This window comes from Scomber japonicus, chromosome 11 (genome assembly GCF_027409825.1).
Source record: "Scomber japonicus isolate fScoJap1 chromosome 11, fScoJap1.pri, whole genome shotgun sequence".
NCBI lineage: Eukaryota > Metazoa > Chordata > Actinopteri > Scombriformes > Scombridae > Scomber > Scomber japonicus.
Window position 1 is genome coordinate 10,098,736 of NC_070588.1, and position 72,089 is coordinate 10,170,824.

The following is a 72,089-nucleotide window of genomic DNA, read 5'->3' on the forward strand; positions in this document are numbered from 1 at the left end:
GGCATTGTGGATGGAGAACTGAACTATTACTGATTTAAAAGTTTCATCCAGGAAACAGCCATGTATAGATATAAAAAGTCAGAGGATCACAACATATTTTTTTAGGATTTATCATCTGAACATGTGCATGATTAATGGTGAAGATATTTCAGTCTAGACCGAACTGGCTGAAAAAGGCTACAAACTGACCCAAACCAAACAAATTCACCTAATTTGTATGCTGATCATGGCGCCCAGTTCCCCCAGCAAGTTGCGGTTCCATTATTCTGTTGTTATTTATGACTGATGAAGTTCAGTTGTAATTTCTGTTTGTGCACATGAAAACCTTGAATCCCTGCTCCAGGAAGGGCAGCATGACTTGGTGTTAGGCACCAGAAAAACAGTTGGTGTACTGATGACAGGTCACACAAACACAGTGTCAGCTGTCTGCCCATATGTGTGCATGTTCACAATCCTTGGATTGTCAGTACAGACCTTCAATTGAGGTTTCCAATTGGTGAAGTAATTGGTGAAATAGCTGCAGGTATTTTTTGTGTCATTGGTCTGGCCCCTGGAAACTGAACTGAAGTGCTTAGTTTTATACTGTTTTCAGCAGAATCGCAACCAAATCTGCACCAGTAACAGGTGCAATGAGCTACATTATGCAGGAGTTGGATGTCTGCAAAAAAGACCTGATTTGCCATCAAGCTGTAATTGGTGCAAAGACACAACTAATGATCGTTAAGTGGGGAATGATAGCCCCAAGCTAACTTTTCTCACTCCATAAGGATATGATACATAATTCATAGCTAACAGCTGAGCAAATGAGGACAAAGAGAGTGAAATAGAGAACAAGGGGAAGAGATGAAAAGGACAGAAAGGAAGAGGGCCAAGGAGGCTGAAAAATACACATAGACAAAGTGTTTGTGTGTGCGTGGTGAATGATGGATGCAAGTGTCATGTGCATTGATGTGTGGGTGTGCATATATATGTGGATTTGGATGCTAAAGTTTGCATGTGTGTACACATGTGCACTATTTTTTGTGTGTGTGTGTGTGCCGTTTGGCAGGCTGTTTGGTATGTGAAACTGTGATTGAGGTGACAGTGAGCCCGCGAGAATAGTTAGCATCCACCAGAAACACACACAAATAAACACACACACATGAACGCACGCACACAAGAACAGCAGCTGTTGCTAATTAAAGATTCATGCTCAAATTCCTGTGAAAACTCAATGTGGCAATGAACACTGGGGACAGGAAGGGAGGGAGGGAAAGAGAGAGAATGACAGACAAAGAGGAAGACAGAGATGGAAAGAGGGAAAAGGAAAATGAGAGAGATAGATAAAATGGGCAGGTGCATGGGAGAAATGAGGTGTGTGTGTGAAAGACACGCTTATTACTTTAAAACTGCATGTTTACGTCACACTTTTAAACACATTTACTACTAATATGAAAGTTTAATTTCCTCTGAAAACAAAGCTACAACTCTGTACCTTTTGTCAGTGTGAAAGAGCCTCTGATTGCACGTCCTACTGGGACGATAACAGTACGACAACAGTGGAACAAGCATGCAAAAGCTGCATGTCATAAAATGGTGACATCTGTCTGACTGTGATCACTACGACTCTAATGATGATCTGCATGATGAAACATGTTTTTCTCAATTCTCAATTGGAAAATTGCATGTCAAGTGCAAATATAATAGTGTCGCTTTAATTGTTGCAGTGTAGACTGTAGACTGTCAGTCACTCAAAAGCCAATAAGTGATACATACAGTTAAATGTCTTGATGTGGAAAGGAGAGATTAATTGGAAGTGGAAACAGCATTTATTGAGTTTAGAAACGGAAAAAGGCGATCAGGAGTCTAGACACTGGTGGTGTTGGAGAAAAGCCAGAAGGAGGAAGATGAAAACCTTCTGCTGAATCAGGAAAAAACCCTGAAGACCACTGTGGTGATGGGGAGGTGGTTGGTTTCACAACATAGGTCTGAAAAACATGATCACAGTTTGTAGTAATTACAAGTAAGAACAGTATTCAAGGACTGATTTGCTTGAGGAATAAGGGTAGAAAGATCATTGCTTCTTTAATGTGGGAAAGTCGAAGTTACAGAGAAGATCAAGTGAAAGAAGAGTGGAAAGAAATAACTGAAATACACTCATAAAGGACTGAAGACAGAACAGGTTTTCCTTTCTTGAACTTTTGGCAAGCATTTCAAATAGCAAACTGTTGTGGCAGAATCACAAAGTTTGAGTTCTGTCCAAATCTTTCATATTGAGTTTAACTTTGATGGAATTTGATATGCAAATTTATGCCATTGACCAATAGCAAGCTGTCTTGACTTGACTGGCTCGATTTGAAAGCAGAGCCACAGAGTCCAAAATTGAGGAAGCTATCATAACTTGTTAGGGTTGCACTTAAGTTTTATTTCTCTAGCTGTATATCAGTAGAATAACACAAAATAAGTCTGTTTCTAGACAGTTATGTCAGTGGTACAAATGTCTGTTTAATTAATGGTGTAAATGTTTTTTCCCTGTTTTCAGTAGTCTAATGTGCTAACGCGTGCTAACTGACAAGTAGCAAGATAGCAGGCTCCAAGAACTTAGTCCTGCTCTTCAATAAGTATTTACTGTATGAAATGATCAGTCCTGAACAGAATGCCAGGAAGGAGTTTAAGCCTCAAAAGAAGTCTTACAGGGCTTTTGTGACTATAGTAGTTCACCAACTAGCCCCATGAGATGTCATTGTCTATTGCCTGTTTCATAAGAAGAGGCAGGAAAACAATTGCTGTGCTACTTTTTGGTAAGACTGGCCTTTATTGGCTAAGTACTGTATGTTTAGGAACACAAACAAGTTAACTCCTGTTTCCAGTGGCTGTCATTGTACTAACATCTTGCTGAACTTTCACAACTACACGTCCCATCAAGGTTACTCAGGTCCGTCTTTGTAATCATAGCCCCCAAACTCTGGATCAAGTTACTGCTGCATGTCACGTCTTAAACCACATCTTTATTCTTTGACTTTTGCAATTCTTTGTCTTTTTGACTGTAAACTGGTCTTTGTGTTTTTATTGTGTTGTGTATTGGTGGCTTTTGTTATTTTCATTGTCCAGTCCTTTGGTCAAATTATATTTTAAATGTACTTTGTAAATACATATGAGTTGAGTTGCTGGATCCAAAACATTATAGTTGCAATTACAGAGCAATTGTTATTATTGGTTATTGATATGACATTAATACAAGATGGATAGATCAATCATCTATTTTTGTGTCTCTGCTCATTTTCTTAGAATGTGACTCCATGCTGTCACCTGTTTCCGTCTGTGTGTCCAGACAAAGTGGGTGCAGACTGTGATGCCGACAGTTGTATATACACACTAATAATGTGTAGCCTAAACAGAGACAGAGTGAATAATGATATGAAAAGTGAATGCAAAATGTTGGTGCAGTGAGGGAGAGTTGAGAAAGAGGGGGGGAAAGGAATAATGTTATTTTCTACCTTTATATATTGAGAAGAACATTTTTGTCATGTACTGTGAAAATGTACCACATAAAAAATAAATTTCAAAGAAAGAAAAAAAAAGTATGTATTCAGTACTGGTTCAGTTGTATCCAGCTGACAGCCAATTGGTCACAAGGTGTCCTGACCAGTGGGGAGCTTCATGGATCATTAACAACAAATATATCCACCACTAAAATAATTTCCATGCTCCTTTCACAATCTCATGTAGAAAACAGGAGCCCATTACACAAAGAGCAGTTAGGAAGTATATAAAACTTCTCTGTCCCACAACTCTGAACTTTGTGACTCCATATAAAGTGGTGTTCATAGTTTCAAGAAAAGGAAAGTTTTTATATGTTAAATATTCATTTTGGGCTAATTTAACCCCTTTCAGAACTTTTCATTAGATATAATTGTAACCCAGTCATCAAGTCAGAAATACCTGAGACATGTTTGTATAAGGTGTTAGAGGTAGTAGTTTGTAGTAGTTTGTAGTCAGAAGCTTTTAATACATGAGTGATGTGATGTACCATGTTATGAACTATGAGAACCCTCCTAGTATGTCTTCATTATGGCAGTTATTCTTTTTTGAATATTTCAGGCAAAGAAGGGAGAAAGGGATTAAAAGAGTAAAAGCAGAGTTTAAAAAAGCAAATCTGCATTTTGAAATTTTGACCACAGGCATCTTGTGTTTTGCTGATGCATCTGATGCAATCATAATAGCCTTTTCTTGACATTTCCAGGCAATCAATAATTACCTGTGCCTGGAATTTTGTGAATTGCCTAAAGTGCAACACTTTTCAGAAATGCAGGGGACTGCAGGCTGATTATCTACACAAACCACTGAGGTTATTTAGCCTGATTCAAAAAAAGAATACTGCTACAAATGTATGGTGACATTTCAGAATGCCTCAGTCAAATGTATTTTTGTACAGTGACATTTCATTGTTACATCTATAGTAGTTTGTTAAATTTGTGCAAGTGCTGGATAAGAACCTATTGATTGTTATTTGGAAAAGTGGATTCGGGGCATAACATCGTAGACCCCCCCCCCCCCCCCCCACACACACACACACACATAAACCAGCTGTAGAAAGTGTTGACGTTGCACAGAAAATGAACACCTCACTTTAGCACTAATATCACACAAATAATGAGGCTCCTGTCTGGCAGAGTCCAACACACGTCACACTAAAGCATGCTGAACCTGGCAATGCAAACACGCAGTAATCTTACACTGTCCGGTTTGTTTTAAAAATGTCTGAACTAATACTGTCTTGACACTACTGCATTAAAGACGGACAGGAATTCTGATGATGAAGCAAATTTGTGTATTTACACCAGGGCTGGACTGGTAATCTGGCATACTGGACATTTTCCCAGTGTGCCAACATACCTTGGAGCACTTATACTTTAGACTGGTCCAGTCACATCGCTTTCCTTTTTCCTGTTGCAGGCCAAAAGAAAAGAGGAATCTAGATGCAGATACTGCCAGATATGCAAAAAATCATAGATATGCTTGCTATAGGGGTTGTGGCAGTAAGGAAGCCGAGGAACAAAGTGAGAAGGAGGAGAGTGCAGGAGGTATTGTACCATGCCATGATGATGATGCTGAATGATGATGAATTTATTTAATGACAATGATAAAATATTTTCATTTCCAACAAAAGGAAATGTTTATTTTAAGGTGTGTGGTAACTATTATGATATTTATGGTATGGATTACGGTTACTACTAAATATGGGGAAATGTAGGCTTACATGTAACTCCAGACTTCTCCACCTACAGTATGATTAAACTGTTTGGTGCACAGTCTCTATAAACATAGTGATAGGAAGTCTTCAACAGTGAAGCCATAATATTTGGGAGCTGCCATCTTGCTTGTGTGATGTCATTTAGAGCAAGAGTCTGTGCCGTAGAGTTGGGCGCCCCTCAGCCATCCTTCATGACATCACAACAACCTTTTTATGTCATCAAATACCTAATGAAGAAAAAACGTAACAAAAAATTGAGCACTTGAACATCATGCATGAGAATGACTTAAAATGACAGACACCATCTTTGAAAAGAATGTATTTGACATGTACTTAGATTTTTCAATCTGGTTCATTTCCAATCCGCTAACATGGAGGGGGCAGGATTTATGACCTATACTGCAGCCAGCCACCTGGGGGCAATTGAGATATTTTGGCTTCACTTTTGTGCAGTCACTGGTTTTGTGTTGCTCTCCAATAAGCATGGATTCATGTGATAGGTGCATGAGCACATGTGAGAGAGGTCAACTGTAGTTCAAATGCCACCTCTGATCAACAGGGAGTCAATCAAGAGCAAGTGAGTTCATTGGTTATCTTGCATGGTACACTTGTCCATGGCACGTACTACTCAGCCCTGTAGTGGTTTAGGAAGAATAGTCCAGTTCACACATTAAAGGGGATTGCCAGGATGGTGTGCTAGTGGGTGGTATTTGACAGATTGTGGGCGGCCGGTCTGGGCCAAAAATGCCAGGGCAGATTTTTTGTTCTTAGTCCAGCCCTGATTTCCACAATTTACTTTATTATGTGCAGCACAGTCCACTGGATAATTAACCATGGGTGCACAGTTTCCACAGACAAGCTGAACAAAGACAGAAGAAATCATTTGCAATTCAGAATTCTTTCACCATTAATTAACCAGTAATTTATCTCCGACTTGAACTTGGGTGGATTATGGTATCCAAACTAATTGGTAATTTATTGTTTTTAGAGGACAGCTCTCACATTTTGTCTTACTTGAATTCCTGAATAGCAGGTCTGTAGTTTTAAAAGTGGTAAAGTGGTAAAAGAGTGGATGAACCATCACCTCAGTTGCTCTAATCACTGCTGCAAAGAATGTAATGGATGGATACAAGGACCGGTTTCAGTCTAAACTAAATTCACAAACAATCTACATGGTCTTTATTATATATTAATGTATGGAATATAACAATATAACAAAACTAAAAGAGCTAGATCCCACACAGAAGTCAACAGTTTGGCTTGTAGATGAAAAATCAGCATTTTGTGTTTCATGACTCAAACTATTATTAATACTGATGGAAACAACCCTTTAATGTTTATAGTCCCTGTACAATAAGACCTGTAAATCATTATATAGCAGGTTGTGTGTTCTTTTTTTTTGGTGGTCTACACTTCTGTTTGCTATGGATTTATAATAGTGTCATTAGTATTCACAAACAAATGTCAAGTTATGTAACTCTTACACAAGGCACAAATAAATGCAGTGATTTGTATCTGTAAATCTGTATCTGTACTTATGCCTCTAATTTAACATTTGTATATCACAGTTTGTATGTCAACCTAGCATTTTTAAATGCAAATATTTGTGAGTATTAGCATATAATAAATATATGTATCCACAAATGCAGGGAGCATGTGATTTGTAAAATGTTGCGTGAATCATGTCTCATAATACACAATGCACAAATAAATGCAGAGCGATTTGTATCTGTAATCCATCATTTGAATAAATGTAAAGTGATTTGATAATGTGTCTATATTCATACATAAATGTGTGTAATTTACAGTCAAATGATTACCTGCAGTTAGCCTCTACTACACTCTGCTGAAGAGTCTATAGGAAAGGTGGTCATGTGTGATGGAGAGCCAAGACTCTTGCCAGACAGAGACAGACAGAAAGCAAAGAGATAAGACATAAAGGAAAACAGGATAAGAATAAGATGGAGTCAAATGAGAAAGTGAGAAAAGGTTTGAAAGCAGAAATGTGTATATTGTGATTGTCAGAAATATTAAGCACAGTAAAAAAAAAAAGAAGAAGAAAAGTCCATTAATCAACAATGGTGAGTCTGACAGCATCATGAGCTGCTGTTGAGCTACATGCAGGCATACATAGAATATGGGCACATGCTTTATGCACTCTCGTTTGCTGACTTTTGCTTACAACATTTATGGTTATTATGTCTGCAAATGTACAACCTCTGCAAATTACTCCAACAACCACATTAGAGCCATTTGCGAGCCCCTTATAGTTATTTTTAAATGCTGTTTTGACGATTCCCTCTCTAATTTCACAGAGACATTACTAAACACTGTTCGGAGACTTGGCTCCTGTAATCTGGAGTCCTTCCTGCTCCAGCTCTGCACTTTTGTTTGATTTGTGATTTGGTTTATGAACCTGCAGGGGCTTTAATGGAATAGACACACACTCTCTGATCCCCATTATCTACCCTCTGCTGTAAAGAGAGGCAGATAAGAGGAGGAGGAGGATGAGGAGGGGGGGAGGAAGAAAAGAGAAAAAGAGGGTAAAAATGAGGACCAAGTCATGGCCCTCATTATCAAATCCCATCAATGAGGGGGGAGAAATGGATTGTGAGGGAGATAGAAGAGGGTGAGGGGGTGTTTTTTTATATAAATGGAGCAAGAAAGAAAATAGAAAAATGCTAATGATAAACACAGGGAGAGAACAGAAGGAGTGATTTACCAACAAAGAGAAAGCGAGGGTCACCTATGGAGCGGGAGATAATAGGAAGAACAGACCAAGCCTCTGATGTGCATGTGTGAGGGGATGACGGAGCCTGGTCAGCCTTCATAAGCCATTGATTTACACAATCCTGTCATCACCTAATATTTCATCTGTGCTACATTTGCAGTCTCCCATCCACTGAGGCCATGAGCCATTACCGATGGCCAGGATCACAGCATGGTGGCCCACTCGGAGCAATGAGATAGAGAGAGGTGGAAAGTGAGAGACAGGGCAGGAGGGAAGGAGGTGGTGGGGGAGGAGGAGGAGGAGGAGGAGGAGGAGGAGGAAAGAGTAGAGGACAAAAAGGAGCATAATGGAAGAGAAGAGGAGGATGGGGGTGAGGGTGGATGGAGGTTTCTCAATGTGCCATTATGGAGCATGAAAAGAAGAGAATCGAATGGACAAAAACATCTCAGAGATGGACAGAGAGAAAGTGATTGAGATGAGGGTTGAGTGAGAGTAGAGGTAGAGAAAGACACAGATAGATATGGAAGGGAGATTGCTTTTCTCTAATTATGTCCCTTTTCACTGTCAGAGAGATGGATATAAAGCTAATTCCACCTGCCCTGCTTCTCATTCCCTTTTTTTCTAAAAGCCTGTACTCGTTTTCTTTTACCCCTTTCACATGAAGCGTGCTAGAGGCTGTTTGGTTGCTAACCCTCGACCACCCGCACAATGTACTTTGCTTCTGTCGAAAGGCAAAGCTCCATCTCCTTTTGTCTGGCTTGGTCTACCTATCTGTCCATTTATCTCTCTCTCTCTCTCTGTCTTTCTGTCGCTCTCTCCCTCTCTCTCTCACCCTCTCTCTCTCTCTTTCTCTCCCTCTCTCTCGTCACTCTCAGACTCTCTTTGGGTATCTGTATTTTTCACACTGATATAACCAGTGGAAGCTATTGAAGCCCATCATTCTGCATCATCTATGCAGCCTTCAGATGGTAATAGATCTTAAAATCGAATTGGCTGCTACTCATGATAAAAGGTCATACCTCTTTAATGGATACCATAAAGGCCAATATAAACACAATGCACAGATCCAAGGTATCACAAATACAAATGGACACATGCAAAGCTGTTTCATTTATATGCATAATCATACCACCATACATCAGTACCACATAATTGGGGCATTTCTTATTTGAAACTTTATACTATAGATAAAAGCCCTAATTATTCCATTCTGATTAGATTTGATTAAGTCTTTCTCTTCACACCCTCAGGAATCACACAATCTCATTGAAGGGGTAATTTCCTACTTCAAAAGCTAATTAAGCCAATCAGGGCACAAAGGACTGGCTGCAGCCATGACCCAGCATGCACTACATTTAGCAACCCAAAATTGCCAACATGTAGAATTTTCATTTCCTCTTTTACAAGGTGATTTGTACTTACTTCGCCCCAAATAATTAGATGCTCAGGGCAAACTTTTTCAGTTCAAACTAGATATCAGATACATCTTTAATTGAGATATGTTCAAATCCTTTGAGTATCTATCTATATCTGTCTGTCTGTGTGTAAGGACTCAGATGAACTATGTGTATGTAAATCAGTTTTTTAATATTTTTTCTAAAACCAATTACAAAAACACACTATAATACACATGCACATTCCTGCTTAATGACATGATTGTAATGTATTTGGGAGGTGATGGTTACTGACAATCGCAGTGACAAAATTGGACCAAAATTGGTTCTATGTGATCTTGCTTGGACCCCGGCAATGTACACTTTTCACAGCAGTGCGGTGCCCCACATAGAGCTATATAAATGAAGTGCAAAGTCCTAGCAGGGGAAAGCCCCTCTCAACATTAGCCAGAATGAGTGGCAGGGCGCTCTGAACACAACTCCGTCTTGCCATCGCCGCAGGAACAGTGGAACCTGAACGAAGGGCTCTGATAGGCCCAGTGGGGAGGAGATTGCTCTGTCCCTGATTGGATGATTAGGGGCTGCGGGGGCTCAAATCAGCCGTTTTCAGGAAGAGAGTGGTTTGGTTAAGTGGACTGGCATGGTGTGTACTCTGTGTGGGATCTTTGGGTGTGAGTGTGTTCTGTGTTTGTGCTTGTATTGCCTTCTGCATGTGTGTGTGTTCAGAGATAGGTGGGTCCAGTTCAATAAGTGTACATTTGCAAAGAAAAAGAGTAGTGATGGGGGAGGACCAAAAAATTACAAAAAAGGAAAGAGTAAGGACAAAGGATGTCTATGTGTGTTTGTGTGGGTGCGTGTGTGTATAAGACAGAGTCCAGCCAAAGACAGATGGAGTGATAGACTGACAGGGGTAATTAGCATAAAAATGTGGAAGTATACAAATAAAGAAAAGGTAACACTTGATTTGAACCCCTTCTCTCCCCTGATTTCAGTGTTTACATGCAGCATATAACTTAATAGCTAGTTAAAAGCTAAAGTGAAGAGATATGTTTTTAGCTTTCTTTTAAAATGTTTTAGCCAGTTGGCTTTCCTGATTTCTATCTGTAGAGAGTCCCATAGCTTTGGGGCTGCATCTCCAAATTTCTTTCAGCTGTAGCAGGAAGCCTCCAATAAACTAGCAGCAGATGATCGCAGTGTTCTCGAGGGCAAATGGTTTACAAGGGAGTCAGCGATGTAGTTTGGTCCTTGTCCATTATGGGCTTTGTATGTAAGGACCTTAACGTCAATTCTAAATGTTACATGAAACCAGTGCAGAGTAGCTAGAGCTTGACTAATGTGTTGCAGAGTTTTGGATGTGCTGAAGTCTTTTAGTGTTTTTTGTTTTTTTTGAGAGGTCAGTAAAAAAGTGCATTACAGTAATCAAGTCAACCTGAAATGAAGGCATGAATACGTATTTCTTTTTGATTTATAAATGGTCGTACTTTAGCTATGTTTCTTAAGTTGTGTATCATCCGCATAACTAAGCTCTATAGTTTTGAAGTCATCCTTTTTTTATTAATCTGTATTTTCAGAACTCCATTCTGGATTAACCTATCATGTCCAGTGATACCAAGTGGGGCCAATTCTGGAAATTCCTCTAGAAATAGGTATGAATATCTTGGTGGCCGACAAAATGTAATGATGAAGAGTGATTATTCTGCTTGGAGCTCAAGACCAAGATATTCACATTATGTAAATTCACCCAGGTTAATGTCATTACACACAAACTGTGTAGAGAAAAATAGCTGCATTCTCTCTTTCTTTCCTGTTTGTCTGACTGACTGATAAAAGTTATAATTCAGAGAACAAGCCTCTAGCAGTGCTTCTACACCATTAGTGCTGTTTAGCCAGATTCTCTTCATATATCAATTTACCAACCAAAAAAAGATTTATAAGGCAATGATCTGGCATTAAAAATATTTGATTTCAGCTGTAAGGATTCTGTGAAAGGGAAGGAGACTGGCTGTAGCTGGTTATTGACCAATTTAAGATTACTATGACAGATTCCTGATGGACTGTGATAGCTGTGATGTGTTTGACCATGCCACTGGCTATATCAGGTCATTGGTATGTTAAGGGAAGCAGCATGGGTTCTGTCTCATCTCCAGTGGATTCCCAAGTGGCATTGTCTGTGGTTCTTGTCGTTTAATAGATAGTCAATTTGACTGAGAGTTTTAACGAACTGATTGATTGGTAAATATATTGGAGGGGGTTTTTGGGTCATGGCAGCTTAAAATGACTCCTTGATTGGTGAGTGTGGTGGATGGAGGGAGGAGGGTTGTTAGGATACTTGATTGTCACATTCTCTGAATGTCTCATGTGATGTGAAGCTGGGGTTCAGATGTAGGGAGAGGGGTAGATCCTAGCTGGAAGGGACTAAGTAGGCTGTCTTCTAATATGCACTGTCCTTTGTGCTTATCCATACACTCTTGCTTAGTTATGGCATCCAAAGGGCATGATGTAGGTTGTCACTGAGTAGTCTGGATCCAGTGATATTTGAGTGAACCCCATCAGGTTTAAAGTGGTCTTTACAGTTTCAAAAAATATTGAAATTCTCAATCAACTTTATCTCAGGGGTGAAGCATGTTAATGCCAGCCATGTATTCAGGCCAATGAGTCTGCTAAAAGATTTGGTTCCTTTCTTCAAAATTGGGATTAGTACAGAGATTAGTACATCCTGCAATTTGTAGTCTCTCAGTTTTTCCAGTAGCAGGAAAAAAACTTTTTTTTTCAGGATTGCAGAGCTTTTGCAGAAAGGCTTAATTTCCTTCGGGATGAATTAAGTATTTATCTATCTATCTATCTGAAAGGCCTAGAATGGATAATAACCTTCATATTACTTGGATGCATAGTGAGGACCACTGGCGACAGCCCTGTTAGCTCCTCCACCGATATGTCATCCATGGCTAGATTTTTCAGTCTTTGCTTGATTACATTATTAGCATGTAAATTTAAATAAATGGTTTATAATTCACTATAATATTGCAATATCAACCATTTAAGAGTTTACTCATGTACTTGTAGTCAATTATAACTCCATGTACTGTATCAATTATCTATAATTGGTGTATAAACATGTAAAGCATGTTTAATAAATAAAATACACTCATGTATTGTCATCATATATAAAGTATATGTCCTCTATATTTAAATGCATTTATACACACTATTAAACAAACCTGATGATATTTGCACATGCAATCTGTTTAGTGAGTCATTCATAATGATTGTGCAATATACAGTAAACCGTTTATTAATGGTTTATATGCTGCTTAAAATAAAGTGTTACCACAGAAGTGAAAGAAACCAGAGAAGAGGAAGTAGGGAAGGGTAATACAGGTGTTCGAACAAAGAACAGTACAGTAGTTATTTTAGTCAGCTGAGTACCCATGACAACTGAGGGACTGAGGTGCATGTGTCTGTGTGTGTGCTCGTGTGTGTGCATGTTCGTGTGTGTGCGCGTGTACAAGCTGGTTCAATCATCTGTTCCTTCACTCTTCCACTGCAACTGCTGTCATTACTAGCGGGCTGGCTGGATGTGAAATAGGTTTTAGAGACTTGCATGCATTTTGCATCCTTCCATTGTTGTGAAGTTCCTGCTGCCTTTTGCAGGCTGTGTCTGTGTGGACTCTGATGGCTGCAGTGCCTCGTCGTGTCAGAGCAGCTCTCCCCATCAGGACCACTAAAATAATTTCAGCCATGGTCAATTTTCACAATTCCCTTGGACTATGAGATGGAAAAAGACACAAATACACCAAAGACTGTCAAGACATTTGAGGAAATGTATAAAATACATTTCTGTAGATTAGAGGATCAATACAAATCATTGTATTATATCATGAGCTGGTAATTCTCATTGTAAAGAATATTCCAATGTATCGTTATGCTGTAGGTAAGACCTAATTATTCCATTCTGATTACATTTGATTAAGTCATTCTCCTCACACCCAGAAATCACACAATCTCATTGAAGGAGTAATTTCCTACTTCAAAAGCTAATTAAGCCAATCAGAGCACAAAGGACCAGCTCTTGCCATGACCCAGCATGCATGAGTTTTAATTATCTAAAATTGCTAACAAAGTTTTAATTTTCTTGTCTTCTCTTTGCGATGTGCTTCATAGTTATGTCACATAATAATGGGTTTAATGAAGTCCAGCATCAGTTTTATACTAAACCTGTAAACCTGATTATATGGCAATGATGTAGGCTAGTTCTGCCATATCTTAAGAGCAAAATTAAGTAAGGCTTTGAATTAATGAATAAATGTTATCAAAAACAAGTCAAAAGATCAATGAGGGGCCAAAACTATCTAAGGCATTTAAACAGTAGGAGAAATGTTTAACTCTGTTTTATTTTTTTAATCTTTGTGTCAACTAATCTTATTATGTCTCTATAGCCCCCCCCCAAATTGTATTTTTATGAAAAACATGCATGATATATAATAAATGGTGATAACTGATCTTTGGCCAAATCCCTCCTCCAAATATGCGTCGTCCAATCACAGGGCTGCAAAACTTTATATTTCTGAACATGCAGAAGTGTCGTAGAGAGAGAAAAGGGAATAACTAATCATTTATACTGTACATACAACTACAATGAATGAATCAATTAAATTAGCAAGTTACTGCTGAATGAATTAACAAATATTATCAAAAAGGGCCAAGGCTGACTAAAGCCAATAATATATTATAATGTAATATAATATAATATAATATCATATCATATCATATCATATCATATCATATCATATCATATCATATCATATCATATCATATCATATCATATCATATCATATCATATCATGTCATATCATACTTTGAATCACTCATTGCCTCAATTCTCAGACAGAAATGATAACAGATGGTTTACTTGAGAGTTTGATGAGGAAGCTCTAACAGAAGGGTCCTTGGAAATTTAACTACGCAGCAAAAATAGGATTAAAAAACTGGTGTGGGATGGCTAATGGTACAGGTGTTGTAGTTTTCAGGGATCTTTCAGTCTTTCATATTACTGAGAGTTTCTTTTCTGGAGCTCTCAGCCGTCAGCCATAGAAAAGAAAGAAAGAAAAAAAAAAAGGACAGCGGCCAAAATACCAGGCCATCCTAGCAAGGACGAGAGGAAATCAGAAGGAGCCACAGCCAGACAAAAGGTTGTAAACTTTATCGTCTAGGGTCATGTTTTGGAAGAAAGCGGATCCTGGTTAATACCAAATAAATTGAATGCAACACTATAGAAAGTTCTTACCAAAATGGTCACAGTCACAAAAGGTCACTTTCCTATAACTTTAGGATAAATGGTTCTGAAACACAACAGAGAATAACATTGGTTAGTCACCATACACATAATTACACCTTTTAGCAGAAAGTTAGACTAAATTAGGCATTCAGGAAGAGAGAGGGAGTGACTCTTAAGGAATATGGCTTATCCCCAAATTTATGAACCTAGAGACACTGTGAGCAAGTGGAGGAAGGAAGGAGTTCATCTGTGGAGGTGGGGGGCACTTTCCGGTTGGCATAGTTTGACCGTATCTGGAAGAAACAAAGTCGTTAATTCCAAAAACTGTCCATTTTCCTCCTGTGTTGGTGGGAATAGGTTGGTTTTTTAGTTCTTTTACATGTTTCTCCTTTAGGTCAGAGGTCATTTGATCTATGTGTGTGTGCTCCTGCACCTACACAGACAGACTGTTGCCCATAAGAAAACATCATTTTTTAATATGTATATTCCTCAGCTCATTTTCCTACACTCAGCTGTGCATCCTGTCCTGTTACACTGTTCCTTCACAGTAAACATCTGTTCAGGCTTTCTCTCCTGAGGAACAGCAGACCCTTTCACTACCTACCGCTGTGACTCCTCCCGCTAATGAGCCTGTCTGACAGACACACACAAACTTAAGTTCAGTTTCACTTAGGTGCACACATATAGTCCAACAGCTACATACATGAGCGTACACGCAGAAAAACAAACTCACAAACGATACATGCTACACACTGAGACACTCATTTCAAAGTAATTATATGTGTCTCTAATCCCCTAAAGCATTCAGAAAACATACTTTTTGTATCAGTGAGTACAGTATGTGTTCTGCATCATCAACACCATCAAACTAAAACTCTGGTGCACCATGTGTCTAATTAATCACATGTTCAACCAACCAGTCAACTTGCTCGAGGGAAGGATATGTCACTTCATCTGTTCAGCTGTGACAAGTACAGAAAGGAGAAAAACTATTGCCCCTAACATTGTTTTGGTCTCACTCCAGCATGTGATTTGCACAGTTTTAAATACCAAGATTATTAGAAAAGATAACATTGTCCTACAGTCATAATTTGTGTTGATTTATTTTGATGCTTTTGATGCATTTCAGTGAATGTATTGTACATGCAGGCTTTAACCTTCAGAGCAGGTTTGTCCTTGCCGGCATTCTTTGCGTCAAAATGTACACTCACCAATAAATAGCAACAAGTTAATGTTGTGTGTCTGTTGGTGAGAGAGCCCTACAGCATAGAGACACAGCAAACAAAGACATGTCAACTGGGGACTAAAAGTAATTGTGGTTTCAAGTTAAAGAAGTCACTGAAGGTGGTCTAGGCATCTGATTATGATGCCTTTGAGACGCAACTGAGCCTGTCTAACTGCGAAGCAGAGCTGGCTCTAGCCATTTTGTTTGCCCTAGGCATTTTGGTGCTCTAGGCATTTTGGTATCCACTCCAGCCCCTCCAACACACACACAAAGTACCACCACCACAAGATAATGACAACATAGCAGTGTATTACCAATTACACAGAGTCCACGAATAATTGACTGGACTTACATGTTTCAGAGAGAGTGGTGTAGACGAACCTTCTCCAGCAGCTGGGGGCTTCTGCAAATATTTCCTGAGTACATCTGGACAGTTATAGAGAAGATGTTAGCCTAGAGTGCAGCCTGTTGCATCAGCTGTGTGTAAGTTCAAACTTGACCTAGTTACTGAGGGGAGCGTACCTATGTTCCCCGATCGCGGATAACTCGTTTGCTAGCTCAGCGGCTAACTCGGCTGCTAATTCGGCTGCTAGCTCGGCGGCTAACTCGGCTGCTAACTCGGCGGCTAACTCAGCTAACTGGCTAACTGTAGACGGGATTCTCTCATTACCATGACAATGCGCGTCCATGAACTTTGGGGGTGGAGCCCCATAAGGAGCACGAGGGGGTGGGGGGGTTGTTTTGGTTTTCACTCAAATATCAACAACTTTTCTCCTCGTTTCCCCCACATCGTTAACTATACCTTTAAAGGATGTCTGTAAATATTTGCTAAGGACCTTTCTTATATACAGTCTATGCTAAGGACACAGATCTTACAAAATGGTGGCTGTAACAATGTCAGTTAAGTCGTAGAGGTTGCTATTAGTAACACAATGATTAGCTGAAGTCCACTGCTATTGCCTTATACACTTTACACTCTTCTCTTGACTCTCACACTCATTTTCACACTAATTTCAACGTGTCTTTCCCCTGAAGTTGTCCTTCACATGCAGCCTTCCAGCTTAGCAGCAGCTAACATTATTCCTCCTATCTTCTTCTTTTTTCTTCCTTCCTGCGTCCAGATTCTCACAAATATCAGACAGGTTTGAATTATACATTTATGTGGTTCTCATTTTGCTGTAGTATTTTTGGCATTGATTGCACACACAAAACACTAATGGCGCTCTCTAACACTACTCGACTTTACTCGGCTCGACTTGACTCTGTTTTTTTTGCGTTTCCATTAGGGATAGTACCTGGTACCTAGCACTTTTTTAGTACTTGCTCTGATGAGGTTCCAAGCGAGCCGAGACGATACTAAATGTGACGTCAACAGACTGCCGGCCACTGATTGGTCAGAAGAGTTGTCGCTGGAAGAGTCATAGAAAATTGGAAATAAAATGCATCATTTTTATAATTTTTGTGCAGCTAATAGACGTTTTTGAAATATATTTATTTAAAAAATGAAAGAAATCCACCTTCAAACATGTTGTTATAGTCATCATATTCTGTACAATGCTCTCCTGGACCATAAAATAGTGATTGTGAAGGTCTTTTTTTCCATAAGATTATTCAAACATTTATTAATGACTGATGGGGAATTTATGAATGTGAACTGGAGTAGAGACTAATTATAAGTCAGAATCTGAAAAGTATGTAAGTGTTAATTTAAATTACTGAGGCCAAAACTGTTGCTTTCATTACAGTTTAACCTCTTAAATTCCTTATTTTTCTCTTAATGTTACTATTCATTTTCTTTACATTGTCTTCTTTTACAACGGTTCCACACTGACAGTATTACATGTAAACAAACCCTTTGTTGAAGCTATATTGATGGCAAAACCACAATATTCTGAAGTGGTAAAGGTTATTCAACTGAACATGATCCAGATGTCTCACACCTTTTTTTAAATATGAATTCCCCCAAGATTCAGTCTGACATATTTGGTATCTTTGTAAACTTTGGGATTTCCACCAGACTTGTTTGGTGGCTTTAAGCTTGGCTGCACAACATGAGTTTGTAAAAATGAATCCATCATTTGATCAGGCAGAGCTCAACAGGTTAACGTTGACACCTTATTTGAGTGTATCAAAGGAGTTATACTGTTCAATGCACCTGATATGCCATCGTATAAAGGAACATAACTGCTTACCCACCAATAATAGTAGTCACCATCTGAATAACATATTTAAATTTCACAACAGTGAGAATGTTTTATTTTTATTTTGCATGGATGGAGGTACATTTATTTTTTCCCCCCTCTGTGAAATATAATTCTAGTAATGGAGGATATTAAATTCATGCACTGCATCAGCCTCTTCCCCTCACCCCCTCTACTGTATGTGGGGCTATGTGTATTTGTGACAGAACGTTAGAAAGAGAGAGATGGTAAATATGCATTAGCACATATTAGTCTGACTGCCTGTTCTGTCAGAAAACATTTTATATTGCCATAGCAAGGGAAATAATGAAGGCAGACTAGTTCACACAGTTAAATGTGGGAAATAGTTCTGTGGTGTAGAAGAACTTGACTGGCCTGCACAGAGCCCTGATTTCATGATAAACAAGAAGACCAGTTAATATGTGTTGGTCTTGTTTTTTTAAAATCATTTAGCCTATACTATAACAAAGGCTTGTAAGCTTTCATACCTTTTAATAATGTCTTTCTGAATGATTCTCCTGATTTAAGGGTGTTTCATTCATGAATAGTCCAAAGAAGTTTATTTTCATTGCCGCATCAAAACATCCAATTTGAACCAAAATACCAACACCTTTGTGCTGCCTCATTTGCATAAAAGCTCCTATATCTGGTTGTATCTCTTGCACTAACACTAAAATGAGATGGATGAAAACCAACATGTGGTAGTGCCGCTTGTGGTAGTGTTTTTTTGTACTGCCATGAAAATAGACCCCAAGCACACGTCTAACACATACACACACATACGCACCACTGCTGTTACCAGTCCAATCAACCGTAATCCTTTTACTTGCAGGTTTTTTCATTATAATCTAACCTTTTGCACACATACACACACACACACACACACACACACACACTAAAAGGATCCACACAAAACCCTTATAGTGTCTTACACATACACCAAGTCAAATGGACCAAACAATGCTCACAGCATGGCTCTCTGTCCTTGAGCTGTTTGCTTTGATAGACCAGTTATACGGATTAACATCACTTGGAAAAAAAGAAAAAACATTTCTGAACTGTTACACACTGACACTTAAGCACATGAAGTCAGAAACCTGACATGTCGTAAACCCTTCTGTTAAAATCTTTGCTTTTACACACATTGCAGTTTTTCCTCACTATTTTTTTTCAAAACTCTTTGCAATTAACACAATGAGAATTGGAGGTGAGGGGGGGTCATAAAGACTGAGGACATGACATTGTGTGATTAAAAGTCGGGGTTTGACAGAAAGAGAGTGTTACTCCTTACTCGGCTGTAGCTTGTATTTTCTGCACTATGCAGAATCAGAATGAGTTGACTGTGCAACTTTTTAATAATAGGATAAAATATTCATTACAGTATTCAGTGATTGCTAACTAATGTAAATTTGAAAGTAGACCATAGTGCTTTAAACAGCGAATATGTTCGATGATTAAAATGGAACAGAGATGCCTATAACATCTACTTTATCCAAGAAAAGTACATCATATTTTATATATAGATAACTGTAAACTACCAGGTCAGGATTGTGAAGAGGGCTTCCTGGCACTTTAACTGGTAAAAGACGACTGAGGGGAAACTCATACTAGCCATGTTACAGTATTTGAAAGGTAACCATGTCCCACAGCTAAACCTTGCTGTATTTTTTTCATTTTACACACAGTATCTGAAAGGGACACAGTACTTACTTAAACAGGAAGCGTAATCATTAATCAAGCTGACCAGTGTACATATAGGCACTCATGTTGTATTCATGGAGTTCATGATTGAGCACATGAGCACATTGTGGGTAGCTGAAACTAAATAAGAAGAAGGGGGGTGTGGGGGGATTAAAGGAAGGAAGTGTGGATTACAGAAGGAAGGAAGTGAGGAAAGAAACTTCAGGTGAAGTCCCTGGCTATGATTTGAAGCTGACTATTCAAGACTGCCATCTAGTGTTAGCTGGTGGAAAAACTCAATCAATTATATGTTAGCTATAGGACCCAGCTTCATTAAATGTACTCAGGCAGAATAGAAAGCCCACAGAAAAAGCATGTAACTCCATTTTGGGTCCCTGAATAATAGTTGAAGAGACATTGATGGAAATGTACTTTGTAATATAAAGTAATTCTGAAATTTTTCCTTGCTGGTTTTTTCCCATAGTGTTATTCCATTAGCTGAAATGTGCTCTGAAAGAACCTCCTCTCTCTACATCCATCACTGATCATTATTGCATCTTAGCGTAATTGCCCTCCCCCTGTTGTGTGTGCACACTTGCCGTTCCTGAATGCCAGCAGTAATTTCTCTGCTAGAGCAACAGAGAGAGCGAGCGAGAGAGAAAGAGAGAGAGAGAGAGAGAGAGAGAGAGAGAGAGAGAGAGAGAGAGAGAGGAGAGAGAGTGAGAGAGAGAGTGAGAGAGAGAGAGCGCCATATGCATACCCAGCTCATTTCCACCGCCAATCAAATTACTTGACCCAGCCGCAATACATCACTGCCAAACTGATTATTAAACAAAAAGCCATGATTAAATTATTAATGACAGAGATTAATTAAGACCCCATGCACCACAACATGCACACACACACACACTCTCACAAAACATACGTGTTCAAAGGCAGGCAGGCAGGCAGTAAGGCACATGCACATATACACAAACACATAAACCGCATACATTCACACACATATACACAGACGAGTAAATACACACACAGACAAAAAAAAAAAAAAGCTATTCCTCTTTTACACACTTCCCAAGAACACAAATGGATGCACAAACACACAATAAGTCACGATGACTGCAGCCGCTCCTGAAGTGATGAGGGGTTCGTGCTGGGGGGGTAATTTGACATATAACTTTTATACGTGCGGCAGATACAGAGGGAGGAGGTTGTGGGCTGTGTAAACAGTAAACAGCATCAACTAGAAGTCAACAAACAACATTAACGAGCTCATTGTCAGCAAACTTTTCTTGATGTTTCCATGAGGGTTTGTTTATGGCGGTGCTTATGCTGCCGTAATGGTTTGTTAGGGGTAGCATCTGTTGCAGTCGGGGCACAGTATTTGTGTGTGTATGTGGGAACTGGGTTGTGTGGAGTAAATCAGACTATACTTATATATATATATATATATATATATATATATAAAACAGCATGTTTAATTGTGTTTGTGTGTTTATGACCTCTGCATACATTTTTTGGGGTTTGTTTTCATGAAAATCTGAACTTTAAGGAACTTCTAAAAGAAATCTACTTGCTCTTGAATATTTCTGTTATAATAGAAGGTAACTTTAAAGTGTAGGTACACCTTCAATTAATCAAAATGGCTACTTGTCTTAAACCTAATTCGCATGCTTAAAATACTCCACTGATTTAGCGTTGCGCTCTTATAACATTGTCACACTCATGATGGACAGCAGCAGAACCATAGATGTCATATTTTTTTTATTCCACACATTTTTCTTCCTTGTCAAAACCTGCCGCCTACATTATCTGCAGTGTAACTCAACTTGATTCACTCGATGGTACTCATTTTTCATTTTCAAACTTGAAGTCTTCAGGCCCAACTGATGCTGCCTTTTATAATACCTTTTCATATACGCAATAGTACTCCTCAAGACCTCTGAACATACTTTGATGTGTAACAATGGTTGAGTTACCCTTAAATAAAAGTTTTGTTACTGCCCTCCCCTCTGCTCTAAGGATGCTAAACAAATAACCACAGTCAAGTCTTTTTTTCCCCCTGCAGTGTTCCCAACTTATCACAATTCATCATCAAGTTACTTTCAAGTGTCAAATGTGAACTTTAAGGTTTGGAAATATCACTACCAACCTACAATGCAACTGCAATTATAGTTAAATATCATAACCAAGTGTTAATGCTCAAGCAAACAGGAAGGAACATATACATGATTCATTCAATCTCTTAGTGCATCTATTTATGAGACTTCTCTTGAACTTTATGTGTTTGCTGTTACCAGGGCAACAGCTACTCTTCCTGTTTCAGCTGTGTTTAGCATCCTCAGAATTGTTTTTAATTAAAAACAGGATAGATGTAAATACTGTGACAATGTTTAACTTTGTATTGTGTGCATTGCATCTGTGAATGTCTCTGCATTTAAAAAAGAAGTCACCACAGCACAAGATCTGGAAAGCCCATTTGACACTTTCAGACTTCAATCCCTTTTCTGTTGTTCCTACTAACATTTGAGAATGAAGGGGCTGCAGTGGTGGGTATTAATGGAGGATATCTGCAGAAGGAATTCACAATGGAGGATTTCCAGCACGGCTACCACACAGTGTCTACACCACACTCATTTTATGATAAGGGAGATCTACGGCTTGAGATTGGTCCCGGGGCAGGCCAGCAGACACCATAGCCATAAAAATACACAAGCTATAAAAGAATGTGTGTGCGTGTGTGTGTGCATGTGTGTGTAAGAGACAGAGAAAACTCATTTGCATTGTATGTGTGAGCATGAGCGCATGTGTATGTACATAAAAGAACAAGCTTGAAGAGGCCAAAACAATCAACCAGTATCAGCACTTTATGTTGGCGAGTACTATATCACTGTGACAACAAAGGCAGTAAAGGGTTATATGGTGCTGTAAAACATCGTGTGATTCTGCAGTGAGATGATCGTTAGCACAGCTGCTTAATTGCCTGACCACTCCTCTCCTGATGCGCACACATACGCTGACCCAACGTCCCACACATGCACAGAGACCCACAGACACCAACAAACATACACGGACTGTACACCTTCACTAACTATTCCCTAAAGAAGCCATAAAGGTGTATGATGGATGAAGGGAGAGGCTATTCAGTATCATCAGTCAAGGAGACAAGGCTGCATTCAGATGCTGCTTGTTGTTTCAAGACAAATTCATCACACTGCAATTAGTTTGCAAAGCACCAGCCCCACAGTCTCTTTATTACTTTTCTGATGTAACCCCGACATATACTGCCCCTGTGGTGTTTGTCAATACTGTAGCCTCTGTCCCATTAAAAAAACATCAGGCTGTTTTGCAGAAATCTCGTCACTTGAAAGATTTGAAACCAAGATTTCTTGTGTCCTTCCCACAAAGCATTCATTGACTTTTTTCTTTTTAGGCTGCACTAATTAGTTTTATTCTATTAACAACTGAACAAATGACTGCAGATGTAAAAATGGTGACTTAAACCACAAATAATTCCCCTCAGCTCTGGACTATTTTAACATCTTTCAGCTCATTGTTTTGGTTTTTACAAACTACATCTTCATCAGTTATGTGCTGGAAAGGACAGCTACCAAACCCACCCTCCCTCAAGAGGCCAATAAAATCCACTAATGTCTGTTTAAGTATGGTAATTTCTGAGTTTCAAAACTTGTGATTGAGCCAGAAAAAAGTCCAGTTCATTGTAAGAGTTTAAGTACAAAAGCTTATGGTTGGGACAATACCAATGAACTGTATCAAGCTAACATTTCTGCATGTTTTCCTTTGGCAGCCTGACTAGCCAATTTTCCTGCAATTTTCCTCTTCCTAACCCCCACTTTTTATCTGAAAAGGTAGACATAGCAGAAGTAATTGGTTGTTGGACAAGGCCATGGTCGCTCAACTGGCTTCTTGCCTGCCCACACTGTCAATTGAGTTTGAAGGGGCCAAACTGGACTTGCACCCTCAGGAATTCAACCTGTGTGTCTGTGATTGTGGGTGAGTACCTCTTCCCCTGCACCATTTGGGTACTTCAATCAGTGTGCTGAATTCACACACAATTTTTTACCTAATGCTAGCACAACCTACTGTACTTCGTACCTTTCGATTAAAATAATGCATCTGCTCTAACAAGAGTTCCTTTTGTTATGGTTCATGTGAGGAAAAAGTATTTTGCAGCACAAAAATGGATTCTTCATCTACCGTAGAGCTGCAACAATGATTGATTCATTATTTTGAGTCGTTGTTGATGAAAAAAAGTCAAAATTCAACCAAATCCTAAGACGACACAGACAAGCACATAGACAAACAAAGGGAAAGCACTTCCATATGCCTCATTGTGTGTGTGTGTGAGGTCTGATAAAACCAATGTATTTGCAAACAGGAGAACGAGTGTCAGGCTCATAAATGGCATCTGTCCGATAACTTTCTACACTATGCATGGTTTTCTCATAGAGAGAGAAAGGGGTATCTGTAGTGTAAACAGCGCCAGTATCCTGTGACCTATAAATCACAGTCTTGTGTTAACAGTAGCGGGTGAGTGAAGAGTGTGTGTAAAGGATCATTAATTTAACTAAAATCACACTACCACCCTGTCGTTCATCCATGAAATTCCTCTCCTCCCACATCCATGTGTTCCCTGTACATTGTTTTCTGAGGTGTGTCATGCTAAATTTTGGCATATATTGTGTTTGCTTCTGAACTAAATGGTAACTTATTTGAAATTATTATAAATGTAGAGAAACTATGTAAAATGAGCCTGTGACAAAGAACTAATATGCTGTTCAAACTGAAACTTATTTCCCTTTTTCCACAAGAAGGGAATAAATATCACTTATGTACTGTTGATGGATAAATGGTTGCTCGCCTCATGTAGTTCCCAAAATAAACCTACTTAAATTCCATATTTAAAACTAATCAGTCTGCTTTCTTTGAAATAAAATAGCTATGAGCAATACTGCTGTTTTTCATGTCTTATAACAAGTAAGACTTTAAAATGGCTATATTTTATAGTAACAATGTGGCAAATGACAACTAGTAATCTTTACATGGTGGAAGACATACTTAGATCCTTTGTTTAATCAAAAGTAGAAATATTCAATGTAAAAACTAAACGTTGTGGTAAGGTTGTTCCAGTCCCTCCTGGAGACACATGCACAGTGCCAAAGTCATGGAAACTCTCAATAATCAGGCTTGTGCCAAAAAAAGCCAGGTGCAAGTATGCTAAATGATTTTTGGCCTTGATCCTGTGTAAAACTTTGGAGAGAGTTCTTTCCAGTCACTTAACCATCACTGTGACCAGCGTGATAGATCCACTCCAGTTCCCCTATAAGAACGACAGAGGCTCAGAAGATGCTGAGCTGACAGTTCTTAATATAGTTACGAAACATCTTATGCATCCTAAAGGATATGCCAGGGTCCTATTAATGGATTTAACCACAGCTTTTACATCGATGAAGACACACATTCTCTTGAAAAGGCTCATTGATCTTAACATTAATAGTAGGTTAGTTCTCTGGATCAGAGATTTTCTTTTCTACCACCCACAGAGGGTCTGTGTCGGTGAGAGCATGTCAGATGTGCTCACTGTGAGCGCAGGCTGCCCACAAGGTTGTCTTCTTTCCCCTGTGCTATTTTCTTTATACTAATGCATTCATGATCAATGGGAAACATTTTAGATTGTTTAAGTATGCTGATGACATAGCCTTAGTTGACCTACAGAAACCTATCTGGCCCACACTATGGCTCTCCAAACAGGGTGTGACATTAATCAATGTAGCTAAAACAAAATAATTATCTGTTCAATACAGGATTTTAAAATAGAAATGTATGAAACTTTGGAAAATGTTTAATATATTGGTACAGTGTTTTACTTCCAGGGGATCTTCTCTGAAAATACAGAGTTTATTTTCAAGAAATGCTCACAGTGACTTTATTTTTTCAGCAGCAGCCTCAGTATTAGTCAGCAAATTGTAAAATTAGTGTACAAACTCTTGTTGAGAGTGTTAAACTTTTCATCTGCCTGGTATGGTCACTTAAATTGTAAATCTAAGAATTAACTTTAAATAATTGTCTCAATGGCCAGTGGGATAGTTGGAAAACCCCAAAAATCAGTCAACTTTTTTACGGAAAAGGAAATGAAGAAAGAGAGAAGTATCCTAGCAGATACAGACAGTTTGTGCCTTTAAGCTCCAGGAGGCACTATAGTGCCTTTGGCAACTAAATATATATCTTTAAATCGTGAGTGCCATCAGTATTCTTAACTCTCTCTTAACTCGTCCTTCAGTGTGTTCTGTTTAACAGAAATTCTCAACGTTTTGTTTGTTTGTCTCGTTTGTTAAACAACATTCAACCAATGAATAATGTTCATAGGACTTTACCTTTTGTACACATATCAAATTATGAACCCAAACATCAGTGGACAACAATATCACTAACAATAACAATTTAAATATTTCATATAATAGACCTAATGTACCATAATTTCTTCAAATACATTTCTTTTAATATGTTCATGTTAGATTAATTTGGTTCTCAAATTAAAATATCAGATCTCTCAGTGTTACTCCACCCTTCCCAGACTGAGGAATAAGACTCACTATTACCACCCTCCATGGTGCATCATGTAGTACGGCTATTGAGCACAGGGCCATATGCATGGTTTTAGAATCGACATATTTTATATTATCTGTCACTCAACTGTTAACCAACAGGCAGATCTCCTAAAACCTCTGCGATTAGCTTTCAAATATCATGTAGCGGTTGAGTGAAACAATGCAATCCTCCAATTTCTGCTGTCTTTCACTGTCATCATTGTGTGTGTGCACGCATGACCTGCTATTGCACATGTGACATGTGTGCAACAGTGTGTGTAAAGTTTAAGCGTGTGTGTGAGTGTGTGTGTGTGTGTGTGTGTGTGTGTGTGTGTGTGTGAGAAAGTGTGTGTGAGTGAGTGTCGGCCAGTTTATGGCAAGTCAGCACTAATACAGGCACTCAACCATAATGAGTAATGAAGGGGCATCAATAACAGCCATGAGCGACATATCTGACAGGACAGCTTTTAATAATGGCCACCGTCAGCAGAGAGAGAGAGAGACAGTCAGACAGAGAGAAAGAAAGAAAGACTTGCAGAGTTAGAGATGGAGGAAGAGATGGAGTGAGAGGGGCAGGGAAGCAGACTGTTGATACTGAAGGATGGATGAAGATAAAAGAAAAACAAAGTAGGGAATTAGAAATAGAGACAGATTTACTAGAGAAAACAAGGGATGGAGGAATGCAGGGTACATCAGGGTACAGACCACCAGTCTATCAGGTGCAGCAGGTTCAAACTTTCAGAGTAAGAAGTAGCAAGAGTAAGAAGCATCTAAAAACCTTATATATTGTATTGGTGTTGTGATGCACATTAAAAGACATGTGCTTGTTACTTCCCATGAGACATGGAAGAGCCAGTAAAAGTGAAATAAAATGTCTGACACAGCCTCCGCCTTTTACAGTGAGATTCCAGTCCCTCTTTTACATAAAAGAAAAGGCTTCATTCTCATGTCTTAGCTGAGCTTAGCATAACAACTAGAAGCAGAGTCAACAAGCTAACCTGGCTCTGTCTAAACACTTATATATTGTGCTTCCACAAATCACAATGTTTATATTACAGTTATAAAACTAGACCTAATCTCACAAAGGAAGACACCTGAGAATTTCTGATCATAACATGGCATATTTGGATCTTACTCAATTTGCAACTACAACTCGATAAACTTTTTCCAAGATAACTTTGAATTAAGACTTAGTCTTTATTAGCTAAAGTGTATCTAAACCAATCTCTGCACATTTTCTTCTCCACAACGGTCCCATTTTGTGTCTTACATTCTTTCTTCAATTGCATGTTCACACAGATTTCAGACCATATGAAACTTAAACTTACAATTACACTGAGAGTTAGACTATTATTGATGCATGTAACGAAGATTATGGGGCATATGCATAATTATGTTGTTAATATGAAAGGTATGCAAAGTGTTTCAATTTCCTCCATGGTCTGTGGGAAATGACTCAGCTTTATAGAAAGCAAAACCAAAGGCAATTAAGACCTTTCGCAGTTCATCACTGAAATTGAATTGCGTGAAATACAACCCAGTCATTATTAGCTGGCTGCTGGGCCCCTGCCAGACACTGAGACATATATAATTTTTACAAATAATTGAGAAAAGCAGAGAAAATGGATAGTACAATTTTAATTAGTCTGAGCTTTGTATTATGTTATCATGTGTGCCATGATAATAAAGAATACCCTAAGACAAGCAGGGATAGAGTGTCTAATGAATGGTATGTCTATTATTACCGTAATCAAAGTGATATCACACAATTCTGGTTGACAGAGAGACGATTCAGTTGAAAAGTAATATGCAGTCGCAGACGGGTACGACTCTTTCCAGTATCTGGTTTCATGTTTTTAATAAAACACGAAGGTGTCTCTGCAGTAATTTTTCCTGGTTGACAGCAACACAGACTGTCTTTGGACATGAATATGAATTTGATGTGATTGTGCAAGTTTAAAAGATGGACAAAGAGAGAGAAAACAGATACAGACAGGCACCCAGGGAGATAGACAGATAAAAGTTCCATCGTCCATCTTACCTAAAATGTAAATGGTTGTGTTGGGATTGGTTAGCCTTTCACTGCTAACGAGGCACACTGGGGTGATAGATGGAGCTATAATTCTAAGAAGGAATTGAACTACAGGCCTGGGAAACATTAGTTAAGGAGAATGACACTATCCTCATCCATCTGTGCCTCAACGCCCTTCCTTTCGGCTATTCTTTCCGTCCATTCTGCCACCTTGGTTTACCATTAGTCAGACAACCATGTCCTGCTTGGACCATCTGTCAATCTATTGTTTCCTCCTTCTTTTAAACCATCCGACTTTTTTAAAACCCTTCTTTCATCTGACCATGTCTCCCCCTCCTACTTCTTCTTTAGCTTTCGACAGCTTATCACAATTATGCCCCCCTTGTGTTTCATCATTTAGCCTATACATTTCTGATTAAATTGTCCAAAGGCTATATCTGAATATCATGTTTCTTAAACCCGATATAAATTTATAATCCTTAGATTTTTTTGTGAAATTAAATGTCATTTTTTAATACCACACTGCATGAGTTTTTAAGTATTGCAGGGAGTAACAGAGGAAGAAGGACCAGCCAGTTTGGGAGTGAGTTGTCACTGTAGATGCACACCTTCAACTCTTCGGCAGGCTAACAGATTCCTTTTACAGCTGTGTGGAAAACTACTGGTGGCATGTGCAGTGTGAAATTAGATTTCAGTTGCTCATAGCATGAACAGAAAAGGCTGATTATTGACTGATGTCGTCATGAAAACAACGTCGGTCTGCACTGTCAAAAAAAAAAAAGATAAAAGATGTGGCTTTTTTAACTGAAAAAACTAACATTCTAACCTCAGAGAGACAGTTTGATGGTTATTGATATCTAATAATGATATCATTAAAGAGTGAGGGGAACCCTGCATCAGTATTCCTTTCATTGGTTGTTTTCTTGCCTCATCCCACCTTACGCTTTCTTTACCGTCTTCCCACCTCCAGCATTCATCATACATAACCCTGTAACCCGCCACTGTTTCATTCTTACCTTCTCCTTTCTCCCCTACAACATATTATTCCTCGCAACAGCAATCTGCACAGCCAGTAGGATCCCTCCCACTCATACACTTTTTCATCCCACTTTATCTCACCCTTACATCTCTCTCTTTCCTGACTCTCTGCAGTGCCACACCCACACATGCCTCCATGCTAACATTGTTCTTCCCATCTGTTAATTCTCCTCCCTTAAATCCAAACACTCGCCTCTTCACCTGTCCACCTCTACATCCTGCTCTAATGGCCCTATTTGTTCATCCTGTTCTCTACTTGGTTGTTAAATCCTTCTTCCACTCTCCTGCACCTATTTTTAAGAGCTTTTGTCTCACCCCTTCTCTCTGTCCCTAACTCTTTTCTTACACTTTCTGTATATGAGCTCTTTTTGACAGCATGAGGCCATGATATTACAGGCTCAGCCATAACACAACAATCTATTCCTCTCTGCTTATGGTCAATCCATCTTCCCCTCTTTCCCTCCCTCTCTTGCACCCTCCATCCATCTACCACCTCCCTTCTCCCCAGTGTTAGATATGAGCCAGCGGCGATGTAATGATTGGTTTAAACAGGTAGTCTGTATGCATGGAGGCTCACTAAACTATACTGATGGTGTGTGTGTTTGTGTGTAGCTACTCTCAGCTCTCCTCTGTGTGTGTATGTATGATATGAGGCTATGCTCACTCTTTATCACATTATCAAGTACCACTATGATGAGTGAGTGCAGCCAGGAATTCATAGCCAAGATTGTGTATGTGTGTGTATGTGTGTGTGTGTTCAGTGGTGTTATTACCTCCTCGGGTACTCTGTCAGGGTTAAATCAGAGTTCATGGCTATTGGGGACACAGTGTGTGTCTGTACATTGAGTTGTACTTGCATTTGACACATATAAATAAAAAAATAAATAAAAACTTTTAAGACACCACACAATAATATTGTTACTTCCTTAATCTTAAGTGTATCCTGTCACCCATGTGATTTTTCACTTATATGTGTGTGCTTGTATACACGTTAGCAGAGCACGTACAAAGAAAATTGCGGTATGTCCATCAAACAATTTCTCTGTGTCAGTAGTGGTATTAAAAACTGCACTATAGCTTTAACTGAAGAGAGAAGATACGGGGGTGATATTTTAAATAGACCACTAATAGTATCCATTACTATAGTTTATAGCAACATCTGTTCAACTAGCCCGTTCTGTGACCTCAGCAATCATATATAACGTAACATATGTTACTCATGAATCTTCATAGGTCTGATTCATCCTCTATGCAAACCTTAGAAGAAATATCAAAACAGTATTTCTTAGTCTGTTATCCAGCAGCGACGTGTATCTTCTAGGTAAGATTTTGATCTTGCAGATGTCTTCTGCCTTGGATGAAACATTCAAATCCAATATTTCCACTGATTGCTGACTGACCAGGTCTGCACAGTGGACTTAACATATGTTCTAGTAAGGAAAAAGAGCAGCGTTGAGCAGCCCCTTTATAGGTTCTGTGTGGGGAATGCTGTGTGCTTGAATCATGGGAGTAATGTTTCCTTAGTGTGGTTCTGTTTTACCATCTTAAATGCAACAAGTACTGCACAATTTCTGTGCCAGTCTAACAAGACTAGTGGTAAAGATGTGTGTGTGTTTGAGTATGACAGAGAAAGAGGGAAGAGAAAGATTTGGCAAAAGACAGAGGGAAAAGTGCTTTCTAAAAGGGCACATGCTTAAATGAAACCAAAAGGGCACACCATCCCTGACTGTTCTTGTGAGATTTGCATTAGACTTAGTTGAATAAATAACATCTGAATGTTGTGTTTCCTCCAGAGTTGAACAAGGGAATTACATCTCAAAAAATAGAGAAGAGTGCAAAATGAACAAAATGTAGTGCCTTTGTCACAGCAATAATGTTTTCTCTCTTCTGAAATAATTGAACAATCATAATTAATCATTGAAAGTGATCAGCAAGCAACCTGCCTGGTCTCTGTATCTGGTCTGACCCTGAAAGTCTGACACCGATGGCTCTGCAGCTTTATGACTCAGACATAACGTACCAGTCAAAAGTTTGGACACACCTTCCCATTCACTTAAATGAGAAAATGTGTCTAAACTTATGACTGGTACTGTAGCAGGTTGAGAAATGATGACACCCCAACAGATATGGGAATATGCTGCTTATGTAGGCTATAGGGCACTCTCTCCTGAGAGGAAAACAACTGGTTGTCTCCTATGTGTGCACATCCATGCCTAATTACTCCAGAGTATTATCCATCTTCTACTGTGGATGCGTGTGTGCATACTTGTGTGAACAGGTTTATGACTTAACACTAAGGAGCACCACACTTATTATAAGAAAGACAAAGGACAGAATAGAGTCGGAAAGAGACAAAAAAAAAAAAAACTAAACTGATTGTCAGCCCACTTTTACACCAGAAAACAGTAAATGGTTTAAAGGCTTTTAGTTCACAGTTGTATGCTCATTTGTGTGAACGGCCACCTACACACGCCTACACACACATTCAAAAGAGTTAGACTTAGGAAATAGCTTTCATATTTATAAACAAACTTCTTGATTTTGATATAATCATTTGTCCCCACTCCTACGATGTGTGCTATAGTATCTTAAGACATTTAAACCTAAAAAGGAAGGTAAACCCTATAATGTAAATGTATAATGTTATACATTATATGAATGCTCTAAACCAGTCTAACTTTAACAGCTGGCATACAGGATACAGACAAAGTAGATCCAGACTTCACAGTTTCTCCTGTACCTCTGTTGTGCAAAAGCTGTGTAGAGTTTAACACATGATGAAACAGACTATGCCGAACATGCTGCCTCACACTATGGTTGTCTATGGTCAGCTTTTTCTATGCTATTCAACAGTGCCACCTAGAGGTAGATAAAAAGTGTAGGATTATCAAACCTGTGGTGGAAGTAGCTGAGAATCTCTCTCTTATTTCTGTTTAACCAATCCAAATACTGCAGCACGTTTTCTGGCTTCAAGGGACACAAGGACAAAGATTGGACTTTGCACCACTGTCCCTCTGCAAGTGTTAAAGGCAGGAGTTTCTGGAGGATATGGAAGGGGACAAAGGGGATCATGAAGTGTGTGTGTTTGTGTGTCTGTGTCAGCCTTCCACAGTGGTCAAGGACCTGTGCAACTACTGATTACCATCATCATTCATGATCAGCTGTCAGGTCATGACCCATATGCATACACCAGGGAAAACATGGATATAAACATGCACACCTGACCTTCAGAAACACACCTACACATCTACACACACAAACACACACAAATACACATGCACAGGGAGTACACACAATAATGTTAACATTAGTCTAAGTCTATTATTTCCATTTTCCTTACAGTAAAACAGAGTAATTTAAACTCCAAGAAGTGAGTTGTTTTTAGATAGATAGATACATAACTTATTGTTATTACTGTAATCTTCAGAGGAGAAACTAGTTTGAATTATGAATATAAATCTGTTATTTTGTGTTTGAATTCAGAACTAATCTTAAATAAACACCATTTCTGCTTCCAAGTCAGTGTCCAAGTCAGAGAAATACTATTTTCCATGTTAAAATCAAAACTTGTCCTAAAAGACCAACGTTTGGAAACTAATCATACCACACACACAGTTATGCACAATAATCTAACATGAAGTCTAAGGTTATTCTTTCCATTTTCTCTTGAAATAGTAATTCAAACACTATCCAGTAACTGAGTCATTCCTAGATGGACAGACAGATGGACGTAAGGACAGACGGATATATCAGTTCTAGTCCACAAAGTTTAAAACTAAATGTACAACACAGCAATCCATTGGCAACACAGACACACAGACAAAATTATGCACACATTTGAGCATCTATACAGTATCCATCGACACAAACAGCACATTCAAGCATGTACAAATCAGACCTGCACACAAAAACAGGATAGTGTCCGAACAGAGATTTCCATCAAGGCATTCTGTGTGTTCCCCTGGTGTATTAGTGTGATATTGGCTATCTCCAGTTTTGATGGCAAGTCATTTTACAGGCGGACAGAGACACAGATGGCCTGGTCACCTCTCAGTGATAGTTTGTGACTGGCATGATTGCTGTGTGGTCTCTGTTAGTTTGTCTGCCTCTTTCTATTCCAGTGTGATGCTCATTCACTCTTTATCAGTTCCCTTTCCTCTGTGTCTTGGTTTTAACTCCCTCTCTCTGTTGCTCTATCACTTGGTGCATGAGCAGGAAAAGAGGATATGAGTTATTTTCATAGTTATCTTATGTGAATAGTGTAGGGTCAACCGTTAGAGCCAGGGTGCCAAGCAGGAAGTAGACGGAATACATCTTACCTTGTTTTCAAGGCTCAAGGAGATGAAATTGTTCATAGGTGAAAAAGAGCTGTCAGTCACGAAGGTTATAATAACAACTTTAGGAAGTGAGGTGGCTATTTGAAAGAGAACGAGACAGAGGAAACTTTTCATATTCCATGATGAAACATCTTAAGAGAGAGACAAATATAAAGCTAATGAGAGAGAGACGAAGGGTTTTGTCTCATTGGGAATTACCTCCCTGCACTTGTAAAACAGAGGAAGTTGGCTTCAGTTGGAAAGTTCATCCTGGTTAAGTAAATAAAATAAATCACCCTAGTGCTCACATGGTCACTGGTGAGAACTGGGACAAGAGAAACAGCACATTTTTCATGTTTTTACAGGAGCACCACACCTATCACATGTCAGCACATCAGCATATCCTCTTCCACTGAACAGAAGGAGTGATTCACTCTGCTCAGAGGAGCTGCTGGCCATTTGAGAATATCATCATCTTAATTATTACGTGATCTACCACTGATGAAACTCCTGTAGGCTTTTTAGCCACCTGAGGTAATGTTGTGGGAGGAATACTGACGAATACTGTATGCATACTAATGCACAGGCATATTTACACTTAAATAGACAGAGATACAGATGGAAAGGTGAAGCTAATAGCATGAAATATTCATGACTAAATGAGCAACAAACAAATAATGTTAGGAGAAAAAAAAAAACATAATTACCATTTAATATGAGTTTAACACTGAAAAATTGGCTCATTGTGTGTGGTTCCATCAGCTGGATGCAACCAGCTAGCACCAGCTAGTAAGTGAATTTTTGGTTATTTTCCCAAACCTGCCAAAAAAGTGATTTATTTTAACAATGGATAAAATTATTATATGTAATGTGAAAATGAGTTATTTGTAGCAACAAATAGCAGCAATTTCTCTAAGCAAAAAGATCTAAAAACCCACCGTACGCTACTTGCCTAGCAACAAACAACAGACAGACAAAATGAGCGACTAGCTAGTGAGCATTAAGCAGCTAAAGTACCAGTTTCTTACAGGAGGCAGTAAAGACAAAACCAGAGAAGGAGAGTGAGAGGTTGAGTTATCCATCTTCCACCTGTATGCATGTCTGTATTTGAATGAGCTGCTATGATGCAATATTTACGAAGGTTTAATGTTATTTCATCATGAAACCTGTGCACAATTTAGCTATAGTAGCTAACGTTAGGCCAAGTAAGCTAACGATCGCTTCAGTCCGGGGTAGTGGGGTGTGAATCCAGAGAGTGAAAGACAACACTTCTCACTCCATTTTTTGAAACAGAAAAGATGGTGTGACCATAACATGCAACTCTGAGCTTCAAACCAGTGCAAAGCAATAGGTGATGTCACACTGCGCTACACCCACCTTTATGTAAAGCCTATGGTCATGCAAAGAAGTCAACTCAATGACAATCATCTACATGAGCTCATAGACAGTCTATATGAAAAAAAGGAAGGAGGGAAGGAAGGAAGCAAGGAAGGAAGGGAGGGTGAGTAGTCTACTGTACTGTCTGCTGACAGCTTTGACAGAATGAAATATGGTTGCTCCACTTCCCACCACCTTAACTTTGTGTCAGTTTAGTTTTTTCCAGTCACCTTTGTCTGTCTTTTGAGTTTTTTCCCTTTGTCTTTGACTTCAGACATTTCCTTCTTTGCATATCATATCATACCACACACACCCACACATGCAAACACACACACCCACATCTATCTATTATCATGGGCTATCAGTATGAAGATCATGTGTCATCCTGAGCCAGCTTTGTTATTGATGACCAGTTGTAATGATCAGTAGATGCAGATGATGGCGCCACCCTCATTGATTCACAGTGACAGTTTTAAAAAATGGCATAATTCTCATTGATCGTCAGTGACAGTGTGTAAAAAATGGTGTCATCTACATTGATTAGCGATAAAAATATGTGGCAAAGATGTGTCATGGGTGCGCAGCAGAGGAGCCCTCTCACACACACTTCTATTCATCATTTGAATGTGTGTGGCACACGTGTGAATGCACATGTTTTAGAGGAGCTGAAGAGCCCCATGAAACCCTCACCAGCTTAACAAATATCAAGTATCCGTGGTGAAACGTACTGAAATAGTGTGGATATCATCTTGGCGACACTCTGAGTTGAAAAGAGAGCAGTAATATGGGTGTTTTCCCATTGGTGCCCCTGTGAAACAGAGTGAAGCAGACAAATGAGAACCAAATCGGGGCAAGCTCCACAACATTCACAGAAACAAAAACAGGATTTTTCCACTTTTAACCTCAAATGTCTGGAAATGAAACCCTTGGCTGCCACCTGGGGGGATTCACAGAGTGTGTCAGAGTTTGGGTGTATTTTCACACTATAAATAAAATAAATACAAGCCTGAATAAACATATTACTATCATTGCCTCATTTCCTTTGGTTGCATGGCCGTAATTAACATTTCAACAAGATTCAACAGGAAATGTCCAATCATCAAAATTCGTCTGGATTCTGTGGAACTTTGTCCTCTCCCTCACTTTTTTATTTAGTAACTTTTCCATTGAAATCACAGTCTAACAAAGAGGCAGAGCGGTCTCTATCATGCATGTCCCCTGGTGACTGGTTTCATATTGATTGAAGACTACAATCCGTGGAACTGTTGCTTCAAGGTACCAACAACATCACTGCACCAGGATGATTTAATGAGTGTCTACTGGGACAAAATGGGAATAAAAATTGGCTACGAAAAAGTCTCAGCTCTATCCACAGTCAAACCATTTTCTCAATAAAGGCTTGGCTGAATTTTAAAAAGACTCAGAAAAATCCCCTTTCTGCATCGTCCTCAATGAACCACTTTCTCTCACGAGATTGGTGAACTGGGGGAATCAAAATCAGGTGTATACTGTATGCTTACATTCTTTTATTGTTGAACCATGCTTATTTATTCCCTATGTGGAAGACCTGAGTGTAATCATTTCTTTACCTCCACTAAGTCATGTTTTTAATCACACTCTGCTCTATGTTATACATTATTTCTCCCTCTGTACTTATCTCTTTGTTCCTTCCATTCATACTTCATTCACCTCTTCCTTGATGTTAGGCTTGATTATTTTCTCCCCCCCTCTTTTCTCCCTTTCTCTATCTTTGTGATTTATATGTCCACAGTGTGTTTTTTTCCCCCTGCTACCTTGATGAGTGCTCAACCTCACATGTGCGTGTGTGCGTGCGAATACACACACACACACACACACACACACACAAATAGATGGATGAGCTGGTGACAACTAAACCAGCCAGACTTCACTGTGAATTATAATCACCTTCAATCTGTGTCTCTGAATCCCTGCCCAGTTCTTATGTTCTTGTGTGTGTGTGTGTGTCATACGGATATGTGTGTGTGAGTGTCTTCTATGGCTGTAAGTGATGGAACAGTGAATAGTTTGTTCCCAGAAGGGTTGTATATGACTGTGTGTGTGTGTGTGTGTGTGTCAGTTTTCCTGCTTATTATTCTCTTGCTCCCCTGGTGTTTGACCAGTCTCTGTTCTGTTGAGATTTTTTTGTGAGCTGGAATATAATTTTATTTCCATTGCTGTTCAAATGCAGCATACACACACACACATACACACACATACACACACACACACACCTTTAGGGAACAGCCATCAGGGTGAGTGGTCCATCACTCACACTCACATAAGGTATTCAACTGCACTGTGTCAATGTCACATTGTCAATGACGTGGTGTGTGTGTGAATAACTGGTGGTCTAGGAGTCACTGAGGTAGCAGGGGAGAATATGCTCTGGAAATATAAATCTCAGAGAGGGAGAGCGAGGACGTTTGAGGGAAAATCTGTATATCTAAAGTTCTTGACAGAAACTTACTCCTCCACAACAAACAAATGTGCTTGCAAGCAAAATGGACTGTTTGCAAGGGACTTTTTTCCAAGTAGTTCAAAGTCTTTCAAATTTCAGAAGAAAGATCGACATTGTAGAAAATAGTCAGTGATGTGAGAATTTAAGGAAGAACCTTGAATCAGGGAACCTTTGCAAATTGAGCATTCAGAGCGGGCTGAAGCCCTGGCTACAAATGTTCACCTTAAGTTTTGAAACTTTAACCATGTTTAAGACAGAAACCTGACATAATAACAGTATATAAGTGACTGAAAATCAAAAAAAAAGATGTTAGCTCCCTGTTAAGGACAAAAAAAACAAAAAACAATACACCGTCTAATTCTACTTAAAATTGAATTTCAGACCAGACATTAAATAAAGGCTGCCTCCAAAACCTAATCTATTCTTGGATGAACTGGGTGATTAACAGTGTGAAATTCTAAGTGGATGAAACAAAAAGAAAAACTAATGCAGTGTTCAGTAAGGCAGATAGATACAGAACAGGTTTGGTGGTACAATCTACAAATAAAAAGGTCAACCTGTTATAGTTGTTGGACAATACACATGTGACTTGTTTATATCAGTGTTTATTACACTGTAACAGCATTTTTTTTATGTAGGTGCATTTGTCTAAAAACCCTGCTTCATCACTACCTGTTCTGATTTATTACTAAACACTACACTGACAAAAATTGAGACAGAGATGTGTTTGATGCCCAGTAATTAAATTTGATTGAAATCTTGTTGAAAATCATGGGGCATATGGATAATGATGGATAATATGTGTATGAAGAACTTTCACTGTGGAATCACTGTGGTATGTTGATGGTAGGGGTTTTTTTGGGGGGAATTTGGGAGCGCATGGTAGTCATGGACAAAGGTAGTCAAAACAGCCAAACACAGGAATGCAAGTGCACACACCCAAGTCAGCATCGATGCCAATGATCAGTTCAGATGGAAACAAAACATATACATTTTTCAGCCGTTATAAAAGCTGTTAAAACAAAAGAGAATCAGATGTGATGACAAAAATAAGTTATTCATAGCAGAGGAGGTAACAAGTCTCGCCAGCCAAAGTCTCTTAACAGTTTTCTGTAATCTGTATGCCAGGTATTATAGCATATGGCTGACAGATATTATCATTGTTCCACCCCAAATTTAAATGCATATTTCAAATTATACATATGCATTGTAGAGATAAATACAAGCTCACATGGACGTGAAAGACTGTGGTGTTTAAAATATGATGATACTGCCACCTGCTGTGGATAACAGGAACAAAATTGCAATAATCCCATTCTGTATATTTACCTTTCTTTTTTAAATAAAATATAAAAATAAATGAGAATGGTAACAATGTTAACAAAGTTGTTTAAACATGAAGACATTTAGGGTGTCAGACATTTGTGATCAGGTTTATTTCATTATATAATACAATAATAATAATAATAATAATGATGATTTAAAAAAAATAACACTGTTGATCATAAAATGTGGGCAGGCATATTTTTGACAGAAACACTACAATACAGTACAGACGGCATAGGTAATGCAATAATGAATAATTCAGCTGTAAGCACAACTATCATCTCTAAACTTTTTGAATATAGATCATCCTCCTAAATGTCAACTTGTGCAATCCTTTGCAATTATACAGCAAAAATGTTTTTTGCCCAAAGACAGACATGCTGGCCATTATTAGAGAGGTTAGCCACCACAAGAATACATATTATCTATAATTGGTCTATCTACTAATTGGTGGCAGCCTTGTATGATTGAGATTATCACTGTCTTACACCAAGACTCCTGTAGTGAGAAACACAACCATCATACTACTCCATATCTTCAAAGCAACACCAGACACTGTGATGACAGCAGCATTAGGGAGGGTACCGTTGTTAAAGGCTTTGTTGTGAACATATGTGATGATGGAGAGAGCTCCTGCGTAGGCCTCCTCGCACGCTGGCTGAATCTGCTCTTCTGGCAGCAAATGGCTGAACTCGCCTGGAGATTCATTTAATGACACCAAAATATTGTAAAAGCCAGAATATTATGTTTGACTGATGACTACAGTCCATGTTACCTGGGTTGCAACTCACCCTTGTCTCGCAGCTCAAAGGTGTACGAGAATGGAATGCCACTGAGACGAGCCCAGTCTCGACTTGAACCTGAATTTGCATCTGAGGGTGAAAAAGAGACAAAGAACCAAGAAAGAGAAGGTGGGATAAAAGCAAAACAGCATTTCATCAGTTAAGTTGGTCCTATTTTCCTTTTTCTCACATTCCTTAGATATCAAAGTAGTCATCTTCCTTTGGGTTTGAATAATCCAATCAGTAGGTCTTTTTGTTGCTTGTTCTTTTTGGATGGACTGTCAGCCCTAATAATGTAGATGTCTGTCCCTAACTCACTTAGTCAAAGGCTGATCAGTGTAACAGTGTAACTTCTTGGCCGATATAGTAGGCCTTGACCTAGTCTTATTGTACAAACACTAAACTGTATGCTATTTGTATATCAATTTAGGTGTAGCTGTATCTTGGGTTCCCATTACCCACAGTGGGGTATGGTGTATATGATAGTCTCAAATTAATAAAGCTGTGAAATTAGAATCAAATTACTCCCAGCTAAACTGTATGTTGTCCAGCGGGATCGAAAAGAAGTACAAGATGTTGATGTTTCAAATTATTTTACTCAATCATAAGAGCATTAACACATCTAATCATTTCTATTTAGGGTGTTCAGGATACTAACATCAAAGTGACTTATTAATGACTGAACTGGAGAGAGCAGGTCAGGTCAGCATGTGTGCATGAGTCTTACAGAGGATCTGTGGAGATGTTCCTACAGTGTAGGTCATTCCATGGACCTTCTTCATTTCTTCTGCTGCTTTCTTACCAACTGAAACCTGCACAGTTCACAAAGACTGAGTTAACATATTTTCTATTAAATGAAAAATAGGGAGAGGACAAGACATAGCATTGCTTGGACAACTAATTTGATAATGTCGACATCTCTCAACCAACATCCTTCTTCTTTCTCTTAAATGTCCTCAAAACTTGCTTGAAAACCGCTGTAGATCATAAAGGCTGTCCAAAAGTCCACTCCTCAACTTATTACAGACTCATAGAGCTATACACACTAACCAGTTCATTGTAGTTGGGTGCATGAATCTCAGGATGGCCATATGGCAGGAGTATAAGTTGCCCAGCAGAGTGGATGGTGAGAAAAAGTACAGTCTGGTCAATCATTTTACCTACATATATACATACAGAGCAAACAAAACAACACAGAATTATTAATATCAAGCTGAGGTAACAATATCTCTTAAATGTACTGGGAGACTAATTTACAAGGTATATGAAAACATAATTTTCATGCCTTTCATTTGTAGTTAGATGGTTAGCTATCTAGATAATTACCCACAAAGTCCATCACAGCTTCAGCCTCAGGCTCTGACCCTGCTGATTTCCCACAGTAGGTGAGTGCACAACTGTCAAATGACACTCCAACCGCTGAGGAGGGGAAAAAAAGAGCATCAGATTAAAATGCAAATGTTGAGGTTAAGCTTGAAAGGAACAACAAAACACATCAACACACTACTCACAGTTAGTGTATTAGAGTAGAAGGTTTAGTTTAAGTTTAGGTTGACTAGAATAAATTAGTGAGAGATTGAATGGAGTATCAATAAACTGACAGAAGAGTATGTGTAACAAGTGATGTGACTGGGGAGTCTCTTAAATGTTCAATAGTTGTCAAGGTTTTGTACCAGAGTACAGGTCAGAAAATGAGTTACAGCAGTAATCAATGAAGCACTGGTATTGATCAACATATGGTAATTAGGTGCTTTGGGCCCTTTTTTATTTATTAAGTATAGCAGCCTGGTATGACAATATCCATCTTGTTATTGTTACTAGACAAATTAGACTTCTTGTTAAATATTGGTCTTTGTCTTTTAAGCTGCAAAATGTGTGATACTAAATTTGAATATAATACCATGTCACATACTTTTAATTGGCATATGTATATTAGTAATGGTAGTCTGACATAGTGAACATAGATAGATAGATGGTGCCACACAGAAAAATCATATCATCAATCATTATTTGTGTTAGTCATATACTCACTCCCCCAGTTGGCATTAAAGTTTCTGTTGAGATCAACACCGTAACAGCTACTGCCTTCAGGAGGGAGGGAGCGAGACTTCCTCCACAGACGAGTCTACATGGAAATGCACAGATATCAGTTTGATTGAGCATTGTTAATGAACTGTGAAGTCAATCAGTTATAGTTGCAGATTTGACTAAAACATATATCCCTATATCACTAACATAAGTTCATAAGCTCAGTGTATTCAAAGTGTTGCTTCTTGGATCTAAGTGAGTTAAATGTACTGTGTGTAACTGTATTAATGAAATATGTAAGCACTCACACTGTCATTAGCCCAGCTGAATATGTATCCATCCACATTGATCACAGGAGTAACATAAATGTCAAGATTCTGCAGTATCTGTTTCAGCTCTTCATTGGTTTTGTATGACTGCACAATCTGACCAGAAGGAAATTTAAACACTGTTAACACTGATCATGTATGCCTGCTTTTGTGCATATGTACCATCAAAATTATGTTTCAGTGCACAAACCTCTTTGACAAACCACTGACAGAAGGCGGGAGCGATCCACTCCCGAGCGTGGATACCACAGTCCATCCATATCACCTTCTTCTCTCTGCCTTCTGGGTTTTTTAGTCCCAGCTAGAGATAGACAACAGAGTCATGAGTATGAAAAACATACCCTGGTTTAATGATCTATTTTATTATATTGTCTGAACTCTTTCCACCTACATTTAAAACAAAACTGAATGTTCTTGTTCAGTCTTAAGCTATTCATGGGCCATGGAACATGTCCGGGATTTTTGATATTTATGTTTCAGGGATCAAAGTGGCCTGTTTTCCGTGGGTTAAATTTGTAGTAGTGCTCTTATGACATAGTGACAGGTATTTATTTTAAAATGACACATCTTGCTAATTTCCTCAGTGTTGCTCATAGTAAGTATCAAGTCAAGTAATAGAATAACATTTTTCATTTTCTTGGCACAGCTGCTAAGACAAACATATAACAACACAACATTAACACCATAAACCACCCAAAGAAAACAGAGAAAATAGGCGTCTCTTTTCAAGGGTCGTGATCCAAAATGTGGCAGCCTGTGTGGCCTTCAATTTGTGATTATTAGTGGCTTCTATCACCTCCAGGAGCCCAGTGCTAGCTGTGCTGTAAAGCACATTCTGAACTCCAGCAAGACCTTTCTGATCTACTGCTTGCCTTCAGCCTCTCATAAATGTCCTAGCAAAATATGAGATTCTGCTCTGGACTTGTATCCCGCTGGTCGAATATGTTCCATAGACTTAAAATATTGACCAAATATCCACATCTCAGCACATCCTTGTGTGCTCCTGAGTATAATTGTATGGCTGAATCATTTATCCCTTATAATAACACAGTCAGCTAAACACTGTAATGATTCATTACTTAATCTAGTCATGTTGCTTTAAAAGTAGTCGGAGTATCTAACATTTGCATAAATGTTATTAACAACAGTTCATATATAGTACAGTTGAACATCATCATACAAAGGGACACTTGGGATAAAACATCACACTTTTTTTTTTCATACTTCTGTATCGCTACAAACCACTAGATGCCACTGTTTCTGTTGCTCCAAAACATTAGGATATAAAGACTTAAAGGACATAACTGTTGTCAAATACCTTCAGCAATGTGATACTTCTTCCTTCAAAGGTGTGTCCATAGACAGCAGAGGAAACCAGTTCGGGGTTCCCTTGCTTCACATCTTCCATCCAGCTGTATATCTGTATTGCAATTTAATTAGCAAGGTTATTTGATTTGATAGTGGCATTTATGGCTTCACCTGGCCAAGGTCCATGTGTAATCTACAAAGATTGAAGTAATAAAAGCAAACACATTTTCCCAAGTGTGAGTGATTGTGTTTGTGCAAGCTCAACTAATACTACTACAGGCTGTACAATTTAGAGACATTTAATTAAATAGACCCTTACCTCATCCATGGGGTGATATCTGGTATAATTATAATTCCACATTGATTCCAAACCATCAACTAAACTGTGAATGTAGAAAAATGAATGCAATTAGAGATACATTATTTATTATCAAAAAATAACCCTTCAATATGTCAACATTTAATACAGTGAATTAATAAAAGCTCGGAGGCCATTATACACTTTCTATGAGAAAATTAAAAAATGTCAGACATTGTATAAAGGACATATTGTGATTAATCTAGCTATGAATACAAATAGCAGCATCATAACCCATAACATACTATTCAGGTCTAACTTCACTATATTTACTATATTTAGATAAAGCAACAATAAAAACACCCTAAATTTTATGACCCAGAATATAAAGAAATGGAAATATTTTTTCAGAATAAATAGTGTCTATATGTATTGAATAAATAAATAAAAATCACATACTATAATATTGTATGATTATATCTGCCAGGAGCAAGCCTGGAGGGGAATATACGTTTGGTTGTGTGTTTGTGTGTGTTTGCGTTTCTGTGTATCTGTCCACAGCTACTGTAATGTTGATGTTGCATAGGCTACTACTGGAGCCATCAACCTAATATTGTTGTGCACATGTATGATTGTATGACCTCCCATGGATGCAAGGCTTCACAGTTTTTAAAAATCATATTTACACCATTCCTTATGATCGTAAAGCTTAGACTTTAGACTTTTTGAGACATGCCCACTTTACTACATGACATGCACACTTTACTACACAGCAGCCAACCACTCTCAATACTCGACAAAACCCTGAGACCTCTAACCCAAACCCCAACCATTCCCCTCATCATACCTAAACCTAACCAAGTGTGTGTCATTTAAAAAGGTGGATGTATCATGGAGATCCTACAGTCTGCAGATAGACCGACTTGGTCTTTTTAGCAATCCCCCACCACATTACAATTGCATTACGACATAGCAGAAGGCATTTTGTGCAATCTGCTAGATTTTGTTTTGGCTCTGCTGTGGCCTTAGAATTAACATCCATAGATAATTTTGGTCTCTTCAGAATTCGCTCATTAATTCCATACCTGATATGTTATGATTTACTAATATTAGGTACAACACACAATGAATAAATCCCTGTTTCTGTTACCTTTGCTGCCATCTTAACTGTACACAAATGGCAGTGATCTACACTCCACTGACTGCACTCTTGTAGTTGTGCAAATAAACCATGTAAAACCTAAAGAATGCTTTTTAGGTTTAGAAGCTTAATTAATCACCCATTTATTACTGATGAGGTATTTATAAATTAAATCTGTGATTCAGATGTTTGGATTGGAGACTAAATTTGAGGGTGATAATATAAAGGGTCAGAATATGAATAGTAAGGGTTAAATTTATTCTAGGCATCTCAAAATGATGTGTATCCTTAGCTCAGAAATGATAATCAACTGCAAATAGGGTTGATTTGGAAAGACATAATATGGGTTGTTGTCGCATTTGTTTAATAAATGTTTTAATTAATTCACAAAATAAAATAAAAATTGCTCGGACACAATTATTATACAATGATAACTGTAATAGTTTAACAGTAAACTTTACACAACTCACCCATGAGAAGTCTCCAAGCCGCTGTTTAGTAACAGGAACAAACCTAGAATCCAAAGTTTCATTTTCTCCATTTGCTTGAGCTCACTTATGTTTTTCTTATGAAGTAGACACTCGTTGCGTTGTACCTGCTCCAGCTGCACTAACACTGCTGTCAGTCTCTTCCTGTGGCAGCAGTAGCTTTTGTTCAAACAGGTAACCTTGGGTCATCGTTTCACCCTGTTGACAAAATTTTTTAATGGCAAACACACAACAGCTATGAGGATTATGGGTGAGATAACTCTAAATCAGTTATGCATTAACCTTTATGAATTGTCAATAAAGTTATGTAACAGCTGATTTCACACATCATTAGGCATATGGCAGCCAACTGCCTGTCTGACTTCAAGTAGGAACACAGACATTTAACATAAAGTCATGCTTCCAATCAGAAATCAGGGAGTACATGATAGTAAAAATACATATTGAAACTATGCATTGTGCAGTGAGCCTGTGTTTTGCAGTGACAGAGCTGGAATGCGTTCTGCACCATCAGGCGTTGCTGGATAAATGTGCCATTCATTCCTGAACTGTCCTGTGTTTCTGTTGTTGTTGTTGTTGTCGTCCCCTGTTTCTACTCACGTGGATAATGTAATTGACAGCCTCATTCAGGCCAGGATAAGTGCAGGGAAAGGGGGGAGGGGGGTGGACATAACAAGTTAGGAAGGATATTGCCTGGATTCGTAGTCTTGGACATTTACAGACTTTTCAGTTTGGAAATATTTACTTTTCCTGAGGATTGTGGAAGGAAACCGTGGCAGTAGGTGTGACTGCTGTGACATCAGGAAGGATAATCATTATTGAAATCTTTTGGAGGGGTCAATGGGTGCCAAGTATACCATCTGCTGCTGTCGTTACTACTTGAACCACAGCAGGGAGGAGAAAAATGCTATTTTGCGGTAAGACACTTCCTTCCTGCAGTGATCCTAAATCTTTAGGTTTTTCCTTTAATTCAGTTTATTTGAATACACTCAAATTAAACACAAGTTGATGAGTTTTAAGATCATAATGTCCTGCTTTTATACCAGTCAATGTCCTCTTACTCTTTTCTTTTTCTCTATTCCCTCCAGTATGCGCACCACCAGAGCTTCAAGACCAGTAGAACAGTTATCCAGTGAGTCCAGCGACAGTGACACAGAGGAGGAGAGCCTTTTTGGGCCGCAGACTACAAGTCTGAGCACACAGAGCAATCAGCAAAGCCAGAGGAGTGCTGAACACCCCTGGGCAAGCATAAACAGACCCTGTGACTCTCCCGTCAGGCGAGGATCTGACAGAGAGTTACAGGCTTTTATCAGCATGAGAGACCAAACAGACAAGGCAACAGAGGTGAGACAAAGCTGTGTTGTTCTTGGAATTTATATTATTTTTTCAATCACAAAAATGACAAAAAGCCTGCATTTACAGACCTGGAAGATGTACCCCATAGGGTAGAACTGAATCTAGGACATAAGACCCACTGTTTAAAGTTTCTTACTGTTATTTTGTCATTTAGATTTCACCATATAGTTGAATCCTGAATGCTTTTGAGAATACGAGTGTTTTTTTTAAAATTATAAACTAAAGCTATAAAATACTCCAAAAACAATGATTTATAGAGAAAGATTTGATCTGTTCATTAGCACATTCTTTGAAATGATCTGTGAGGGCTCCTCATATGGTGTGTGGAAAATGGAGTAGCAGTAGCAGACACCACTTATTTCTGAGTATAGTACATGCACAACTGTGAGTGTACATAGCATACTAACAGGAATGCGAAGAACTGTGAAAAGTGTATTGCATGGTATCAGCTGTGATCCTTAACAAAGGTTTTAAAGATCAGATAAATCGGATCAGATTTTTAAAAAAACGTCATTGGCTCAGTTATAGTGAATCCATGAATCCTCTTTGCATTATTGTTCCGTATATAGCTTTAGTTTTCCCACAGTGAACATTTACATTAGCACAAACAATTACTGTATATCTTAGTGGCCAAAAGTGCCACTTGTTCTATCAGCAGATACTATAATTCAGTAATTGACTCCCTCTTTCTTATCTACTCCACTGCAGCACTCTAATGTCATTATCCAATAAGGGGAGAGGACATACACAGGTGGTGGCTCTCAAAGAAGTCTTTGACTCATTCTCATGTCGACTCACATAAGTAAATGAATTTAACCTGGATTCCAAAATAACTTAATATCAACATTATCACATTAGAAGAAATTAACTTTAGAAGACGTGTATTTACAGCTACATCCTTAGCCTAAATATCTTTAAAAGGATGTTTGAAGAGTGCCGACATGCATGTGGTTCACTTACAGCTAAGATATAAGTCTGGAATGATTAATTGAAAAAAGGAAGGATTAAAGGAGATGGATTGAAGGGATGAGGGATGGAGGGTAAGGGGTGAAAGGATGGGGTGAGAATCAGGATGGAATATGAAAAATGGAAGTGTAGGGCGATGTACCAATGCTGGTTGTGGGAAAACAGAAGGGAACCAAGGGGAGCTGAGTGGCTGTGGGGGGGTTTAGCTGTCTCTTCAAGTTGTCTGCTTGGATGGAGCCCCCGTGGTTCCTGTAATCAAACAAAGAAGAGAGAAGGTTAGAGGGGGTTTATGGAGGGAGCGATGTGAAAACTGACACAAAAGGGAGAGGAGCAGGTAAGGTGTGTCTTAAGTACTACTGGTATGAAAATAAAGAAGGTCTTTGTTCCCCAACTTAGTTATAAAACTTAATTTTGTGTATACATCACTGGGTCTGCCAAAGTTTTAAAAAGGTTGACCAGTAGGCATTGAGCTTTTCATTAGCATTTATAAAGGAAGGGCAAGGTTGCCAATTTGAGTTATTTTAACTAATAATGAACTTTCTGAGAAACAGCTTCTTAGCAGTGATCTTACTACAGGTCAGTGTAGGTGAGCTTTTTTTGAATCCTCTTTCCAAAAGAGGATACACACACACACACACACACACACACACACACACACACACACACACACAGAGGCGACATGATACTTTATTCACTTACTCAATCAGTGAGCCAGGACTTCTCAAACAGTCTTTTAGTGAATTTTAAAAATCTGCCTCCTCCGTTGTCATACCAGGAATAATTTTGTGAGCGGCACCACTGAAGAAGAACTGTAGCTGACCCCAAGACTTCAGTGGGAAACTTTACATGTGAAGAAAGTTGTTATTGTTATTTGCATACAGTTTTTAATAATTTATGAGTCATTTTTTCTGTAGCAGGAATTCATTGGGTGGGTCGTTCAGAGGCTGTTTCCTCAAAATATCAGAACTGCACCTTCGTGAAATTCCACAAAAGAGGCAGGAGTTTCTAAACAGAGATTGAGTTTGATGAACATGTGATAGACGACCTGGCTGCAGGACACAGTGGGTACATTGTTATTAAATGAATTCCCTGGTGGAGATGTAGGCCAACAGTCTGGCTGGCCATCCAAGGAGAATATTTACTGAACCCATGCTCTGAGACTGCTTTTACATTAATATTAGCACACGAAAACTGAAGATGGGCCTGCTAAATTCAAAGGCAATTAAACCACTAGTAACAACACTACTAGTTAGGTTAAGTGGTTTAAGACTGTCCTAAAATATATTCAGGAGCCCAAATTACATTGAAATAGGGTTTTTCTTGCTATAATCATTCCTACTTTTCACGCTGGCCATTAAAAGATCCTTTCATAATACACTTACAGTGTGAGTGATGGAGGACAAAATCCACAGTCCTCCTTCTGTGCAAAAATGTATTTAAACGTTTTTGATGCTAAAAAGATTGTAAATTGTAAACACAGATATCCACATGATATGACTAAATCAGATATACTCATATAAGCTTCTTATCAACTTTTAAATGCACAAAATGTGGATTTTGCTTATGCTGAAAGCATGTTTGAATGGAATCTTTTAATCTTTTAATAGCCAGAATAACTAAAATTATGTGATGTTACCAAACTCTAAACTCTAAAAAGATATTTAATATTTAGTCTCTTCTCCTTTTCAATGGAAAACCTGCTGACATGTTACAGTTGGAAAAGCACCATCACACACAACAAAATGAATGATGGCTGAACCCCATTCAGCTGGGTCCTGGTATAATGTGTGCTGCGTCACTGTCACACTGTCGTGGCTTTCTGGGACACTTGAATAAAACACGGCCATCATTAGTGTTACTAGTAACAACTGTGTGAAAAAGGACTATTGTTAAAAATCATCAGGGAAAGCTTGGCTCATTAGTTTGATTGATTAGTTGATTAACATATGTGTCTCCCTCCAATTTTGTCTTTTTAATTTATGTGTAGGTTATTGTGTGTATAAAGTTACTGGCTATTCATTAATTCATTACATCCATCCTAAACAAGCCTGGGTCTCCCACTATTTCCACTATTTATAATTGAAAAAGACCTGTTGTGTATGTTATATATTTGTGTGTATTTACCTCTAGGAATGGGAAAAGCTGAATTATGACATACACACTCTGTGCTATGCCCGGCGAGAAGTCAGATCTCGATGGAAGAAAATCCTGCTGCAGCTAGGTGAGACATGCTGATGCTTTTCTGCTCAGTTAATATTTGCTCCAGTCAGCTTGAATGTACCACATTCTGTTACATCCTGTGTACCCATCCCTGTAACTGGGGAAGGGTTGGGTCTCTCATATTTACATCTGCAGGTTATCAGTGCGAGGTGGATGCCTTGTTGTGTGTGAACAGACAGAGCCAGTTCAGTCAAGACCAGGAGCATCTAAACAGAGCTACTGAACTGTTGAAACAGCTGCTGGACCACACCTCTCTGTTCCCACAAGGAACCGGACACCAGAACAAATACCTCTACGTCATGGTACAGACTCAAACATACAAATGTACTTTTCACTCATAAATACCTAATCAGTCATTGATAATGGATGTTTAATCTGTAATTGAACTTTCAGAGAGAAATTTGAACATGTTTTAATGGTTATGTACAAAAATGTGTGTCAGCTGCATACATTTGTTTTAATAAAAAAGTTGAAACATTTCCGTTTTTGTGGATTACCTGTGGAGAAGTAATAACATTTAAGGTTAAAAGAAAGCTGTCAAGGATGCATCTACTGCTGTCAAATGTAAAAAAAAAAGAAAAAAAAGAAAGGGGAAAAAAAGAAAAAAAGGTCAAATTTGGCAAGAACAGTCAGTAAAGGTTAAGTAACTGGCTTATTTCAGCTTGTTAAAATGTCCTTTCCCATTCTAAGAAAATAAAATTTTTAACTTAATAAAAAGAAGGGGCATCTCTGTACCATTTTTAATAAATTCCATTACATTAAAGCTATGTGCTGTGGATCTTACAAAGCATCCCTTGTGTCTAATATTAAAACTACAGAACATTTTTACTTTCTTTCCTCCCTCTATCTTTTTTTAAAATCTTCCTTCCCATTTCCCTATCATGACTCTCCTGTCTCCATCTTTTTCTCCTCTGGTCACATCTTCTTCAGGACCGCCTGGTGTCCCTGGACAGTGCTGAGGAGTTTGTCAGACTGGCTAAAGAAAAATATCCCATGAAAGAAGGCTGAGAGACAACAGCACAGAAAAAAAGACAAGGAAATGTAAAGAAAATATTTAAAAAATCTTAAGATCACTTGATAGTTAATAATTTTTCATATTTCACGTTTATATTATAACACTCCAGCATTCATTTAATTATAGAGTTTTCCTTTGGTTGTGTTGTTATTTTAATGGAAATGCCTTCTATGATTGAATTCATTTATTTCACTACATATCATAAGTTGCACATTTACTGTTAGACCTGACATGTAACGCTGTATAGAATATTATGATTAATTTATTTATTTGCTTAAATCTCACCCAGTCTTGTTCCACTGGTACGCTCTTGTACAGCTGTTTAAAAAAAAGAAAAGAAAAGAAAGATAAATAATAAGGCATGCAATGGTGGCATGTCCTCAGTGACAGTCACTGTGCAGGGGCAGAAAAACAAGAGAATTCAGTAATATTCTGGTATGGTAAAAATGTATGCAAACAAGTGACCCAGTGAGTTTGAGCCAATCACCAAACAATAGGAGAAACTTTCTGGTTAAAGTTTTGTTGGTTTGTGTTGCTTTTTGACTTTAGGTCTATAAACACTTGGGTAAAATATTCTATGGAACTTAAAAAACGTATTTGTTATTAACACTTGTGTTATTACATGTAACTAATATCAATGATAACAAAATAGGTTGTGTGGTTCTCTAACAGTATTCTATTATGAATATTTGCTCACCTAATAAAGTATACTTACTTAGTCCAGAAGCAGGAGTTGTCCCAGTCAGTTTCATTCACTTGCCTCAGATTGACACTGTGATGCCAGTTTTTTCCACCAGATGGCAACATACAGCCATGTTCCAGTGACTTTAACAGGCAGTAAAAAAAAACAGAACTTCAATACTGAATTGTATGTAACAGATGGTGTGAAGCTCTTTCACATTGTTTCAACTCTTGAAATGATTCCCTTAGGAAAACAAAAATCAAATTAATCTGTCAGTTTTAGGAGTTTGAAATGCAGTTTTGATTGTTTCAGTATCAAGGCATGGTAGCTGATGTTGCAACAGTTTTCTAAACAATGAAAAAGATGAAAGTAAGAAAAAATTGCATGATGTCAGTAATGCAGTTTATGCATGTGAAATTGACCTTGACATTCTTCGGTTTCTGCACAGAGATTCAAGGTCTGTGCACAATGCAGATGATAATGTCTCGGCTTTTGGATGATTTTAGGGGCGTAATGTATACACACTCTGAACTGCTCACACCCACTTGGGAGAGTCTTCAAGTTCAAAGACTGAGAGACAGTTGATGATTTTGGTGTGCAACACACAGACATGCATGCCTGTGCACACACTTACACACAGAGAGTCTACTCTGACCCAGATATTGTTCTCTCCAAGGCCCCTTCCCAAGAAGTTAGGGAAACAGATGTGGAAGTAAGTGTGTGTGTGTGTGTGTGTGTGTGTGTGTGTGTGTGTGTGTGTGTGTGTGTGTGTGTGTGTGTGTGTTTGTGTGTGTGTGTGTGTGTGTGTGTGTGTGTGTGTGTGTGTGTGTGTTGGGGGGGGGGGGGGGTTATTGGGGGAGGGGAGCAGTATGAGGGGCGGACCAATAGTCTGGCAGCACTGAAAGGCATTGTACTGCCTGCACCTTTTTCTCATTATACCACTGTATGTGTGTGCATTTTACATCGTGCAATGCTGACATCATTCTTTAAACTTTCACTGAAATATTATACCCCCCCTCCCTAAAGTGCGTGGGGGAGACAGTGCTCTTGTATTCACTGGACTGAAATATGACTTCAGAAAGAAGTGAATGATTCAGAGGTATGATGTTAGCGTACAAAGATAAGAAGAAAAAAAAACAACTACATCATCACATTTTGGTAGCTTTTTGTGTCCCCTTTATAGGGTCAACTGGTCATCTACCACTGTGGGCGTGCGTGTGTGTGTGTGTAAGCAGTGGTGGAAAGTAATTAAGTACATTTTACTCAAGTACTGTAATCAAGTAGAGTTTTGAGGTATTTGTACTTTACTTGAGCATTCCATTTGATGCTACTTTAACTAGGTAAATGAAGATTTGACCCGATGGATAATATAACAAGATTTTAAAATACAACACATTGTTAAAGATTAAACCAGTAGTTTCCAAACTTTGTAAGGCTTCTGACGCCTTGTAGTCGGGGTCACATTTCAGATATCGGCAGTATGAGTTGTAAACGATTCCACCAAACAGTTTAGAATATGTTTTTCCCTCTAAACTCCTCACATGGTTTCATTTCAATAAACTTTCAAATGATCCAATATTTCCCCCTAAATCAACAGATCAAGATCACGATTAAGATTAGAGAAAAAGTCCAAAAACTAAAAACAGATTTGTTTATCAAACCATTGTTTTTACTTCTTTCCTCTTTCATTAATCACACACACACACACACACACACACACACACACACACACACACACACACACAGCCTAGATGGGTTAAGTAAGCCTTTGGGGCCAAACAAGTACTTTACTTCAATACTTTAACTACAATTTGCTGCTAATACTTTTAGTAAGTAAAGGTTAGTGTACTGAGTACCACTATATATGAGACAAAATCAGCCAAAGGCCAGTGGTCAGGGTGTAGCCTACAGTACATCATGGTCTACACACTCATGGAGATAATGAGTGTCCCTCTGACTCCCTCTGAGTCCTGTTGATGGCTGCAATGGTTCGTTGCCCAACGTCACCACACACCAACACACGCAGAGCAGTCAGTGATGGTTTTCTTGTCATAGTGTTGGGTATTCAGGGCGAAAGTAATGTCTGAGTAAATCGTCTGCCCATCTTGTCTTTGTCCCTACTTTCTACGTATGTCTACTTCTGATATATGTTTTTGTATACAGTACCAGCCAAATGTTTGGACATTCATTAAATAGAAAGTCAGAGACAGCAGCCTCTTAGCTTATCTTAGCTTAAAATTGACATTAAACATTTTTTGGCACCATTGGCCTGTCCTCAAGGTACACACTTTGGACACCACTGCTGTAGAGTCAACTGTCCTAAATATGTGTGATTTAAGAAAATCAAATTAGATTTTGTGACTAAACTAGTGTCATTTATCACTTAATTATTTTTTTCTTATTGGCATAATGTCTCTTTGGTATCGCTCTCTGTGCAGTTATCTGTGTATGTTTATGACTAAATAAACTATTAAACACAGACCCCTTCCTAAGAATATTCTGTCTTTCACTGGAACCTCACAGCTCAGGCAGATTATAACTTTCATGTTTATTTCCAGATAAATATCACTGTTAAGTCTGTAATGATGAACTATGGAGCACCACTTGGATTTGAAGCTATAAAGTTGATTCGAGTAACTTAAAGTTTTGAAACCACTGACTAGATTATGCAACAAATATTAGTCAACGTAATACGTTTTACTTATTTCTACTGGAGACTAAACATGCTTATAATCTATTGTCTTGTTTGCACAAACAGGTGTTCAGTGACGCATGCACGCCGGGTTAGTCAGACACTTTAGGACAACTGTTGATACGTCTGCATACACACTTCCATGACAAAGACATGAAGAGTCTGACTTTATGAATCATTATTGACTCAGCATTTGGGCATCTACAGTAGATTATTAACATCATCTGTCAAACATCAGGATGTCAACATGTTCACTGTGGCCAAGTTAGCATGCTGACATTAACAATAATCTACACAGTGCAGTTTTATAGTTCTGGCTGTAGACTCTTGTTTTGGGAGAGGTGCTGAAAACTTTTATATTCAAGACATTTAAAGATGGGAATAAGAGCTGGCAGACAAAATAAGTCACAAGGTAGTTTTTCAAAATAAGAGGGTTTTATTTAGCCAAAACATCAATCAAAATTAAACGTTCAGCACTGTATCTAATAACACACATGTTTAACTATTCACAATGTGTAAAAGTAACTGAAAGTATCAAGACTGAATGTTCAGCATAGCATCAATGCTATTAGCATGAGACCACTTAGCACCTTCAAGTGGTTTACAAAAACATACCATCTGTGAAAGAATTTAGGTAACAAGATTCAATGTTGAGCTAGTAACTCAAAAGGTTAACTTACTGACCAAAGCAAAAGCACCAAAACCTAATATATTCTAAATAAACAAACACAATATATAAATTGAAACTTATATTAATACTTACATTCTCCCTTATTCTCTCCTTTAAGAATTACATTCCTCAGACTTATATATAATTGTCCACTTCCTGTATGTAACAGCTCTGCTCTCAGGAATACATGTTTTGCTCCGGCTTTTCAAGATGTCTTCCAGCAGGGGCAACCAGCAGTGGCACGCCCACTACTGATATTTTTAAAATCAGCTGTGTGGCTGCAAGTGCGGCCATCGCAGGCAACAATTATACTGTACATTGTGTCATACTGATTATATCACAGAGATGGCAGTTAAGACAATTAAGGCAGTTAAATAGTTAGCCTGTTTCCGTTACTGAGATGTTTTCTCCTTGTCCAAATGTAAGGTAAATACAAGTGGCAACTCCCACAGTTTGAGATTAAAGCCAATGTAGAAGCATCTTAAAGTCGTTAAAATGCAATGCCGACAGTCGCTAGATGCTGGCTGCAAAAACCCATTGGCTCTAATTGACTCCCATTCAAAACTGGTCAACTCCCCTTTAAAGATACTGAGTCAAACATTTTTTTCAACGAGTTTCAGTCACTAATTTCAGAACTTCTTGGAAATTATTGCTCCATCAATAAGATTCGAAGACTTACAGTAGCTTTGATATCTGCTGCTCTCCCCAGCTTCTAGTCTTGCACTGAGTCTGATTATGTTGAAAGATTTCGGTAAGTTAAATGTTACTTGATTACAATTAGCAAAATTTAGCTGAAGTAGCAACTATTAGACCATGAAACCATGAAATTGTGACTGTGAAAATAAACACTCTGCACTCCTTATTTGAGAAGAAAAGATGGTGCCAACCATAAGCAGCAACTCAAAGATGACTCATTGTGTGACCTCACTACATCCATATCTACATCCATATAAGATGCTGACTGAATTGAAATTGAAGTGACGTTGGTGGTCACTTTGACGCACCTCGATTTACTTGTTAGGCTTACTCATGTAGTAACTGCAAACTGTAACTCTACTTGTTCAATCTGTTTACTGTTTGCTAGTGGACTAGAGAATACACACACTAAGAAATATCCCTTTTAAGCCCTTCTTGAAGTCTTCACTGTTTATCTCAGAAAAAAATTCATGATAAGACAGTGTTGACAGCAGTGTTACACCCCTGAACACAGACATTAACAGATCATACAAACGTGCGCATGCATGGTCAGTAATTTGTAACGGATGTTTAGAGAAGCAAGAAAATAAACCAGGCAATGGTGTGCTGGCCTCTGTGACTCCTTTCAGAAAGTCAAAGGTCAAAAGTCTGTTCAGGAAAAGAGAGATTATTATACTGCTTTCAAGTAGAACCCACCAACTGCATTGTAATATATTGTCTGAAAGGGAAAGCGAGTTCAGGTTTTAAGTTATAATTCATGCCATCTTAATCGTGTCAATAGCCAAAATTCATTGTGACACAAAATGCTTTTTTTTTTTTTTTTTGCCACTGCAGTTATTGTATAACTAAAAACCTGCTTTTAGCTTGCAACAATAACAAAGGAAATTCTCCATTTCTAAGTATTTGTAACACACACACACACACACACACACACACACACACACACCAGACCAGACCAGATGGGCAGATGGGTTGAGTAAGCCTTTGGGCAGGGCTGGGTGTGTTCTGCAGCACGTCTGTGGTCATCAGCGTGGATCAGTAATTACACAAGTCCACTGATGTTCTTGAAATATCCTGATATATTTCCCACGAATCAAACATAATGAAAGGAGGTAACGCTAACATACGCATTGTTGACTGTTGTAAAGAGAAACAATCCTGTTACATGCATACATGCATACAAAGTAAACCCCTTAAAGAACAGATAATAAGGATGCATATATTGATGAGAATTCAAAGGGTCACTGTATAGTGGATTGGCATCTGACAATAGTGCTTTATAAGTACTGTGTATTTTTTTTATTAACCCTGTGTTTCAAGACAAGACAGTAAAGTACTCTTAAAGCAGAAGAAGAGGGATTACAGCAGAATATAAGACCACACCTCACATGAGTTAGGCCCCTTTTGGAATACCAATAATCAGAATTAACTTGGGAGTAAAAGGATATATACATAGATACCAGATGCAGTTGTGTGTATGTTCAGTATAAGTACATGTCTATGCATGTTATAGCATTCACTGATGTGGTTTTTGGATGTTTGAATTATCTCACACAGCTGTTGAAGCCCTGCCCGCCTCCCAAAACTCACTTCCACATGTGTGGATGTGTTCATCTTCTTGTGTGGATGTTTTCCCCTGTGTCCACAAGTGCTGTTACTAAATGATAGCACTATCCCTGTCACAAAAGCAATTGTGGTTAGCTGAAAAAATGATAGAGTGGAGATGAAAACTGCCACACACAAGCCTGGAAAGGCTTCTTTCATTTGTGTACATAGCACTGTGGCTATTTTCTTGAAGACACTACAGTAAAAATAAACATGTCTCCAACATGGAATTCTGAGAAGCTTTGCTGAAGAAGATCAGATCATAAGGTGTGTGTTATGGCATCTAAATGGGTAAAAGACACTAAAAAAAGATAGCAGTGAAGATTCTTGTTGTCAACTCCATCTTCCTCCTCTCTCTGCTCTTTCCAGGGAAACACTCAGACAGTGAATCATCCCCCCCTTATGATCACCTGGCTGAGGTTTCTGTCTCATTAGACGTTCATTCAAATAACCTGACCTGCAGTCATAACCACACAACAGCCCCACACTCAAACCCACCTCAACATTTCTTTGAAGTGAATCAGACTTCAGTATAAACGCATACTGTACAGGCAACATCCATTTTGACAAGGGAAGACTTTTGTTGTAACAGGCCGACTGTGCGTAGATGATGTCATGTAATGATGGTGCAGACAAAAAAGAGGTTCTGCTTTTGTTTAGCTATAGAAGTTTAGCTTGTGTTACACAAAGACAAACAAACAGGAAGACATGTATGCACACACATACACACACACACACACACACACACAGGTATATCCACTGTACAACATAAACATATGGTGTTCCTACCTTAAAATAGCCAGAGTCCTCAGTCCTGTGTTTAAGACATCACCACCAGACGTGTGCGTGTGTGTGTGCATGTGTGTGTGTGAGTTAATACCACATAAGAATGAATGTGCCACAGCTGGGAGGTTAATCGTTGGAAGTGCAGCGAGTCGCCTGTAGAAATAGAAACAGTTCTGCTATACTAATAGAAAATAATTTTGATTCCATGATTGGATCTACCACAGGACTCTGACCTCATGTTCTATGTCTGTCTCTGTAGCTGAGTTTCCATCCAAGTGTTTCTTTTAATTATGATGTATTGAATTATATAAGTTGAACGAAGCTGCTCATTACAATATGAACAAGAAGACTGAGCTTCCAACTTTTAATACAAAAATGACACTTGAATTAATTGTAGTTATGAGCATCATTACCTTTCAAGTTGATTAGCAAACAGTTGGTTAGCAGCAGGTACAGAGTCACACTATCATTCATTTTAAGTCATGTTTTCTGTCCAACAGATGAATTTAGGTCCAATATTCAATCTTATTTAGCTCTGTTTTTGCTCTTTAACAATTCTTGAGGGAAATATCTGTTTATATAGCTGTTAAATGCTCCACTAGTCTACAGCTAACGGTCTGTTTGCCATTTGGTGCTAAGCAGTAAGTGCATAGTGGATTTTTAAGGCATTTTCATCAGAATACAGCTGTCTGCTGCAAACAAGGCCAAAGGCGATGAGAGTAAACAAAAAGTAAAAGTAAAGTTGCAGCTGGATAGCTAAACATGAGCCAACGCTATAAAGCTGCTGTTGTGTGTGGTAATTGTCTGTATTTTCTGCTTTCTGTTTCACTATGAATGACATTTCCATCTTTACCTATGTAATTTAATTTAATGCTAATAATAATAATAATAATAATAATTGATATTTTATTTTTAGAACTGTTTTCAAACTATGTCTCACTGTTTTAAAGAGAAAAAAAAGGATTGTGACTATCTGTTTGGTTTGGCAAATTTACATCTGACTAACTTGCCCACTTCCGATAAATAGCAGCAAGGAGAAACTTCGCTCTGCTTGGGACTTTCCAAGATTCTGGAATACTGTAAAATGGAAATAACACTTTACAGTAACATCAGTTGCGCCAATGTTTTAATCTATGATAATTATAATTGAAATATAATAATATACAGTTTCTCAACAAGAAGATAAGTAAATACTGTGTATTTTAGAACATAAAACAAGAACTAACTCTGAAAAATGAACAACTGTAATAAGTGAAACATTTCCTACACCTGTAAATACTGAAGTGGTATACTTAAATCCCTGCAGAGGACATGAATGAAAGATTCATTCATGAGTTGGACAGAAACACACACACACACTCGTATACACACCTAATGTCAGATATTTGCTACTGAGGTGGGCTGTGACTGTGTGTGTGTGTCTGTGTGTGTGTGTGTGTGTGTGTGCATGTGTGTGTAGGCAGTGGCAAGGGGTGTATTTTTGCTCGGGGACACTGGGATATGTATCTGCCTGACTCTGCAATCTCCACTTTCTGACTCACCGCCCAGAAATCCACTCTGGTAGGTCTACACACATACACACACACGCCCGCACACACACATAAGCAGACATGACAAATACTGGGCTTCCACCATTATGAGCTCACTGAAAAACAGCTGCCATTCGCTCGCAGGGGTCAAACGAGGGGGAAAGCCTTGTATGTCTAACTGCCTGCCTGCATGTCTCCTTATCTGACTCTCATATTTTATGTCTGTACACCCTGTCTGTATCACTTTTTTTGACGTCTGTCTATTTGATTCTAGTTAAATAATAGTTGTGTCATTTCTTTGTTCTTTGTTCTCTTTATTATTATTTTCATTCCATTGTCAGCGGTGCTTAACTAGTCCCACAAGCTTAAAGCTAGAAACACGGTTCCAATTGCGACATGATGAACATGTTTCCACAATGTGTGCTGTTACTTTGATTTTTTCTAGCATATTCCACTGATTTCGTATAAATTTGTAACATTTGGAGCATCCTGCCAGGACAATATGTTTGTGTTTGTTTAGTTCCTGTTTTATTATGAAATGTTTCTCCTTGTGTTTGTTATCTTTACTTTTTTGGTAACTCGCCTCGTTACTGTAATTATCCCCTGTGTATTTAAATTCAGTTTTCTGTTCAGTCTTTGTTAAGTCGTCTTGTTCTTTCTGGTTTGTACTCGTCTGTTCGGCATTAACTCTGTGTTTCTGTGTTTCTGTTCTTCTTTGTTTTTTGCTTGCTCATCATTATTCATTTTACAATTTATTGAAACTAAATGAAGATAAAACTGAAATACTTCTGGTTGGTCCCCTAGCTAAAAGAACTTTACTTTGTCACAAACTTGGGCACCTTGCAGCAAAGATTAAACCAGATGTGACATGTTTGGGCATTATTATCCATTCAGAGCTGAATTTTAATCCCCACTTAAAGAAGGTGACTATGGAAGCGTATTGCATTCACTTGAATAATGGTTTTTCTGAGTAATTTATTTTTTTGCCTGTTTTTCGGGGTAATTATTTCTGTTTTTCTGAGTGATTTTTTCTCTTCTGTTTTTCTGACTAATCTTCTTTCCTGTTTTTCTGGCTATTTTTTTCACTGTTTTTTGGAGTAATTCTTCCTGTTTTTCGGGGGAATTATTTTTCTGTTTTTCTTGGTAAGTTTTTTTCTCTGAATTATCGAGATACTTCGAAATCTTGCGAGAACGTAGCCAGCCTGAATGCATTTTAAATGCATCATCTTGTATCCATGGAACATACCATATATGTCCAGCTGATCCTGGAGAAACATTGCTATGTCCAGGAGATCTGAATGGGCTTTCCTTCTGAACAACCGCAAACTAATAGTAATACCATCTATATGACTTAAAGACAGGACAATCTCCCAGTGTCAAAGTAAAACTTAAACTTAAACTAAACAAGCAGGTCATGTTTGTTTCCATTACATCGAGCTCTCAATAAAGAGTGAATGTGTCCAATGTTTTGAATACCCTCTAAACTCAGAAAAAAAATTAGCCCGAAAAACAGAAAAGAAAAAAAATACTCAGAAAATCAGAAAAAAATTCCCCCAAAAAACCAAGCATAAAAATAAATTACTCTGGAAAACAGAAAGAAAATTACTCAGAAAAACAGACCAAAAAATTAAATTACTCAGAAAAACCGGATTTTTGCCAAGATATGGCTGTTCCTATGCCATGCAGATGCTGAAAAACTCATACATGCTTTTATTTCTAACAGATTAGACTACTGCTGGTTTTACAGAATTACAGAAGCACTTATTAAAAATTGTGCTGCTCGACTCTTAACAAAAACAGTCTTTGTATTTGGGCCCACCTGCTCCACTCTCTCCTGCATGTGACATTAACATACGCTGACCAGCAGATCCAGTTCAAACTTTAAAACATTCAACTTTAGACATGTATCATATACCATGATGCAATATCACTCCAGGGCCCTTTAATATAATAAGAATGTCAGAGCTGCAACCCTTATGTTTTATTCAATTAAAGTCCCAAATATTAAAATCTGCTCTTGCTTACTGCTTCCCGTGTGTAGCATTGCTGTCTTCCAAACATGAGGTTGTAGCTTTGATCCCATCTGCTGGAAATGTTAGTCTTGGTAGAATTTTAATAGCCTGTTATTGATTTCATGCAATCATGCAATTTCTTCATAAAATGCACGTTCTAGTTCTGGTTTGTAATGACTTAGATCTTATTTGTGTAACCTTTGGCTATCGTTTCTATGGGTTATGATAGAATTATACTCAGTAATTGCTGAGATGTGGGATCATGGTGGCATTATACCAAAACCATTAGGTTAAGAAACACAAGTAATCAGATGATCAAATAGATTAGACATTTGGACATAAAAAACAAAAGTAAGTATATCCAAAATGTTGAAATTAACACAGGGAAACTGTGCTGAGAGGAATGATAGGTGATTTTTAAATCTGTTTAAAAGGATACAGATGGTGATTTTCTATGGTGTCCTAAGTGTCAACAGATTTCATGTCCAGAACCAAACCAACAATGAATCGATCCTACAATGTCCAAAAACAATGTTAAAACAAATCAGTGATTATGCTGCAGTGAGTGGTGTGTTCCTGCAAAATGATGTATTCCTTTTCATTAGAAACCCCTAGAAACGGCAAGAAAGACAAAATAAGGCTGTTGACACTCCACATGTGCAAAATATCACAAACTCTTGACTTCATACTACATTGTAATTTCTCAAGAATTCCAATACAAAGTCAAGATGTTAAGATATGTAGCACAACAAGCCAGTAAAATATAGAAAATGACCAGCTATATCCCTTAATATAAATAGTGTAAATTAATAGAAGTACAAATTATGATTGATATGATTAGTATTATCTGTGAGCTGCACTGGCTTTTCTGCAAGCTTTCAATATGTGTTTCTTTGCATGCATCACTGTTGGCTCAGCATCCTATCTGACTCGAAAACCTTGCTCCTCCCTACCCTCTGGGAGGCATTCACACACACACACACACACGTCTTAACTCTAACCTTAACCACTGAGTCAAAAATCAGCATTTCACCAAGTGGAAACATGGCTTTTTACTCCGATTGCACAAGCTGTCCTCAGTCAACTGGTCCTTAGACTAGTTTGTGTCCCTGAAAGTGACTTAAGTCAAACCTACACACACACAGAAACACACAAACATGCACACATACACACAGAGGGAGAGAGAGAGATAGAGAGAGAGAGGGAGAGAGGGAGAGAGGGAGAGAGAGAGAGAGAGAGAGAGAGAGAAAGCGAGAGAGAGAGAGGTAGGTCCATCAAAAAAAGGCTTTTCCCATTGTGGCATGGGTAAATGATAGAGAGTGAGTGGTGGTTAGGCAGAGAGAAATGAAGGAGGGCAAAGAGGAAAGTAGAGTCAGCTGCTTTGCCATGAAGGCAGAGAGGGAGTGATACTAAAACCACACCTAGAAGATCATGAAGAGTACAAGTGATGAATAGATACAGATGGAAAAGATGTTCTAAGGGTATCTTATGCCCTTCAAAATGAAAAAGAAAACACAACCAAAAAACCTGAGAGAACACGTGCAGCTGTGCTGTGAAAACCACATGGCTCATTTTAGTGCCCAGAATCTGATTTTTCCTTGAGCTAAAAGTTCATGTCATCCATGACAATCTGGCCTTTTTAGTATTTTCTTTTAATGTAAGTTGTATGACTAATGACACAGGTATTAGGGTTTTTTTAAAAACTTATTTTTAAAATTTTCATTCAGTAGAGGAAGCACATTTATTTTAAGACCAACGCTGGGAACTTGTCTGTGTGTGGTGAAGCACAATGGGCTGTGAAAACATTTGAGTCATCCAAAATCCCCTCTTACTTCTTAATTGTCTGCAAATCATCTTTTTTTTATGCATCTCTATTCTTTGTGTCTGTTCACTCTTCCTCTTCCTCCCTCTCCTCCTCTCTCTATACCATATACTCCTTCTCTCCACTCTATGTGAACTCAAGTCAGTGTTGATACGAACCCCCCTTCTAATGACCCACAGTGGGATCAGTGTGTTTAAGACAACACAGCAAGGGAGTCTTTGGTTTGTTATTCCTGGCTATGATTCATAAAGCCTTTAGCATCATAAATGAATCATGACTGGCTCTGGGTCTTTCAAAAAGCCCACACATTCTCCTTGACATCATGTTGGACTTAAGTAAAAGGAAGATTAAGTTTACATTTGTAACTAGAAAGTACAATTAATGCACAAAATTGCTTTATCACTGAGATTACATAATAGTTCAAGGGTCTTTAAAAGTGAATCATACCTTGATGGATGCTACAGTTGCTACAGAGGAGTTTCTTTTCATATTTTCATTGAGCCAACTTTAATCTGCTATGTGATCAAAGGATTATTTCTGTCGCAGGGGCCTTGAGGCAGTTTTGTCTTTGTAGTTTCTTCACTTACATGACTGAAAGAAATAGGGGGCTTTATATCAGAACAAATCTTTCCCTTTTGTCATGTCTTAAGAAAACATGATACTGCTCATCAGTGATGTTGATATCTTGATATTTAAAAAAACAGATTCTACTTCAACACAAGGAAAGCTGGCAGGCCTCACTTAGCATATCTTTGACTGAAAGACTGATATGAAGGAGGGGAAGGAGGAGGAACAGATAGGGGCAGGCGGAAGATGAAATTAGAGCAGAGGTGGAGGAGGAGGAGGAGGAGGAGGAGGGAGAGGAGGGAGAGGAGGTGAGAGCAGAGGAAGTGGCTGAGGATAAGATACATGTCTGAAAAAGAAAGACAGGGAGGAGGAGATGAGGGATGTCAAAGAAGGGCAATGGGGGAGAAGGGGGAGAAGGGGGAGGAGGAGGAGGAGGGGGGAGACTGATATACAGATTGTGAATAGAGGGCTAGTCTGGCAAACTTCCTGTCCTGTGACAAGAGGAGAAAGCCAAGCTTGGTCTCATGCTCTTTCTCTTCTTTTGCCCTCTGCATGCTCAGAAAATTTGCAAAGTTCAACTGTAATGAAAATGCTAAATCTCCTTTCCTTTTGTTCATGTTTTTGTATCTGCGTCATCTGAAAATTGAGTCTCATGAGGGCTGCGTGATGGTTTTAAGTCAGCGTAATTATGCTCATTAGGGGCGGGTACACTTGTCTCTGCATGTGTGTGCATACATTTTCTGCTGGGCAAAAGTCTTGCATCTTCACAAGTGATGGCTTTAATTATTTTTCTCACTGAATAACAGCATTATGTCACCAAGATGACATACACAAAGTCAATTTGAGCCAAGAAAATGTCTCACAGTGTGGATTATTCAGATCCCTGCAGCTCTCATGACATTATATACAATGTTTTGGTGAATGACAGGAAATGTTAAAAAAAAATAATTAAAAAAGTAAAATTTGTGTTTATATGACTGATTACAGTGGATATCACTTTCAGATTAGGTTTAAATTAACATAATGTCTCGGCTGCGGAAATGGTTTGTCGTTGTTTGTTTACAGAGGAGAGGATGAATCCACAGAAAGAAACAGGAGAAAGGGGGAGAGAGAAACAGAGAGCAGAGGGGAGTGGACGAGTAGATTAAAAGGAAGACAGATAAAACGTGACAAATTAGGACAGAATTCGTTTGTCTTTGATGTAAAATAAAATCTCTGGGGGGAAATAAGTTTTCTGCCTAGCAACCCCAGTAGAAGGCTAATTACCTGTTTATCTTTATTGGATAATGGCCAACTCGTGAAGAGATGGTTTTCCTGGATGAGAAACACACACAAATACACTCTCTGTAACTCCTTGAGGACCAAATCCATCATGATGTATTAACTGGGTGTGACACAGAGACTTGCACACAGAATTACAGAAGACACACTCACACATAAATTAAAGATTTCAGCAGAAGGATGAATAAAAAGTCTGCAGCTCTCAGATCAACCCAGGTCAATCAGACAAGGGGAAGGATGACACTGATTACAGACAAGAAGAGGAAGAGACAATGGGTGAGAAAGAAAAAGAAGAAGAATGGATAGTGAAAAGGGTGGGATAGTGGATGAAAGACGCACAAGAAAGACAATAAGGAGAAGTATGCAATAAATTGAACTTGATGTAATCAACCAAAAGAGAAGCATGTGGGAAATTTCACATTAGAAAGCAGAGGAAAAGGGGAAATTAGAGTCATGGTGGATGTAAAGACAAACAGACCATAGACTGTGTATAAAAATGGACATAGCAAGGTTTAACATCACTCATTGGTTTGTATTGGAGCTGGTTTGAAGCCCAGAGTGGTTACCACCATGTTTTGTGTTTGGAGATTCCTAATGCGTGTTGCCTTTCACTCTCTGGAAAGGCCCCACTGGCTTACTGAGAGCACCGAATGGTCCAAGTTGAGCTAATGTAACGATTTTGGCTAAATTGCAGGTGTCATAATCAAGTAACAAAACACAACGACATATTGTGACCATAGCCAGGGAGAGCAGCGGGTGAGCCAACTGGCAATCACAGCTGTCAGTCAACACCCACAGGGCAGACATCAAAGCTACTATATGTGTTCAAATCTTATTCATGTTGCAATTATTTCAATAATGACTACCAGTATACTTATTAGAGGGTTTGAATTTAGTGAGCCTAATGACATGAACAAAAATGATTGATTTAGTTTTACTAATGTTGCTTTTTGAAAGGGAGTTCATTGGAGTCAGCATCTAGTGGCTGTATTGTTGGCAGTGCACTTTAAGGTACTACATTGCTGCCAGCTTCATGTTGTAGCTGCTGCTTGAAACAGACTCATGCCTCCTCCCGTGGGGCTGTACGGCTGATTATGAAAGTCTGTTGTTGCTGGCAGCAGTGTTTCTACTAAATTCAAATGTGAGCAAGGAAGCAAAATTGGACAAGTTGACACACATATCTGATGAGTTCTGATGCCAGATGTGGATTTCAGTTGGATCTACACACAATGGAAATATCTAATTATAAAAGTATACATTACACTGTAACTATAAAACAAGTCCTGTCAGTACCAAACAGGGTTTTGAGTGTCTGTTATGTAATCAAATTGAGCACGTTTGCTTAAAGAAATGTACCTAACTTTATTCATACTGTTTACCACCACTTGACTTCAAGGACTTCTGCACCATACACTTTGAGTATATAGTATATATTTGCAGACTGGTCTGCTTTTAAGGATGAAATCAAGTAAAAATATTTTAAATCAAACTAGATGCAAAAGCCGGCAGTATAGAAAAGATGCAATTAAGAATAAACATAAGATTGCATCAGATTTATTAAAAAAGTGAATGAGCTAAAGAGGAAAATGTTTTGTTGTGTATGTGAGAAACCATGTGAGCAGTCCCGGGAATCTGGCCTGGAAAAGAAAGAAGTAAGATGTTTTAGAGACAGAAAATTCTTTCCTGAAAATACCAGTGAGCATTATATAATTAATAGCTATTACAGCATGACTTTTGTCTAGTCTGACCACTGTGTGTCTATTTGCTTCAGTCCTCTTGTCTTCAGCATTGGACCATCTAGTCATAGTGTGTCTTTTCCATGTTTTTCTTCCTCTTGTGGTTCCCACACCTCTCTGGAGCCATGTGAGAGGGCAAAACTAAAAGAGGACAGTGTTTTCATGAGCGTCATGTGCAGAGATCTGAACCGCACATTAACTGTAGCTGTAATGTTAGTGGATACTTCCTAAGTTGCTTCCACTTTGAATGTTTCTGTATCTTAAAACACAGCACGATAAATCATCTTCTTATAGTCTTCTCAGTCTTCAAGTGTCAAGGGTCTTAAATCCACTTCCAGGTTTCCAGAAATCCTACAGTCCTAACTTGATGTCTGCCACGTCTGTATGCCATGTCTGTATGCCATTTATGTGATGTGATTAAGTTTGCACTGCTGCAGACTTTACAGTGGTCATTTAGCCAAAGTGACACTTACAGAGAGAGGTGTTTCCCATATTCAACCTTCACTCACTGATATAAATATGTTGGACTCAGATCAACTCCAGACCTGTGTGAAAAAAAATGCAGCCCTCTCATTCATTTGTAAGAGGCCAGTCCAGCAATGATGTTGCCAATGCACTTCACTTCAAAGACTTGTAGTCACTGACTTCTGAGTTTGTTCAGTTTTTCCTTAGTTAAGCAATCACATGCTTGGTTAAATGTATTTGAGTAAGTACGTAAGTCAGTAAGTGAACACATCACCGTCCAAATGGCCTAGCCTTGATTTTGTATTCCTTATGTTCAGAGTGCATTCAGCACTGCACATAAATTAACAAGCACAGCATCCAATTATTTACAACAGAGTTATCAGATTATGGTTCTTTCTGTAGTTAAAGTGGCCTTTTAATATATTGTTAATGAGGAGGTAATATAGTGTGGATCCTGGCTAAACTGGCAACACCAGTGAGGACCACCACTGCTAAAAGCTGGTCAGTGACGATGCTGATTCATTATAGTCAGCACACTTTTGAAATAAGTTGATAAAGATTCATTCGTACATGTACCTCAAGACCACAGGTCTCATTTGGGTCTAGCAATGAAAAGCTAATTCACAGAAATGCTCAGTCTTCTTCTGTAGAATCTTTAACAGATATTTCTCATATTGCTGCAGAGCAACATCTTGAGTGGGCGAGTTTTGTTTGCACACATGCACGCAGGTGACATGAGATACAGTCCTGCCAATGGTTTCTGGCTATTCCACCATTCCACAGGTCACAGTAATGTGCCAACAAAAGTAGCAAATGGCCAGTAAAAGACAGAGAAGAAGAAGAAGACAGCTAACTAGATAGATAAACAGTTCAAATTTCCAGTTGTTCAGCTTTGTTTCATGTTTTATGAGGAAAGAAATGAATTCAGCATGTTCGTTAGGCCTCAAGAATACAAACAATGTGTTTTGTTGGGTAACACAGAATGGAAACATAACTTTTGTTTGTTTACAAGAAAACACCACAGGGCACCTTTAAATCAGCTGTGACAGCAACTTAAAACCGCATCTCAGGTCTGCACTGCTTTCTGTTCACTGGTAGCACTCTGACAGTGGTGGAACAGAAACCATGGAACAGTAGAGACTGTTTGTATAGCCACTGTTGTGTTTTTACAGTCTATTTCAAGCACACATAATCACATATTAGGGAAAACAATGTTTTGATAATCCCCTGGTCTCTAAAGGCTATTTATAAAGTAAAAATTATTGTAAGACTACCAATGAAAATATGTGGCTTCACGGTATGTGAGGCTTTCTTTTTTATTGATTATATAATTAGGATAGTTGGTGTGCAAAGTGAGGGGTTTGGTTTGAATGATTTTACAGTGGACAGTGTGCTGGAGTATGTTGTTTCAAAAAACAAAGCAATCATGTTGCAACAACCCCCCACCCACATCCCCATCACATACACACACACAAAACCAGAGCAGCAGACTATGTCCATCTATGGTTGGGAGAGAGTCTCCAGAAGGGGCTACAAAGTAGTGAATCATTGTTTTAATTCCCTAGACACGTAATCTAACATCTCAACATTTTATGCAGCCTTGTGTTGTTTGTTAAACAGTTCAAACAGTGAGATACTCACACATACAAATAAGCTAAGCTGGTGTTAGTTGGGTTCATTTTAGCTTAAAAAGTGACCAATTCTGTCTGTTTAACAGTCTACAGAACGGGAACATGAGTGTTCACTGTCACTGTGACCAAACAAAAAACACACTGTGATTTGGTTGACCACTGATTCAAAAATAAGTGGATTTAATTGGAATTGGTGAGTGGGGTGTGAGTGTTTGCCACTGGAATTTTTTTCTCCTACATTTTCCTTCTTGATCAAATCTATCTTTGTGTGTCAGTCACAGATGTGATACAGAAGGTTACAATTAAAGTCTTTTGCATTTGTTAATGCAAGGGCCAGTATGTATTTCAAAATGAATAGGGAAACCTGTGTAACTCAATCAAAGCCAAACCACAAAAAATGTAAAACAAGATCGTTTGACGCAACAGGAAAATGAATCGTTTTTTGTTGCTTAAGAGGGAACTCTTGGGCGGTACCAATGTCTGAAACACAAAGACAAGCATTTTTTCACTTTGCATTTATAAATATTTGAACTGTAGATGGATTTTGGGTGAAGTATTGGCCTAATGTACTCCCAGTATCACTGTTTAAAGCTGGTTTGAACAGTAAAAACTAATTCATATGGTTTGCTCTTTTCCGCTGGCTCAGGATAGCATGCCTTAGCAATGGATGGACTGATAAGAAAAAGCCATTTATCCTTTTTCCCTGACTCAAAACAACAGTTCATGGCTGTACTGTCCTCTCTGACTCATGTGGCATTTGTCCCTTCTCATTTTCCTGTCTCTCTGCGCCATATATTATCTGACTGATTAATAAAGAGCTTTAAGAGAACTGGCTTTAAGGAAAACAGTTACTCCTCTGTTCTGATAGCAGAGCAGATACTTGGGGGCAGGTCACTGCACAACATCAAAAGAACTGACCTGATTTATCTGCCCTGGTTCACTGGACAGGTAGCACAGAAACAGCAGCTCTTCTAATAATGTAGCCCCTCCAAAGACATGAAAGGAACCAAAACTCTCTCTTGATCTCTTTTCTTTACTGCACACACACATGCACTTCTTTACTGTCATGGTGCAGTAGATGTAAGTCCCCTCCCTCAACAAAGACTATAGGAGTTTAAACTGTTAAATCAAGTTCAAACACAATGAGGAAAAACGGTGTTATGATAATTATTTGTGGAATTTCTCCTATCACATTCTTTCCTTTCCTGACATCCTTCTTCTTCTCATCTCCCATTTTTCTGTTTTTCCCTCATCTTCATTTATTCCCTTTGTCTTCATAGCTGTTGATGGCTTACCCAGATGTTTACTGAAGTAACTGAATATGTTTTTTATATAGTGCAAATAGTACTACATGTGCATATGAACACCAATGTAATACAACCATACAGTACATTTGATCACTTTTATAATGCAGTGAGACGTGGAACCACACACATTGATACATTACATTACATCAGCATGAACACTGGTGCCACTAGCTGTCATAACAGCCTAGTTGATGTCTTTCCAGTGCGAGTGGAGAGACTAGTACCGTGCTATAGAACCATCTGGAAGTGTGTGTGTGTGTGTGTGTGTGTGCGCGTGCCTGTCAGTGTGTATGCATATCCCAGTCTGTTTCCATTCATTGGTTTCCACTCAGACCAAGACTCATGCAGTTTATGATGTAACGCTCAGATTCAGATGCTCTTCAGCCATCCCTGTGTGTGTGTGTAGGTGCACAGCTATGCAGCGAGCTAAACACACTTTCAATAAAGGTTAAAGACAGCATATTGCCTTTGAGGTTTATACTGTGTGACATTGTGAAAACAGTATCAGATGACAAATTCAATAATGACGACTACAAATCAGAAAAAATATATACTGGAACAGAACTCGATCCACAAGTGCTGTCAAATTAGCTTAAATGTATTGTTCATGCCAGGAAGACACAAAGGTCCACATGAGTAAAATACACAACAGGTATCCTAACATTAGCTTAATTTGACAGTTACTTTGACTGTTGTATTAGCGACATATTAGCAGACAGCCAATCTTGTGGCCGGCTTGATTAGCAGTAAGCTGATCATAGAAAGACTAACTACTACGAAATCAAGAATCACAGAACAGCTGCAATGATCAGTTCACTCATATTGCAACATATAGGAATGTGTATTGATATATTGATTTCTTTTGTCTTACCAGCTTTATTTATATAGCGCATTTCATACACAGAGGCAAGATTATGTGTTGTTTTGAAAGCCTACAACAATATGCTTTCAAGTAGCATGTATCTAATAAAGTGTTCACATACTATACACATACTATACAAAAACTGTGCAGTCTCAGACCTGTATTATATTCATTTATATCATATGGTTCTTATTGCATTGATGAAGTGGGTTTCTTAGCCAGGTTGGGTAATCTGTGTTGATGCTAAGGCTTGTGTAAAGCTTCTTTAACCTCCTTCAGCTATTGTCATAATGCAATAAATTACACATTTCTTCCATGACAAGCAAAAACAAACACAACCAGTGAAAAGTGCAAAATAAGATAAAGTCACCAAACAATGTAAGTCAAACTCCATTGTGTTCCTTTTCACCATTGGTTTCCCTTGTGGTTGATGGATGGAAAAATTGGGAATGACTATGGATATTCCTTGACCTGTGATGTGCACAAGTCATGATACTAAACTCTTCTCCAAGAGCCGGGAACACACATGCAAATAGGTTCTCTTGCTGCTACTTCCAGCTCACATTCCCATAAGTACTCTCTCTCTCACACACACACACATATATACACACGTCTTTCCAAACTTCTCCATCTGTACTTATATACCTCTAATTACAGTAAGATGTGACTCTCTATGACTCAGACGTTTGAGGGAATTCATCATTTCCCAGCTCTCCCTACTTTCCATGCCCTCTGTGCTTAGTAACTGTTTTTCTAGGATGTTGCAATGACTCAACCAAACACATTTGTGCATGTTGGCGATGGACGTTTTCATTCTCCATTTTCTTTTCTTTTTTTTCTCTCTAATTCTTTCACTTTTTCTCTTTATCCCATTCTTCCATTCAGTCTGGTTCACTCCCTCCT

At 38.5% G+C, this 72,089-nt stretch overlaps 2 protein-coding genes across 2 annotated transcripts; one reads left to right on the forward strand and one right to left on the reverse strand.

Moving 5' to 3' along the window:
• Nucleotides 1-39,396: 39,396 nt before the first annotated feature.
• LOC128368148 (carboxypeptidase O-like) lies at nucleotides 39,397-45,339 on the reverse strand. Its single transcript, XM_053328910.1, has 11 exons — nucleotides 45,269-45,339; nucleotides 43,679-43,742; nucleotides 43,370-43,471; nucleotides 42,242-42,352; nucleotides 42,031-42,147; nucleotides 41,726-41,819; nucleotides 41,021-41,113; nucleotides 40,745-40,854; nucleotides 40,422-40,506; nucleotides 39,704-39,784; nucleotides 39,397-39,608 (listed from the first exon to the last, which is right to left on the reverse strand). The coding sequence occupies exons 1-11, from the start codon at nucleotides 45,337-45,339 to the stop codon at nucleotides 39,397-39,399; spliced, it is 1,140 nt and encodes a 379-aa protein (XP_053184885.1).
• Nucleotides 45,340-46,126: 787 nt separating this feature from the next.
• On the forward strand, nucleotides 46,127-50,836 carry LOC128368162 (melanoregulin-like). Its single transcript, XM_053328927.1, has 5 exons — nucleotides 46,127-46,203; nucleotides 46,375-46,630; nucleotides 49,739-49,829; nucleotides 49,964-50,130; nucleotides 50,759-50,836. Exons 1-5 carry the CDS (start codon nucleotides 46,127-46,129, stop codon nucleotides 50,834-50,836), a joined length of 669 nt encoding a protein of 222 aa, XP_053184902.1.
• The last annotated feature ends 21,253 nt before the right edge of the window (nucleotides 50,837-72,089 follow it).

Excerpts from the sequence above, each read along its gene's own strand:
- LOC128368148 (XM_053328910.1), bottom strand. The coding sequence starts at position 45,339 with ATGGAGAAAATGAAACTTTGGATTCTAGGTTTGTTCCTGTTACTAAAC. Across the intron at positions 43,743-45,268 it reads GGCTTGGAGACTTCTCATGG|TTTAGTTGATGGTTTGGAAT; the intron begins GTGAGTTGTGTA and ends CTACATTCACAG. Across the intron at positions 42,148-42,241 it reads GTCAGTGGTTTGTCAAAGAG|ATTGTGCAGTCATACAAAAC; the intron begins GTTTGTGCACTG and ends CCTTCTGGTCAG.
- LOC128368162 (XM_053328927.1), top strand. The coding sequence starts at position 46,127 with ATGGGTGCCAAGTATACCATCTGCTGCTGTCGTTACTACTTGAACCAC. Across the intron at positions 46,204-46,374 it reads GAGAAAAATGCTATTTTGCG|TATGCGCACCACCAGAGCTT; the intron begins GTAAGACACTTC and ends TATTCCCTCCAG. Across the intron at positions 49,830-49,963 it reads GAAAATCCTGCTGCAGCTAG|GTTATCAGTGCGAGGTGGAT; the intron begins GTGAGACATGCT and ends TTACATCTGCAG.